Source organism: Vicia villosa, unplaced genomic scaffold (assembly GCF_029867415.1).
Source record: "Vicia villosa cultivar HV-30 ecotype Madison, WI unplaced genomic scaffold, Vvil1.0 ctg.001121F_1_1, whole genome shotgun sequence".
In the NCBI taxonomy this organism is placed as follows: Eukaryota; Viridiplantae; Streptophyta; class Magnoliopsida; order Fabales; family Fabaceae; genus Vicia; species Vicia villosa.
Window position 1 is genome coordinate 152,309 of NW_026705488.1, and position 72,089 is coordinate 224,397.

At 37.4% G+C, this 72,089-nt stretch overlaps 1 protein-coding gene and 2 long non-coding RNA genes across 4 annotated transcripts; 2 read left to right on the top strand and 1 right to left on the bottom strand.

Annotated features, from left to right (window-relative positions):
* The first annotated feature begins 1,541 nt into the window (after positions 1-1,541).
* LOC131633362 (uncharacterized) lies at positions 1,542-3,869 on the top strand. Its single transcript, XR_009293307.1, has 3 exons — positions 1,542-2,050; positions 2,783-2,955; positions 3,225-3,869. It is a non-coding gene; the product is annotated as an uncharacterized LOC131633362 (long non-coding RNA).
* Positions 3,870-14,945: 11,076 nt separating this feature from the next.
* LOC131633363 (uncharacterized) lies at positions 14,946-28,941 on the top strand. Its single transcript, XR_009293308.1, has 4 exons — positions 14,946-15,030; positions 16,768-20,958; positions 22,696-26,886; positions 28,624-28,941. It is a non-coding gene; the product is annotated as an uncharacterized LOC131633363 (long non-coding RNA).
* A 1,604-nt stretch (positions 28,942-30,545) lies between these two features.
* Positions 30,546-43,503, bottom strand: LOC131633370 (probable UDP-N-acetylglucosamine--peptide N-acetylglucosaminyltransferase SPINDLY). 2 transcript variants are annotated; one of them, XM_058904080.1, is made up of 18 exons: positions 43,224-43,503; positions 42,638-43,050; positions 40,237-40,398; positions 39,947-40,122; positions 38,692-38,767; positions 38,185-38,313; positions 37,940-38,059; positions 37,782-37,850; positions 37,617-37,698; positions 36,353-36,447; positions 36,029-36,093; positions 34,873-35,071; positions 34,150-34,344; positions 33,471-33,565; positions 33,230-33,365; positions 32,928-33,145; positions 31,823-31,950; positions 30,546-31,375 (listed from the first exon to the last, which is right to left on the bottom strand). In XM_058904080.1, the coding sequence occupies exons 2-18, from the start codon at positions 43,040-43,042 to the stop codon at positions 30,975-30,977; spliced, it is 2,751 nt and encodes a 916-aa protein (XP_058760063.1). In that variant the 5' UTR covers positions 43,043-43,050; positions 43,224-43,503; the 3' UTR covers positions 30,546-30,974. The 2 variants fall into 2 exon arrangements, with proteins under 2 accessions (XP_058760063.1, XP_058760062.1); XM_058904079.1 differs by having other exon boundaries at positions 42,638-43,055; positions 43,224-43,502.
* Positions 43,504-72,089: the final 28,586 nt, after the last annotated feature.

Consider the following 72,089-nt stretch of genomic DNA (forward strand, 5'->3'; position numbering starts at 1 on the left):
GCACGGGCCCTACCCCGCTGCCTACGTATCCTTTTCAGGAATCAGAGTTACTTTAGCTCGGCTCACGATTTTTTGTTTGTTTTTGTGTTTTTTAGTTGGGCGGAGTTAACGTTCGCGCTCTTGCCTAAGGGATCGACCTACGATGCGTTCGAGCGGAAATAACAATGCCCTTAGGAAAAAAAGGAGAAGAAAGATTGGTTTGTGTCTTTTAGGGTAGATAAGTGATGAACAGTTCCCAATACCGGGCCACTCACCACCTTCTCTACTTTGTTTTGAATTTGAACCGTTGTTAGGTGTTTTAAGTGTTTTTGGTTAGGTATTTTTTAAGGGGAATTTGTTTGCGAGTTGAATCACATAAAAGTGTATAACAGTAGAGAAACAGATTAGGGAATGGATCCCACTCATCTCTCTTCCATTATATAGTGTTCGAGAAACAGATTAGGGAATGAATCCCACTCATTTCTCTCCCACTAAGTGATTAAGAAACAGATTAGGGAATAAATCTCACTCATTTCTCTTTCACTATTAGTATTGTGTGATTCGCTCCTTATATTTATTAAGTATTTTAGAAGTTGAAAGAAAAAGGAATGAAAGAAGAGGAGACTAGCCTAAGTATTATTCTAACCTAATAGTTATTGTTTATGAATTGGGGAATACTAGCCTAAAGTTAACATGGTAACTAAATTTTAAAAGGAGCATTAAATTGGTATTAACAAAGTAGGCCAAAAATATGGCCAAAAACAAGTAACAAAATCACACAACAATTATACTAAAAATTACATGGAAATGATACAAAAGGATAGAGGAAACTATTCATGCATTAGTACAAAAATAACCTAAAAATACTACTTTTATGAGCTTTTTATGAAAGAATTTAAATGTCAAAATTAAACCTAAAAATCTACTATTTTTATGTGTTTTTTATGTGTTAAGGGAATTCTAATTCAAGCCTAAATTGTACTAAAAACTAAATCCTAATAAGCCTAAACTAGTATTTTTTTATGAGCATTTTTTTATGTCAAAATTGTGTATTAAAATCTAAAAATGATGGTAGAAAAATTAGTATTTTATCAACTAAAAATCTAACAAAATGTTAAGGTTTTATTGATTTTAGAAACTAAAAAAATAATGGAAAACTATGTAAAAAAGGGACCTAAATCTAATGTGAATCTAAAGGGGTCAGGGAGTGCAAGCTTAAAAAATTGGTGGTGTAGCCCAAGTAGGGCGCAGGGCCCAGCCAGAACTGACCCAATGGTTATTTTTGTTGTTCAATTTTTATTCATGCCAAAAAGTGTGGAATGGGCCATGGTGGAGGTGTATTCAGCAGTACTCGTGTGAGGCCCATGGGAGTTTGTGTTCAGTCCTAATCTATACCAAAAAAAGGGAGAATGTTGCGTGGACCCTAGGGGGTGTGATATCTAGAATCGTGGCCCAAGGTGTTTTTTGATGCAATGAATTATTCAGACTCTATCTCAATTATCCAATTCAAAAACAAAACAAAAATAAATAAATAAATAAAAAGAAATTAAATTAAATTAAACAAAAGAAAAGGGAATTAGGTTTAGAATGTGACCCTTGAGCTTTCTACGTTCAATCTCCTTCCTTGAAACGAACGTGAAGCAACGACGGTGCCGAAGATTCTTTGGCCCGATCGACTCTCGGAGAGCCACCGTAAACTCAATCTCTCGCTCATCTCTTCTTCAATCGTGAGTGACGATGCCTCTCCTCCGATTTGTTCTCGTCTTCCCTCGCTCAGCTCTCTTTGTTCTCGATTCTCTGTATGTCTTCAGATTCGTCGTGGTTGAAGAGTGATGATATTGTTGCTTGACGAAGCCGCAGTGATGCCGAAGCTATACGAAAGTGAGATTGTTGCGTTCTTATCTTCTGCAGATTGGTGGAATTGGAGAAGCTTGCAACGAAGGTTGGTGACTGTCTCTTTGCGTCAAATTGAAGATAATGGAATTCGTGGATTATCGATGGAGAGTGGTGATTGAAGATTGGTTATGCTGGATCGAGTATTGTTGGAAGATTGAAGAGAGTTTGTTCCATGGTGAGTTTTCCGATTCTGTTCTGAACTTCTTATCAATTCTGTTACTACCTTTCTTCTCTGAGCTTTTTCTTCTTGTTTTCTGTTGCGTGTCCTTGAGTTGAGAGTTTTTCTGAGAATTTGAAGATTGAAGAGTTCTTGGAGAAGGTTCAAGAGTGTTATAGTTTTTGTGAGATTGAGAGAGAAATCGATGATGAAGATGAGTGAAGTTGCAGAAAGTGAGAAGATCTAGAGGGTTGATGAAAATGGTGGAGGGAGAAGATGAAGTGGAGATTGAAGGGTGAATGTGAAGGAGGGGGAGAGATGAATGATGAATGAATAGAGGGAGAGTGAAGAAATTGGCGTGGAGAGAAAGTGTTATATAGAGATTGAGGTGATGAGAGATCAGTCAAGGATGAGAGATCCTCAACCATAGGATTAGATTGATTCAGTTATAAGGATGAAGGGCTGAGATTGGGCAGTTATAGAAGTTAGTTACGTTCTGTTTTTGTGGTTATGTGACAGGTGTTAGTTTTTGGTTATGATCTGTTAGAATTCTGTTAGGTAATTCTGTTATTGGTAGTTTAGGAGAGGTTAGAAGTTGGTTTAGTTGGTTACATGGTGGTTATGAGACTATTAGAAGGTTAAGGGTAGTTAGTTATAAGAGGTTATCTTCTGTGAATTTATATGTATTATGTGCAGGTCTGCTGGCTGGATTTGAATGGTAGGCTGAGACTTTTGCTTGTCTTTTTGCAGGATTCATGAAGAATAAGTGGAGAGATTGAAGCTGGATTTCGGTACTGAGTTTGAAGCTGTTTGGGATTCGGGGCTGCACGGTTGATGAGTTGTTGGCTGAGACATAGGTTTTCTTTTATGACAGAATTTTCCCCTTGATTGCAGGCCTGGCATTGGTGTGGTTTCGACATATGGTGAGTATTAATCTTTTGAACTTGTGTAATTTTGAAAGGATTTTGAACTGACAGTGGTTTATTTGATGTGTGAATGCATTGATGCGAACCGAACATGCTACGCTTAGATAGTGTTGGAACTGTTTTGAAATTTATGAATATGAATGATGGCTTAATGCATTATGGTTGGATAGGTGTGATTTCTAGGGTGGGTTTGATGCACATGGTTATTTTGGTTTTACAGGATGATGGAAAGAAGTTTAGACTGATGTGTGCTTGGTTTTATGCAGGTTAGCATCAATTTTGGAACAAGGTCTATCAAAGTGAAAAGCATCATTGCTTGAACAACAAGAAATGCCTATCCACATGGCACAAATAAAACGGTTATGAAGAAATGGAGAAAGAAAAGGATATGTTTTAGGAAGTGCTGTATTTCTCCCGTGTAATTTTCTTTGTACTTGCAATGAATCAGACATGTGTTTCAAATGCATTGGATTTGAGTGTAACTTGTAATACTTTAGCTTGTAATGACTTATTCCCAGTGAAGAACTTTTTTCTCCATTTTCAAATTTGCATCTTGATTGAATGAACTACAAGATATGATGAGAAATAATCGAAAACATCTAGAAGTTTAGTCAAAAGTCAACTTTCTATGTTTGACTTTGACTAAAAGTCAAAGTTTAAATTATTTCCTTTCAATTTGAAATGATTCTCAAGACACTTTATCTCACCTCAAACTTTTGCGCAAAATCCAAACCCATATAATGATCATAACAAAATCCTGAAGTCCACTGGTAAACCCAAACACACAGGCCCAAGAAACATAATCCTTTGATTAGACACCATACATCGTTTTGCCCTTGATGGGAAGATAAATAAGCCTTTGTGCCAAGTCTCGTTCGTGCGAGACCCCATTTTACTCCATGATTCTTGATCCCCTACTTTTAGGTGCCTTATCGAATGAATGAATGCAAAATTATGCAAATGACCTAATGGAGGTATGCAGACGATTCAAAAGCTATAAGCCAGATAAAAGGGTAGGACAAATTTGGGTTATGACAAAGCGAGGGGAATAAACAGTAATGGAATTCGAAGCCGTTACCTCTGGTATTTTCTTCTCCATTTAAGCGTCTTCAAGAATCGTCATCACCGGTAAGTTTTCTGATCGATCACTCTCGCGTATTACCTGCTTGATTCTTAGCACCATTGCGTAGAGTAAGCCTCCACAGTTATTTTCCCCATGGTCTTGATGTCTTCTCGTTCGCCGTCGCCATTTAATTTGAATTTCTAGAACCTAGGGTTTCGGAAGGGAATTCATCGATCCGGCCAAATGAAGGGTTTTCTGTGCAATCTATGGACGTAATCTATATCGGGCGTAATTTTAGGCTAGGTTTATGTTCAGGTTTAGTTGATCGGGGGAGATTAGAGACGGCGAGGACGGCGGAGGACTCGCCAAAAATCGTATGTAAAACGAGAGAAGTGAGTTCGTAGAAGCTGAGGAGTCACACCGTTTAACAAAACCAAAACGCACCGTTTTCTTATCTCTTTTCTTTTAGTTTTTCTTTTTTTCTTTTATTAAAAAGTGATAATAAATTTTGAATAAAAATCATGTTAAAAAACTGTAACAAAAAAAGATATCCCTTGGGCCTATGTGCTTTACTAGTGCACCCCCCCCCCCCCCCCCCCCCCGAAGCCCATGTCATCGTTTTTGGTAAACAAAATCTGCAATGAAACAATGCTGGGCACTTCTTTTGGGCCTGTGCGCCCTTGATTCTTCCTGCACCACCAATTTCAACTTAACACCCCATGGTCACATATTTTCTATAGTTTTTTAACATAGTTTTTTCTTATTTTTTTTGTGATAAAGAATAAACAATAATCATACATTTTGGTTAGATTTTTAGGTAATAAAATTGTAATAAAAATCATCCTTTTGTTTGATTTTAGGTCATTGTTGACATTAAAAAAGCTTATAAAAATAGTAGTATTTTTTAGGTTATTTTTTTTTGCACTTACTTTTGACTTGTTTCTTATATGCTTGAATTGATTCTTTTATTTCTTTCGTACCATTTGTATGTTATTTTTGTATAATTCTTGCGTGATTTTGTTACTTGTTTTTTGCCATATTTTTTGCCTACTTTGTTAATTCCATTTTAATGCTCCTTTTAGAATTTAGTCACCATATTAACATTAGGATTTAGACTTGTAAACAACAATAATTCTAGGCTTAGAAATTAGGCTAGTCCCCCTCTTTTCATTTCTTTTTCTTTTACAACACTAAAACATCTGATAACTATCAAAATAAAATCCCTTTAAAAAATACAAAGAAAACACTTAAAAAACATTAATGAAAAAGTGAAAATCATTAAATAGGGAATGGAAGCTTGAATCTCCCTTGCTTAAGGGAATCATTCGAGTGCTTGGATCTCCCTTGCTTAAGGGAACCATTCGAGCGTAAGTTCCCAATTTCTAAAAAACACCAACCAAAGAGTAACTCGAGTTTCCCTTGCTTAAGGGATTTCCTCGAAACACTCAAAATCTCTCTCTCATCTCTTTTTCTTAAGGGCAATGTTATTTACGCTCGTACGCATCGTAGGTCGTCCCTTATGCAAGAGCACGAACGTTAACTCCGCCCAACTAAAAAACACAGAAACAAACAGAAAATCTTTTGCCGAGCTACGGTAACTCTGATTCCTAAAAAGGATACGTAGGCAGCGGGGTAGGGCCCGTGCGAGTACAACTCTTTCTTTTCCCTACATTTTGCATTCATTCGCATGTAGACATAGACATAGTACACACCCTTTAGATAGAAACAAACATAGGTGGATACCATCGAGTATGATGGGCGCGAGGGGTGCTAGTACCTTCCCCTTGCGTAACCGACCCCCGTACCTAGATTCTCTGGTCGCAAGACCTTGTTCTTATTCTGAGTTAGGTTGTCTGATATTCCTTTCCCTTATGGGATAAATATATTAGTGGCGACTCTGTTCATTTTTCGCGAGCGTGCGACACTTATCAACCTAGGAAAAATTCAAAAATATCTCTAGAACATTCTTAGTTAAATAATTAGTCTTTACACTACATTGCAGATTTTTGGTGGTTCTAATAAGATATCAACTCCTACTTTTATTTCTTGACACCCTCCCCCGGAGAATATGATAAAGATCAATGTAGATGGTATTTTCATTGGTAATCCAGGGCCATACGACTTTGGTGGTCTTTTGAGAAACTCTCCTAGAGATTGGATCACAGGTTTTGCATGAAGTTTTGTTTTCACCTCTAATAACAATGTTTAACTTCAAATCATTTCTCATGGCCTTTATATTGCTTTGAATCATGGTTTCAGAAATGTGGTTTATGAGTTTGACTCTCAAATGGCTCACAAGTTTATTTGAGTGTGTTTTCTACTCACTTGTATGCGCCTACAGTGGATCATATCCAATCTCTTATTCATAAAGAGCATAAGCTTGTCCTTGTTCGCACTTTATGTGCATGGAATGCTAGTGTTGTTCCGTTCTGGAACCAGATATGAGAAGTTGAACGAAGGGGACGATTGATCGTAGCCTCTGATGCGGTGGAGTGAAGGACCTGCAAAGTTAGCACTCCAATGCTCAAGTCAGAATATGAAGAAGAGTGAAATAAAATTGTATTTGAAACTTGTTACTTCGATTTTGGTGCATAATATGTGTGTGTGTGTGTGTGTGCGTGTGTGTGTGTGTGCGCGCGTGTGTGTGTTTTATGAATGTCTATTTTAGCAAGATTTAACTAAAAATGGTTAAATGCACCCTAAGGTGTATGTTGCTAAAGCACACCTTCATAAAAACAAGTGGATCTATGTTAGCAAACCCCATGGGGATTTGCTAAAATAAACCCACTAATTTTTATGAAGGTGTATTTTTGCAAGTTTTAACTAAAAAATAGTTAAATGTGCCTTAAGGTGATTGTTGTTATAATAGACCTTTGTAAAAACAAGTGACTCTACATTAGCAAACTCATTTATATATATATATATATATATATATATATATATATATAAAGAACTAACTATTTACTCGTTGTTCTTTATGAATGTGTGTTGGATGTGTTTTACGGTTAAGATCTCTTGGGATCATAAAAGTAACTACTTCCAGTGATTAGGAAGATTCTAGAAAGAGTGGAACCTAGATTGCAGGTTGAGTCGGTATGGTCGACTTAGGTCGTTTGGAGTCTTTTTGATCGGCCCAAAATAGATGTCAATGCATTGATTATCCTCGGAGTAGTGTGTTGTGCAATTGGAGCGTCAAAGTAGTGAAGGCCTTCAATTTGGTTATAAAATTTTGCAATTAATCTTGCTTAATTTTTTATACCTTTCAATAGATCCATCAACAAAATGTTTGATTTTTTATACCCATCTACGGCCAATTGGATAAACATTTAGAGGTAAATATACAAATTTTCATGTTCCTTTTTTCTCAAGTGCAATAAATTCAACTTGCATTGCTTGATTCCAACAGTCAAACTTACTATCCTTAGCATAGGATTTGGGTTCAATTTGTGAAAAAAATGAGAGAGAATAATGGGAATGAAAATTAGAAAGATTGAAATAAGACAGGAAATTAGGAACATGGTGAATTAATTAATATGGAAGTATATATTCATGGAAGGATACATGATTATAGTGACAGTTTTTTTTAGCTCTGATCATAAAGGACATTGCCTTTCATATAAAATGTGTATCTGGAAAATATGGACTTTTTGGGTTTGGGATCAAGTTTTATTCTGAGTGTGAAGTATGGATGCATAGCATAGCGATTCAAACACCTTGAATGAATTTGTGTCAGGTAATGTGTCATATGACAAATAAAGTTTAGACAGTTTAAAACTGGTATAGTAATGATCTATCAACATTAAGTAGATGTTGATACTTTCTTTCAACTCTACTATTTTGTTGGGAATTTCAACAAATGATTTTTTTTTAGGATGTCATTAGATGCATAAAACTGATTAAATCAAAATTCAGGATCATTGTCTGTTTTGATGGTCTTATGGGTAACATTGAATTGTTTACCAATCATGGTTATAAATTTGACAATTTCTTTATAAACCCACCTGGGATGAGGACCCCGGCTCAAAATCCCAAAATACACTTTTGTTTTGGAGATGCATCTCCGAAAACACTTTTTTCACATTTAGAACATATTTCGAAGATACATCTCCGAAAACTTCATATTTGATTTTGAATAAAATAATCCATAAAAATTATGTGTGATTATTGATAAAGATGGTTCTACAACTAGTACCAAACTAGGGTTTTCACCCTTGAATAAACACAAAACAATTAAAATAAGACTTTTTGAATAATTTTCTACCTTCTTCAAAGAAGAAAGGGAACTTAAATACAAAGAGGAACCTGCTGGTTCACAAATGGGCCTAACCCAACTTTAGGGAAAAAAGACAATAAAACAGACTTAATAAAATAAAATTAAATTAATTGGGCACAAAGTCTTTCATCCATTTGGGCTGTTTCTTTTCACGAATGGGCCTGTTATCACTATTACGGGGCCCAAAAACATCCTTGTCCTCAAGGATGGGCTTGACAACTTTGTTTGTGGTAAAAGCAGCGGCCCAGTTTGGGAATCCAGACTGAAGATGAACATTGGGGACAGCTGGGGGGCATGAGGAAACATGTGGGGAAGAGTGAACAGGCTGGAAAGGTTGGGAAAAGTCTGCATGGGGAACAGGTGGAATTAAAGAAGTGTGGTGGGGCAGAGTTTGCTTTGGAATTGTGTCCTTTGAGACATTGGAACACGGCAAGGCACGTGAAGTGGCAGAGAAATCCAATAGTGGAGATTTGTGGTCAAAGTTAGGTGGGCTAACGAACGGTTGTGATGGAAAAGGGATAGATTCGTTGGAGATTTGTTTATTGCACTTAGAGATTAAAGTGCTCTTTGTATTCTCATTCACAGACTTAGAGCCTTCAAGTAAAATTTCCTTCCCCTTATCAAGAGCGTGTCCTCTCTCTTTCTCAGTTTGTTTTCGCTCTTCTTCTCCCAAATGTTCTTCATCTGGTTCACTATTTGCGATACCTGTATTCTCTTCTAAGTCATCCAATTTCTCGCTCTCTGGTGGAGATGGCGGTTCAAAGTCCGACGGAATCACCGAAGAAGGATTAGTGATGGAGCGGTCATGAAAAGCTCGCAGTTGTGAGAAATGGAACACCGGATGAATCTTAGACGATGGTGGTAGAGAGATCTTGTACGCCACAAGCCCGATGCGTTGTTCGACTTTGAAAGGCCCAAAGAAGCGTTTTGAAAGCTTCTGAGATACGCGTTTGGTGACCTAAGTTTGTCGGTAACGTTGAAGTTTAATTCAAACAAGATCTCCTTTTGTGAAGTTACAATCGGTACGATTCTTATTACTTTGCGTTTCCATTTGTTTCTTGCTTTTGAGTAAGTTTCGTTGCAAAGTGCTTAATATCTCCTCTCTGTTTTGCAAGGATTCGTCCAACGATGGAACTGGTGCAGATCCGGCTGTATAATGGGGAAAGGAAGGTGGCGGAAGTCCGTAGAGGACTTCAAATGGGTCATCTTGATGGCGGAGTGATAATTTGTGTTGTGCCAGAGTTCTGCCAAGTGTAAGTAACGAAACCATCTCTTAGGATTGTCACTTGTGAAACAACGTAGGTAGGTTTCCATGCATCTATTGACTACTTTTGCTTGGCCGTCAGTTTCAGGATGGTAAGTCGAGCTGTATTTCAGTGTGGTCCCTTGTGCGCGAAAGAGCTCTTTCCAGAAAGAACTAAGAAAAATGGGATCGCGATCTGACACGATTGATTTAGCTACTCCATGTAGGCGACACACTTCGACTGAGAAACGAAGATCCAAATCCTTTGCTGAGAACTTAGTGGGAAGGCCAATGAAGTGGGAGAATTTCGTAAGCCTGTTGCATATCACCCAAATGACAGTATGACCGAAAGAATTTGGTAAGTGAGTCACAAAGTCCATGCTTAGATCCTCCCATACCTGTTTAGGAATCGGCAATGGTTGTAAAAGCCCTTGCTTTTTGCTAGTCATGTATTTGTTTTGTTGACAAATGGTACATGTTTTCACAAACTCTTTGATATCTTTGTAGATTCCTGGCCACACAAAAGATGAAGACAGGCGGTTGAGAGTAGGCTGCAAACCTGAGTGTCCTCCTTCTGGTGTGCTGTGAAATTCAGTGATGATCTTCTCTCGTAGATCTGATGTTGCAGGTATAAATATTCTGTCCTTATAGTATAGCAAACCTTCCTTAACTTGAAAACTGTGACGTAAAGAGGTATCTGTAGTAACCTTCTTTATGAAAGCGTTTCCATCTGGATCTGATATGTAGTACTGCTTCAACTCATGTAGGAACAGCGGTACTGGGGATGAAAAGGATAGCAACATCATGGTGTCTTCACTTGGGATTCGACTCAGTGCGTCAGCAACTTGGTTAGCCTTGCCAGGTTTGTAATGAATGTCAAACTGAAACCCTTGTAGTTTAGCAGCCCATTTCTGCTGTTCTGGAGTTTGGATGGTTTGGACTAGGAGGTTCTTTAAGCTTTTCTGATCCGTATAAATATGAAAATGCCTTCCTATTAAATATTGTCGCCATTTCTTTACAGCTTCGGTGATGGCGTACATCTCCCTGATGTAAATAGAGGAAGCCTGAAGGCGATTGCATAATTTCTTACTGAAGAAGGCTATTGGGTGACCTTGCTGTGACAATACTGCACCAATTACAACCGCAGAAGCATCAGTCTCAAGGGTGAAAGGAAGGTTGAAGTCTGGAAGACATAGAATAGGGGTTTCTGTCATTTTTCTTTTCAAGGTTGTAAATGTTGTCTCAGCCTCTGTATGCCAATGTAATCTAGTGGAATGTAATAAATCGGTGAGAGGAGCGGCGAGAGTGGCGTAGTGACGAACAAATCGTCGATAAAAGCCGGTGATGCCTAAAAAACCCCTAAGTGTCGTGAGTGAACGTGGTCTCGGCCAATCTAGGATTGCTTGAATCTTCGCAGGATCTAGGGTTACACCGTCACTTGAGATAATATGACCTAAATAATCAACCTTAGGAACGGCAAAAACACACTTTGATAACTTTGCAAAAAATTTGTTAGATAAAAGCAAGTCTAAAATCAACTGTAAGTGTTGTGCATGATCAGAAATAGATGAACTATAGATCAGAATATCATCAAAAAAACTAAAACAAACCGTCTAAGATAAGGTCTAAGTAAATCATTCATAGCTGATTGAAATGAGCTAGGAGCATTAGTTAACCCGAAGGGCATAACCAAAAACTCATAGTGGCCATCGAAAGTCCTAAATGTTGTTTTGTGTGTATCCTCCGGTGAGACCCTTATTTGGTGATAACCAGGTTGAAGATCGATCTTAGTAAAAATAGTTGCAGAACCAAGTTCATCAAATAGCTCATCTATAGTTGGGATGGGGAAACGGTCGCGGACAGTGACTGCATTGAGTGCTCTGTAATCAACGCAAAATCTCCAAGTGCCGTCTTTTTTTCTTACTAAGAGGACAGGGGACGAGTATGGGCTATTGTTGGGTTTGATGATGCCCTCATGAAGCATTTCCTGTATAATTGTAGTCATGGCGTCTTTTTGTGAGTGGGGGTAGCGGTAAGGCTTGACGTTGACAGGTGCGGTGTTTGGTAATAGAGGAATATGGTGGTCGTGTTGGCATGGTGGGGGCAGGCCTTGGGGGGTTTGAAAAACAGTGCTGAAGGATTTTATTATGTTGGAAATTTGCTTTGGAATGGATGGTGGAAGTGAGGTAAGGCTAGTGGTAGTGAGGTTGGTATCTTTTTCTGGTTCGGAGATTTGGTGGTATATGAGTAGATGGATGGATGCAACTGATTGAGTGTGGATAAGATGGCAGAGGTTATTGTATGATGAAGGGGTGGGAATGAATTTTGACTCACCGGTGATAGTGATGTCATTTTTGTTATAAGAAAAGGAGATTTTTGGAATGGAAAAGTCAGCTACAAGAGGTCCAAGAGTGCGCAACCACTCCATGCCGAGGACCACATCTGCCCCCTCAATTGGGAGTAAGTGAGATGGGATTGTGAACAAGTTATTTTGTAAGGTGATTGGCACTTGAGGGCAAAGGACGGAGCAGGGTAATTTGGATCTGTTGCCTACCATTACTGAAAAGTTAGGGATTGGGGTAGTAGGCAGTTTGAGATGTTGGGCGATTCGAGGTTGCAAATTATTATGAGTACTTCCCGTGTCGATAAGAACAGCAACTGTTAAGCCCTGAATTAATCCATGGAATTTCAAAAAATTTGGAGAGATGGCCAATAGCAGCGTGTGGGGATAGCTGAAAGTAAGTCTCATTTGTATCAATTGGCAAAATGGGCTCTGTGTTAGGAACAGAATCCTCTTGGAAGTTTATTTCCTCATCATCCACCAATAATAATATAAACTTGCCAGTTGAACACTTATGTCCCGGAATGAACTTTTCGTCACAGTTGAAACACAACCCTTGAGCGCGACGTTCTTGGAGTTGAGCGTTGGAGAGGCGTCGAATGGGTAGTTTAGTAGATTGGGTTTGATTTTGTGGTTTTTGGTTAATGGTTGCTGCTGCTGTGGGTTGAGGGGTCGTATTGGGCCGAGGGAAAGGGGTAGAAAAGGGCTTTTGGAACTTTGGTTTGGCATCACGAATTTTTTATTCTATAAGCTTAGCTAGCCCAATTGCTTGTGAAATGGAAGTAGGTTTGTGGATGGAAATCTCATTCTGGATTTCAGGTGTAAGGCCAGAAATGAAGCAATTCAGAATGGCATCGGGGGACAGACCAACAACCTGATTGCCTATTTTTTCAAAAGCAGCTTGGTATTCCACAACAGAAGCTGTTTGCTTCAACTTGAACAGTTCTGCTTGGTGATTTGCGTAGGTGGATGGAACAAAACGCAGTTCTAATGCCCTTCTAAACGAAAACCAGTCCAATAATTCATTACTTTGGTGCATCCATTTAAACCAGCATAGTGCATCTCCTTTCATATAGAAAGACATCATTGCAAGTCGGTTTTCAGAAGGAAGGTTATAAAATTCAAAAAACTGTTCTGCTTGGAATAACCATTCCAAGGGATTTGTGCCATCAAACATTGCTAATTCGAGCTTAGGTGTACGAAACGGGGGTAATGGGGTCATTTGTGGGTAAGGGATTTGTTGTGGGAATGGAATAGAGGTTTGGGAATGAGGAGAGAAACCAGCGGTGACAAATGGGATTGTGTAAGGTGGGGATGTAGAGAAAGGCTGGAAGGGTAGGCTGTAAGGAATAAAAGGTGGGTTAAGTTGTTGGGCTGTTGTTGTAACACCCGAGGCCGAAGAAGGCGAGGGGTGGTTACACTGCATGTAACACTTGAGGCCAATGAGGGCTAGGGTGGTCGCCACATCGGAATGAGAGGGATCTTGAGATCGTGTAGGTATGGGACTGCATGGTTGAAGAAAAGCTTATAAGGATTGATGGGTACTACCTATACCAACAAGATGCATCTTCTTTTCGGTAGCTCATTCCATAAGAACTCCACAGTTAAGCGTGCTTGACTTGGAGTAGTATTGGGATGGGTGACCTTCTGGGAAGTTTCCCAGAAAGCGTGCGAGTGAGGTCAAAGCATGCTGAAAAGACCCGTGTTGGTTTGTGGGGTCAGTAGATCATCCCGAAAGCAGTCTGGGGCGTTACAAATGGTATCAGAGCCAGACCTCTCCCAGTACGATGTGGTTCGAGGACGAACCATGCGGAAGCTGGTGGGCATGTAACACCCGAGGCCGAAGAAGGCGAGGGGTGGTTACACCGCATGTAACACTTGAGGCCAATGAGGGCTAGGGTGGTCGCCACATCGGAATGAGAGGGATCTTGAGATCGTGCAGGTACGGGACTGCATGGTTGAAGAAAAGCTTATAAGGATTGATGGGTACTACCTATACCAACAAGATGCATCTTCTTTTCGGTAGCTCATTCCATAAGAACTCCACAGTTAAGCGTGCTTGACTTGGAGTAGTATTGGGATGGGTGACCTTCTGGGAAGTTTCCCGGAAAGCGTGCGAGTGAGGTCAAAGCATGCTGAAAAGACCCGTGTTGGTTTGTGGGGTCAGTCGATCATCCCGAAAGCAGACTGGGGCGTTACAGTTGTCATGTGTAGTGAGGAGGGAATTGTTGGTTGGGGGTAGGATGGGAGAAAATAGTGGAATGTCTAGTGGGTGTATAGGTAGGGGTAACCGTGTGAGGCATAGTCAAGTTCATAGGTGAAGAGGCTAGGGTTTTAGAGATACCTGACGAAGAAGAGGTGGTTGTGTTTGCAGCAGCGGCATACTGCCCTTCACGTAGCGCAACCAGCTTGGTCAGAATGGACATCATGGAATCATAACGATTGTCCCCAACATGTTTTTCCTTGTCCATCCTTGCATTCAGCTGACCAACCTGCTGGTGCAGATCTGATGAAACCAGCCCAAGTCTTTCATCTAACTGCTGGTTTTGGTCTTGTAGAGCATTATTAAGATGAAGTTGTGTTGTTTGAACAGCTGTTTGGACAGCTTCTTCCACTAGTTCTTTAGAAGAGGGATTATGGAGTTTTGGGGGAGCCATGAGAGCATAGAATGAAAGCACCAAATGATAAAGATGATTCGACAACTAGTACCAAACTAGGGTTTTCACCCTTGAATAAACACAAAACAATTAAAATAAGACTTTCTGAATAATTTTCTACCTTCTTCAAAGAAGAAAGGGAACTTAAATACAAAGAGGAACCTGCTGGTTCACAAATGGGCCTTGTAACACCCCATAATTTCAGTTTATTAATTTAATTTGGATTTAAATTAAATAATTGGAATTTTAGTAATTTTATTTGGAATTATTTGGAAAATGGTGAAATATTGGCATTTGGGCCTAGAGTGGTGGTTAGCAGAAGAGGGGGTGTTGACTAAGCAAACCCATTATAATATTTTATTTTATTTTTCATAAAATAAAGGAATTGGAAAAAAAAAAGAAGAAGAAGCAGTAGAAGCAGATTTTGGAAAAGGAGAACACGTGAAAGTGAGAAGAGCCAAAGGGGGAGAAGAACTTCGAAGATTCGACTCTGAGGTAAGGGGGGATTCTTCGGGTTAGTATTCCTTATGCGATTGTAGGTGGTATGATTGATTAGGATTGTGGTCTAGTTCAATCGTATGTGTCGGGTTTGGGAATTTTGTTAGGTTTTGATAATCTAGTATGAATTGACATGATTCTGTTGATACTTGTGATATATGATGTTAATACATGTCAATAACTTGTTTGAAATGTGTAATTGTGTGAAAATCAATGATAATTGTGTGTATGTTCGTATGTACCTGAAATTGGGGAAATGGGATATGGTAAATGCTGTCAAAACGGTGATTTTTGCTGTGCAGGTACGTAGGAACCGGTTCCCATGTGGGACGAACCGGTTCCCCCTTGTAAAAACAGAGAAATATGGATTCTGGGTAGCTGGGAACCGGTTCCCATGTAGGGACAACCCGGTTCCCCATAGTAAAAACCAGAGACGAGACTTTGAAGCTGCCAGGAACCGGTTCCCACGTAGGGACAACCCCGTTCCTGCAGCATTTTTCTAAAAATGTTTTATCTTTGAAAACTCATAACTTTTGATCTGAGTATCCGATTTATGTGCCGTTTTGGGCGTTGCGAAGCTAATGAGATGCTTTATCTGATGAATTGATAAAATGGGCAATAGCCAAATTTACTTTTAAACTCGATTTAATTATTAATGAATTGAAAGATAGTATATGTATATGTGCTTATATATATGACTATTGATGCATGTATTTGTGTTGGTGATGAGATTGTGATATCCATTGAGTGATGTTAGTATATAACATGTCGTAGATGATATATGTTTTGTGATTATGTTGTTGGGTTGCTTTGACAATTTGTTACATTGTGTGCAATGATGATGGATATAACGATGTTTGATCGTGGTGATGATTGGTGATTGTGAATATTAATATATTGTTAATATTAATATGTTGGTTATGGTGGCAATTAACATTAATATGATGTGTATGTTAATGTGAGGATGTAGTGTACATATGTGAATGATTGTATATGTATGATGATGATGATTGATGATTGTGAATATTAATATGTTGTTAATATTAATATGTTGGCTATGGTGGCAATTAACATTAATATGATGTGTATGTTAATTGTGATGATGTGATGTATGAATGTGAATGATTGAATGATGCTTATACATGTACATACTTGTTGTGACCTTATTGGTAAGAGGTGTTAAGCGATGTTAAGCATCGGAATGATGATGATGTATGAAGATGTAAGTATGTGTCATGTGTGCATTATTCATAAATCATTTGCATTGGAAGGCTAATTCCCATTGTGTGGAGATTAGCGGGAAGTCATCGTGTGCCCATGTGGGGTGTGAGCGATGAGGCAGTAGTCGTGTGCCCATGTGGGGTGTGAGCGACTAGAGGGCAGTATCAAAGAGAGAAGTCTTGTGATATGATTCACGAATTTTGGTACCACATGCATAGTGTCAGTTGCATCATATGCATTGGTGATAACATGATTGGATGAGATCCAGTGTTATGCCTTGGTGTGTTTACATGATTGATGTGTTGAGAAGATGTTGTTAATATGACTTGATCCTTGATGAAATTGATGAGTTGTGGGCCGATGGTCAATATTGTTGGATGATGCTTGCTTGTTGTAATAATTCCGATTATATGTATGATTGAGTGGATGATAATTACTATGAGATTTTATTGCTTATGATTGCATAATGCTTATTAATTCGAATGAAACTCACCCTTACTTTGATGATTTCAGATTAAGGATGTAGCGGCGTCTTGATTGGGTGAAGATAGCTTGTAAGCTAGCCCGTAGTTCGTGTCGAGTCATGCTCTGATTGTAACACTGGGGAACGATAGTTTAGAGACGAATTATTATGTCAGTCTTGTTGTTTTATGATCGTTTTAGAATAACTTGCATGGATAATGAATATGCAATGTTATGGATTATTGTCCGCTGTGTTGAACATGAATTGTAATTATGTTAAGTGGTTCCTCGTGTAGCATGACAAATGACTATGGTATTTTTATGTTAAAGAAGTTGTGACATCCTTGTATTTCATGTTTACTCTGAATATTATTCTATTTTCCGCGGGGGTTTAGAAGGGTGTTACAATAGTGGTATCAGAGCATAGTCGGTCGTTGTGACCAGAGTCTTGTTGTTAATTTTTCCTTTCGGTATGCGACATGTGTGTGAAACACTGTCGGTACTCAGTGTGTTCTAACTGTTTGCCTGCAAAAGTGGGATTGAAACTAGTGGGGGAGAAGTCATGCTTCTCGGAGATGTCTCAGATACAAGATGTTAGAGTGATGCGTAGGGCAGCAGTACAAGAGTGTGGAGTTATTGTTTTCTGAAGTGAAGGTGACATGGGCTGAAGACTGTGGTTGTTATTCAGTCGGAGTGTCTCGGAGTAGATAATGGTTATTTCTTAGAAATGGAATTTCGAAGTTGTGATGCTTCAAGTGCTACTGATGGACTGCGATGTTGTTGTGTGAGTAGCCCTATGTGAAAGGTCGCTGTTGAAGCAGTGATTAAAGGAAGTATTGTTGTAGACCTTGTCGTAGGATTACTAGTAAGTAATTGAGATGATAGTAGAGGTTATCGATGTTGTTGAGAAAGTTTCGAAGTGCGAGTAATGCGAAGAGACGAGTAGGGTCTCAAGGATAAGAAGGTTGATGATGGCGTACATGAATTTGGTTTCAGTATGTTGCGGAAATCGAATTTCAGCGAGGAAATGTGTTGTTTAAGTTATAAGAAGTTTGGAAGCGAAGAGATGTGATAAGATGATGTTAATAATGAGATTAATTTGAAAAGAATGAGTTTTGGAGCGGAATTTCCGTAAGCAAATCGCAGGAAGATTACTGAATCGTTATGAAATTTCGAAAATTCATAACTGGAGTTCTGGACATCCGATTTGAGTTCCGTTTGAAGCGTCGGAAAGCTAAAGAGATGGTGTTTGTTATAAAAATGGTTGCAGCAGCTGTAACATATTTAATTGTGACCGGGTGTTGTTGGAAGGAGGTGAAGTTACGGTTACACTTGTCCTTAGAACTAGATTGTTCGTTGGTGCGGCATGGGATGTCAGTGTCAGAGTTAAACAGAATAAAGGAATAATGAGGAGGCTTGTTGAGAGGCAACCTTAGAGATTAAATGTGCCAATTGGGAAGTTTTGGAGATGTCGTATAGAGTTTCGTTGCATGGTATCGGTATTGTATCTTGGGTAACGGTTGGAAACATTCATATCTTGAACTCTGAGTATCGGATTAGGGTGTCGTTTGAGACTACGAAGAGGTGAGATTATGTTATAACTTGTGGAAGAGTTATAAATACAGTAGAGTGGTCCTATGAGGAGATATTATGATGTTGGATAAAGAGGCCTAGACCAGTGTTGAAATAGGAATGCTTATTACCGCGATTGTTCGGAACGAAGTCGAGTAGAATATGTCGTTGATGAATAAGATGATAAAGATGATTTAAGTATTAATGGAATTGAGTGATGAGGGAATCAGTAGAAAAAGTGAAATAGACTTTGGAACCATTTGTGGTATATTGTGATGCGTCGTTGATGGGTTTGGATGGTGTATTGATGTAAAATCAGTAAGTAGTAACTTATGCGTCGGGATGATTGAAAGCGCCGGAAAGGAATTATCTGACTCATGATTTAGAATTGGCAGCCATGGTTTGTTTGAAGTTGCGGTGACGTTATTTGTATGGTTCGAGGTTCGAAGTGTTTAGTGATCATAAGAGTCTGGAGTACCCTTTTGATCAGCAAGGACTTAATGTGAAGCAATAGAAATGGTTAGAGTTTTTGGATTATCATCTTGGTGAAGAAAATGTTGTGCCGATGCCCTGAGTAGGGAATCTCTGTAATGTCGATGCTGATGGTGAAAGAGTTGGATTTAATTGAACAATTCAGAGAATTAAGTTTGGTATGTGAAGGTGTTTCTACTAATGTTGGATTGGGTATGCTGAGACTGACTAATGGTATTCCTGACGAGATTAGAGGAAATCAGAAAGTTGATGTTGAGTTGATCGATAAGTCTACTTTGGATTACCAAAGTAAAGATGACGGGTTCACAATCGGAGAGGATGGTATAATGAGGTTGGGGGTCGCTGTTGTGTTCCGCGTGTTACCGAGTTGAGAAAGAATATTCTAGAAGAAGGACACCATAGAGAATTATTAGACTATGGCAATGTTAATGAGTTTGGGTGCAAACTCGGAAAAAACGCTATTATGTAGTAACAACGGTTTATGCTTAAATATGATTGTCGGCTATCTATTGACAAATTGAGGACTTGATCACCCTTAATCTCTTGTCGATAATAGGCGGAATTATATAGGTGGTATAAGATTGCTTGTTACCTTAATGGTATAAGATGTGATGAATGCTGAGATGTGAGAACAACCACTCACCATATTGTGGGAACTTATGAAGAAGTGAATATGAAGGAGTGCAAAGCATTGGACGGTGACTTAAGACGAGTAGCGTAGTCGTACAGCGAAAGTATGATGTAAAGTGGTGTTATGAGTGCTACTCGTGAGTAGTGAGAATTAATATGTCGGGGTTCTACATGGAGAATATGTGTTTATCTATATGTGGGGTTTAGAATCTCGTGGACGTAAGGATGTCGTGCCAAAGGATTATGACCTTTTGAATAATTGCCGAGGTGATGGATATCCTATTACGGTTGTACGTAGTTAACGAGTAGGCATTCGGAGAAGTTAAGAAGAAGAATTGATATTACGTGATGCTATAATAATCTTATGATGTTGTAAGGTATTGTGTGGATTTCTAATTGAAGTGAAGGATTATACTCTACGAAGGACGAAGTTGACTTCATTCTTAGTGAAGAGTGGGACTCTGTTGAGCTATCTTGTAAGAAATGGTATTTTGAAGATGATGAGCTATGTAATTATAACTACTGATGTGCACTCATTTCCATAGTTGGAATGTTTAATAGATGAAGTAAATCAGGAATTTGTTTTTGAGTGCGAGTAAGTATTGACGAGTGGTAAGTTAGAACCATGGATGGTAAAGAATGATTCTTGAACGAATGAGTAAAGAGGGCCAGAGTTGGGTATAACCTAGAAGTCTAATTGATAATGATGGTTGCAATGACAGAATGTAGCGTGTTGAGTAATTCTGGTGTGACCTAAGAGGAGCCAGACAATTGGAATTCAATGGTATAGAAATATGAGTATTGGGTTCTTGAAGGAAGCAGTTGGTAAAGAATGTAAGTATTACTTTATCGCTCAATTGGAAGAGTGTGCCTAAGGTTAGTACATGGGTAAATGGAATCCATTACTAAAGTGTTGATCAGTTGTGAACATACCATGGATTGTGTAATTGTATTATTCAGTTATTGAGTGTATTGTATGGATCACACCTCGAAGTTTAATTGTTGTTAACCGTTGGAGCTATAGCGAGTGGTATACCTTGGGAATGGTCAAATGCGACGTAAGAGCTGAGATTGAATGCATGAGGCATGCTTATGTTGGTTATGTCAGATGAACTTGGAGGTTCGACTAAGAAGGTGTTAACGGAGAATGGGAGAGTCAAATGAAGTACTCCTATCCCGAGACTTTTCGTCTAAGGTATGTTTTCGAGGACGAAAACTCTTTTAGTGGGGGAGAGTTGTAACACCCCATAATTTCAGTTTATTAATTTAATTTGGATTTAAATTAAATAATTGGAATTTTAGTAATTTTATTTGGAATTATTTGGAAAATGGTGAAATATTGGCATTTGGGCCTAGAGTGGTGGTTAGCAGAAGAGGGGGTGTTGACTAAGCAAACCCATTATAATATTTTATTTTATTTTTCATAAAATAAAGGAATTGGAAAAAAAAAAAGAAGAAGAAGCAGTAGAAGCAGATTTTGGAAAAGGAGAACACGTGAAAGTGAGAAGAGCCAAAGGGGGAGAAGAACTTCGAAGATTCGACTCTGAGGTAAGGGGGGATTCTTCGGGTTAGTATTCCTTATGCGATTGTAGGTGGTATGATTGATTAGGATTGTGGTCTAGTTCAATCGTATGTGTCGGGTTTGGGAATTTTGTTAGGTTTTGATAATCTAGTATGAATTGACATGATTCTGTTGATACTTGTGATATATGATGTTAATACATGTCAATAACTTGTTTGAAATGTGTAATTGTGTGAAAATCAATGATAATTGTGTGTATGTTCGTATGTACCTGAAATTGGGGAAATGGGATATGGTAAATGCTGTCAAAACGGTGATTTTTGCTGTGCAGGTACGTAGGAACCGGTTCCCATGTGGGACGAACCGGTTCCCCCTTGTAAAAACAGAGAAATATGGATTCTGGGTAGCTGGGAACCGGTTCCCATGTAGGGACAACCCGGTTCCCCATAGTAAAAACCAGAGACGAGACTTTGAAGCTGCCAGGAACCGGTTCCCACGTAGGGACAACCCCGTTCCTGCAGCATTTTTCTAAAAATGTTTTATCTTTGAAAACTCATAACTTTTGATCTGAGTATCCGATTTATGTGCCGTTTTGGGCGTTGCGAAGCTAATGAGATGCTTTATCTGATGAATTGATAAAATGGGCAATAGCCAAATTTACTTTTAAACTCGATTTAATTATTAATGAATTGAAAGATAGTATATGTATATGTGCTTATATATATGACTATTGATGCATGTATTTGTGTTGGTGATGAGATTGTGATATCCATTGAGTGATGTTAGTATATAACATGTCGTAGATGATATATGTTTTGTGATTATGTTGTTGGGTTGCTTTGACAATTTGTTACATTGTGTGCAATGATGATGGATATAACGATGTTTGATCGTGGTGATGATTGGTGATTGTGAATATTAATATATTGTTAATATTAATATGTTGGTTATGGTGGCAATTAACATTAATATGATGTGTATGTTAATGTGAGGATGTAGTGTACATATGTGAATGATTGTATATGTATGATGATGATGATTGATGATTGTGAATATTAATATGTTGTTAATATTAATATGTTGGCTATGGTGGCAATTAACATTAATATGATGTGTATGTTAATTGTGATGATGTGATGTATGAATGTGAATGATTGAATGATGCTTATACATGTACATACTTGTTGTGACCTTATTGGTAAGAGGTGTTAAGCGATGTTAAGCATCGGAATGATGATGATGTATGAAGATGTAAGTATGTGTCATGTGTGCATTATTCATAAATCATTTGCATTGGAAGGCTAATTCCCATTGTGTGGAGATTAGCGGGAAGTCATCGTGTGCCCATGTGGGGTGTGAGCGATGAGGCAGTAGTCGTGTGCCCATGTGGGGTGTGAGCGACTAGAGGGCAGTATCAAAGAGAGAAGTCTTGTGATATGATTCACGAATTTTGGTACCACATGCATAGTGTCAGTTGCATCATATGCATTGGTGATAACATGATTGGATGAGATCCAGTGTTATGCCTTGGTGTGTTTACATGATTGATGTGTTGAGAAGATGTTGTTAATATGACTTGATCCTTGATGAAATTGATGAGTTGTGGGCCGATGGTCAATATTGTTGGATGATGCTTGCTTGTTGTAATAATTCCGATTATATGTATGATTGAGTGGATGATAATTACTATGAGATTTTATTGCTTATGATTGCATAATGCTTATTAATTCGAATGAAACTCACCCTTACTTTGATGATTTCAGATTAAGGATGTAGCGGCGTCTTGATTGGGTGAAGATAGCTTGTAAGCTAGCCCGTAGTTCGTGTCGAGTCATGCTCTGATTGTAACACTGGGGAACGATAGTTTAGAGACGAATTATTATGTCAGTCTTGTTGTTTTATGATCGTTTTAGAATAACTTGCATGGATAATGAATATGCAATGTTATGGATTATTGTCCGCTGTGTTGAACATGAATTGTAATTATGTTAAGTGGTTCCTCGTGTAGCATGACAAATGACTATGGTATTTTTATGTTAAAGAAGTTGTGACATCCTTGTATTTCATGTTTACTCTGAATATTATTCTATTTTCCGCGGGGGTTTAGAAGGGTGTTACAATAGTGGTATCAGAGCATAGTCGGTCGTTGTGACCAGAGTCTTGTTGTTAATTTTTCCTTTCGGTATGCGACATGTGTGTGAAACACTGTCGGTACTCAGTGTGTTCTAACTGTTTGCCTGCAAAAGTGGGATTGAAACTAGTGGGGGAGAAGTCATGCTTCTCGGAGATGTCTCAGATACAAGATGTTAGAGTGATGCGTAGGGCAGCAGTACAAGAGTGTGGAGTTATTGTTTTCTGAAGTGAAGGTGACATGGGCTGAAGACTGTGGTTGTTATTCAGTCGGAGTGTCTCGGAGTAGATAATGGTTATTTCTTAGAAATGGAATTTCGAAGTTGTGATGCTTCAAGTGCTACTGATGGACTGCGATGTTGTTGTGTGAGTAGCCCTATGTGAAAGGTCGCTGTTGAAGCAGTGATTAAAGGAAGTATTGTTGTAGACCTTGTCGTAGGATTACTAGTAAGTAATTGAGATGATAGTAGAGGTTATCGATGTTGTTGAGAAAGTTTCGAAGTGCGAGTAATGCGAAGAGACGAGTAGGGTCTCAAGGATAAGAAGGTTGATGATGGCGTACATGAATTTGGTTTCAGTATGTTGCGGAAATCGAATTTCAGCGAGGAAATGTGTTGTTTAAGTTATAAGAAGTTTGGAAGCGAAGAGATGTGATAAGATGATGTTAATAATGAGATTAATTTGAAAAGAATGAGTTTTGGAGCGGAATTTCCGTAAGCAAATCGCAGGAAGATTACTGAATCGTTATGAAATTTCGAAAATTCATAACTGGAGTTCTGGACATCCGATTTGAGTTCCGTTTGAAGCGTCGGAAAGCTAAAGAGATGGTGTTTGTTATAAAAATGGTTGCAGCAGCTGTAACATATTTAATTGTGACCGGGTGTTGTTGGAAGGAGGTGAAGTTACGGTTACACTTGTCCTTAGAACTAGATTGTTCGTTGGTGCGGCATGGGATGTCAGTGTCAGAGTTAAACAGAATAAAGGAATAATGAGGAGGCTTGTTGAGAGGCAACCTTAGAGATTAAATGTGCCAATTGGGAAGTTTTGGAGATGTCGTATAGAGTTTCGTTGCATGGTATCGGTATTGTATCTTGGGTAACGGTTGGAAACATTCATATCTTGAACTCTGAGTATCGGATTAGGGTGTCGTTTGAGACTACGAAGAGGTGAGATTATGTTATAACTTGTGGAAGAGTTATAAATACAGTAGAGTGGTCCTATGAGGAGATATTATGATGTTGGATAAAGAGGCCTAGACCAGTGTTGAAATAGGAATGCTTATTACCGCGATTGTTCGGAACGAAGTCGAGTAGAATATGTCGTTGATGAATAAGATGATAAAGATGATTTAAGTATTAATGGAATTGAGTGATGAGGGAATCAGTAGAAAAAGTGAAATAGACTTTGGAACCATTTGTGGTATATTGTGATGCGTCGTTGATGGGTTTGGATGGTGTATTGATGTAAAATCAGTAAGTAGTAACTTATGCGTCGGGATGATTGAAAGCGCCGGAAAGGAATTATCTGACTCATGATTTAGAATTGGCAGCCATGGTTTGTTTGAAGTTGCGGTGACGTTATTTGTATGGTTCGAGGTTCGAAGTGTTTAGTGATCATAAGAGTCTGGAGTACCCTTTTGATCAGCAAGGACTTAATGTGAAGCAATAGAAATGGTTAGAGTTTTTGGATTATCATCTTGGTGAAGAAAATGTTGTGCCGATGCCCTGAGTAGGGAATCTCTGTAATGTCGATGCTGATGGTGAAAGAGTTGGATTTAATTGAACAATTCAGAGAATTAAGTTTGGTATGTGAAGGTGTTTCTACTAATGTTGGATTGGGTATGCTGAGACTGACTAATGGTATTCCTGACGAGATTAGAGGAAATCAGAAAGTTGATGTTGAGTTGATCGATAAGTCTACTTTGGATTACCAAAGTAAAGATGACGGGTTCACAATCGGAGAGGATGGTATAATGAGGTTGGGGGTCGCTGTTGTGTTCCGCGTGTTACCGAGTTGAGAAAGAATATTCTAGAAGAAGGACACCATAGAGAATTATTAGACTATGGCAATGTTAATGAGTTTGGGTGCAAACTCGGAAAAAACGCTATTATGTAGTAACAACGGTTTATGCTTAAATATGATTGTCGGCTATCTATTGACAAATTGAGGACTTGATCACCCTTAATCTCTTGTCGATAATAGGCGGAATTATATAGGTGGTATAAGATTGCTTGTTACCTTAATGGTATAAGATGTGATGAATGCTGAGATGTGAGAACAACCACTCACCATATTGTGGGAACTTATGAAGAAGTGAATATGAAGGAGTGCAAAGCATTGGACGGTGACTTAAGACGAGTAGCGTAGTCGTACAGCGAAAGTATGATGTAAAGTGGTGTTATGAGTGCTACTCGTGAGTAGTGAGAATTAATATGTCGGGGTTCTACATGGAGAATATGTGTTTATCTATATGTGGGGTTTAGAATCTCGTGGACGTAAGGATGTCGTGCCAAAGGATTATGACCTTTTGAATAATTGCCGAGGTGATGGATATCCTATTACGGTTGTACGTAGTTAACGAGTAGGCATTCGGAGAAGTTAAGAAGAAGAATTGATATTACGTGATGCTATAATAATCTTATGATGTTGTAAGGTATTGTGTGGATTTCTAATTGAAGTGAAGGATTATACTCTACGAAGGACGAAGTTGACTTCATTCTTAGTGAAGAGTGGGACTCTGTTGAGCTATCTTGTAAGAAATGGTATTTTGAAGATGATGAGCTATGTAATTATAACTACTGATGTGCACTCATTTCCATAGTTGGAATGTTTAATAGATGAAGTAAATCAGGAATTTGTTTTTGAGTGCGAGTAAGTATTGACGAGTGGTAAGTTAGAACCATGGATGGTAAAGAATGATTCTTGAACGAATGAGTAAAGAGGGCCAGAGTTGGGTATAACCTAGAAGTCTAATTGATAATGATGGTTGCAATGACAGAATGTAGCGTGTTGAGTAATTCTGGTGTGACCTAAGAGGAGCCAGACAATTGGAATTCAATGGTATAGAAATATGAGTATTGGGTTCTTGAAGGAAGCAGTTGGTAAAGAATGTAAGTATTACTTTATCGCTCAATTGGAAGAGTGTGCCTAAGGTTAGTACATGGGTAAATGGAATCCATTACTAAAGTGTTGATCAGTTGTGAACATACCATGGATTGTGTAATTGTATTATTCAGTTATTGAGTGTATTGTATGGATCACACCTCGAAGTTTAATTGTTGTTAACCGTTGGAGCTATAGCGAGTGGTATACCTTGGGAATGGTCAAATGCGACGTAAGAGCTGAGATTGAATGCATGAGGCATGCTTATGTTGGTTATGTCAGATGAACTTGGAGGTTCGACTAAGAAGGTGTTAACGGAGAATGGGAGAGTCAAATGAAGTACTCCTATCCCGAGACTTTTCGTCTAAGGTATGTTTTCGAGGACGAAAACTCTTTTAGTGGGGGAGAGTTGTAACACCCCATAATTTCAGTTTATTAATTTAATTTGGATTTAAATTAAATAATTGGAATTTTAGTAATTTTATTTGGAATTATTTGGAAAATGGTGAAATATTGGCATTTGGGCCTAGAGTGGTGGTTAGCAGAAGAGGGGGTGTTGACTAAGCAAACCCATTATAATATTTTATTTTATTTTTCATAAAATAAAGGAATTGGAAAAAAAAAAAGAAGAAGAAGCAGTAGAAGCAGATTTTGGAAAAGGAGAACACGTGAAAGTGAGAAGAGCCAAAGGGGGAGAAGAACTTCGAAGATTCGACTCTGAGGTAAGGGGGGATTCTTCGGGTTAGTATTCCTTATGCGATTGTAGGTGGTATGATTGATTAGGATTGTGGTCTAGTTCAATCGTATGTGTCGGGTTTGGGAATTTTGTTAGGTTTTGATAATCTAGTATGAATTGACATGATTCTGTTGATACTTGTGATATATGATGTTAATACATGTCAATAACTTGTTTGAAATGTGTAATTGTGTGAAAATCAATGATAATTGTGTGTATGTTCGTATGTACCTGAAATTGGGGAAATGGGATATGGTAAATGCTGTCAAAACGGTGATTTTTGCTGTGCAGGTACGTAGGAACCGGTTCCCATGTGGGACGAACCGGTTCCCCCTTGTAAAAACAGAGAAATATGGATTCTGGGTAGCTGGGAACCGGTTCCCATGTAGGGACAACCCGGTTCCCCATAGTAAAAACCAGAGACGAGACTTTGAAGCTGCCAGGAACCGGTTCCCACGTAGGGACAACCCCGTTCCTGCAGCATTTTTCTAAAAATGTTTTATCTTTGAAAACTCATAACTTTTGATCTGAGTATCCGATTTATGTGCCGTTTTGGGCGTTGCGAAGCTAATGAGATGCTTTATCTGATGAATTGATAAAATGGGCAATAGCCAAATTTACTTTTAAACTCGATTTAATTATTAATGAATTGAAAGATAGTATATGTATATGTGCTTATATATATGACTATTGATGCATGTATTTGTGTTGGTGATGAGATTGTGATATCCATTGAGTGATGTTAGTATATAACATGTCGTAGATGATATATGTTTTGTGATTATGTTGTTGGGTTGCTTTGACAATTTGTTACATTGTGTGCAATGATGATGGATATAACGATGTTTGATCGTGGTGATGATTGGTGATTGTGAATATTAATATATTGTTAATATTAATATGTTGGTTATGGTGGCAATTAACATTAATATGATGTGTATGTTAATGTGAGGATGTAGTGTACATATGTGAATGATTGTATATGTATGATGATGATGATTGATGATTGTGAATATTAATATGTTGTTAATATTAATATGTTGGCTATGGTGGCAATTAACATTAATATGATGTGTATGTTAATTGTGATGATGTGATGTATGAATGTGAATGATTGAATGATGCTTATACATGTACATACTTGTTGTGACCTTATTGGTAAGAGGTGTTAAGCGATGTTAAGCATCGGAATGATGATGATGTATGAAGATGTAAGTATGTGTCATGTGTGCATTATTCATAAATCATTTGCATTGGAAGGCTAATTCCCATTGTGTGGAGATTAGCGGGAAGTCATCGTGTGCCCATGTGGGGTGTGAGCGATGAGGCAGTAGTCGTGTGCCCATGTGGGGTGTGAGCGACTAGAGGGCAGTATCAAAGAGAGAAGTCCTGTGATATGATTCACGAATTTTGGTACCACATGCATAGTGTCAGTTGCATCATATGCATTGGTGATAACATGATTGGATGAGATCCAGTGTTATGCCTTGGTGTGTTTACATGATTGATGTGTTGAGAAGATGTTGTTAATATGACTTGATCCTTGATGAAATTGATGAGTTGTGGGCCGATGGTCAATATTGTTGGATGATGCTTGCTTGTTGTAATAATTCCGATTATATGTATGATTGAGTGGATGATAATTACTATGAGATTTTATTGCTTATGATTGCATAATGCTTATTAATTCGAATGAAACTCACCCTTACTTTGATGATTTCAGATTAAGGATGTAGCGGCGTCTTGATTGGGTGAAGATAGCTTGTAAGCTAGCCCGTAGTTCGTGTCGAGTCATGCTCTGATTGTAACACTGGGGAACGATAGTTTAGAGACGAATTATTATGTCAGTCTTGTTGTTTTATGATCGTTTTAGAATAACTTGCATGGATAATGAATATGCAATGTTATGGATTATTGTCCGCTGTGTTGAACATGAATTGTAATTATGTTAAGTGGTTCCTCGTGTAGCATGACAAATGACTATGGTATTTTTATGTTAAAGAAGTTGTGACATCCTTGTATTTCATGTTTACTCTGAATATTATTCTATTTTCCGCGGGGGTTTAGAAGGGTGTTACAGGCCTAACCCAACTTTAGGGAAAAAGACAATAAAACAGACTTAATAAAATAAAACTAAATTAATTGGGCACAAAGTCTTTCATCCATTTGGACTGTTTCTTTTCACGAATGGGCCTGTTATCAATTAGCAAGTATGGTAAGGAACACACGTGATCATTAACACCACAGTCCAAGATCCAAAAATCATTTTTGTTAGGTAAAGTAACAGAAATATTGCATATTATACTTGAGGATGACTCAATGGTTGAATGACCATGACTCATAGATGAAACAGAAATTTAATTAGTGGTAGATGTATGAGATAAAGGCATTAAGTTCGCTTGTTAGAACAAGGAAACAAATTGATCATATTGTACTTAAAAAAATATAAGCATTATTGTTACTTGTAAATGAAGCAATTTGATCCGAAATAGAATTAATGAGCAAATTGAACAAAATCATTACCATCATTACTGATCACATTCGCAGAAGATTTCCCTTAATTAAATCTTGGACGGTCACGCTTTTGATACCAAAATTCCACACTTTGGATGAGCAAGTTGCATAACAGGACATCTACGTGGCTAAATGTTGATGCATGTATGTAGCTCTTTGTGAATTGAGTTTTTCTCATAAGTCGTTTAATTCCATGAAGTCATCAAGAAGAGAATCGGATGCTTGTTTAAGATTATTGATCGAAGAACGAAGTGTAGCTAGCGAATTTTATTAACTTTTGAGAACCTCCCATACAATCATTCTACACATCATCAATGGCATTCTCATGAAACACCTTTGTGGAAGCAATTTGATCCGAAATAGAATTAATGAGCCAAGAGTGAAAACGATGTTTACATTTTTGTCATTGATTTTGGTTTAAGTCAAGGATGGTTGGAATGTTGATCAAGCCATCAATAAATTTGAGCTTATTCTTGACACTCAAACCTCGCTTCATTGATCTGCTACAAGCTAGTAAGTTGAATGCAGATTTTGTGTCAATCAGTTGGGGAGTTTGTGGTGTGGTGCCCGGAGACATGTATGGATGAATCAATGATGAACACAGTGAATTCAAAATCAATAGGAAAAGAACACATGGGAAAATCTAAGCGATGAATGAAATGTAAGAGTGTGATTTCAAAATCAATAGCAATGAAAAAGGTGAATTGAAGCAAAATTAGTGCAGAATAAACGACAAATGGAAGAAGAAAAAAAGTGGTAATTAACAAAAGTCCGATTGTATTATCCTCTTCAATAGCATGTTCATTAGGCTGTAATATTAAGTGAACACACAATTAATACCAATATAATTTTTTTTTTCTTATTTTTAAGTAGTTCTTTTTCATTTGTAATGGTGTTGAGTAAAATGAGTATTATTCTGGGATTAAACTTCTATATTCCTCATCTTAATCACCCCAGTAATGAATTTGTCTAGTCATACTTTCATAGAAAATGATTTTTTCAGTCATTCAGATACACTCCATTGTTTCTTTTTAAGAGATACACTCCATTGTTTTTTTAAAGAGATACACTCCATTGTTAAGTAGCCAACGATGACATTCTAAGAAAAGAAGAAAAAAAAAAGCAAATAAATATTACACAACCTACACTCTAACTATTATAACCAGCGTTGTCAATCACAAAGCCCTTTGACAACACCTTGAACTCGATAGCATATATTGTGAAATAGTGATTTGTGCATAGCTGCTATAACAACACTGGCTATAATTCAGGGAAAAAGATGTGTTACAGCTATTGAAAGATGCATTTAATGTAGCATCGCAGCATTGCGTATCCACAGCAGTCGAGGAGACAAATCGATTTGATGACCATTGCTGACACTTCTTTCCCAAAAAAATTGGCATTTTATGAAAAGCTTTCATCTTGTGAGGCTGTGATTGATGCAAGCCTCTTCCATTAGTAACCACAATATACATACCAGCTTAATAATCCACCAATAGTAATACAGTTCAACACCCTTGAACCACTCACTAAATTCAACTTGAACCCACCACTCCCTGCCTACTTCCTGTTTTTCAAGGACCCGCCATTTTCTTCGCAACCATTAGTACTAAGCTTTGGTGGCTGTGCTGAATTGAATCCATTCGCCTTGACAGATCCAGTGCTGCCCTCAATTCCGTTAACGACCCTTGTTGGCTCAGAGTTCTTATCGGTAGAAACAGGTGGTTCTAACAATTCCAGGCGTTTCAAAGATGGAACATCTCCGTCACAATATCTGCGCCATATGTTCCTATATGTAGACTCTAGACCACGGATGAAGTTTGCTCCATCACAAACAGGGGACTTGGACATGAGCTCTCGTAAACTCATTCTTAAGTTTTGTAATGCTGGAATGTCGGAGGCTAACGTCATGGCCAATTTAACATATTCGTCTTCATTTTTGGCAATCAAATTCTCCAGCCCTGAATTGTTAAAAGTTAGATATTCATGTTAAATGAGGAAGCCAAATAATGCAAATATATATATATATATATATATATATATATGCTCTACAAACTATTGTATACTGAAGGCTAAGGAAAACAATTAGAGGTAGAGAGAAACTAAGGTATTGGTAAACACCACATGACTTTATAACATTGATTTTAAGAAAAATTGTTTTATTTATAGAAAAGACTAGCTTTTAAACTCTTTTTTGGATAACAAAAACTGTTCATTTCAATAAAGCCGTGAGAAATCAAATAAAAACTACTACTGATTCAATGACTTTAGCCAGGCGCTGCTTTGGCTAGCAGGAAGGCATTCCACAAAATCACAAGGTAAAACATGCAACAGCTATTGGGAAGTAATAGTAATAATGATTACTGAATATACTCAACATCATACAAATATTAAAGTGGATCCCATACCAACATTGCTAAGAAGACTAACACCAACATTGTGTGCATGTACTGAACCAGCCATTGTAACACATGGAACTCCCATGTATAAAGATTCACATGTCGTAGTTGTCCCAGCATATGGAAATGTGTCCAAACTACAAAAAGAATGGTAGGTATAAAACAAGTTATTTAACATACACACATAGTGTTCTTATAATTGTAATCAAAAAACCATATCCAAAGTTTGATTTGTCATTTTCAACATATATTTGTAGCAATGACTTTCATTTCACTAGACATACAAACAATCAACAAAATATTAGTATGACCTCAATCATGATTGACAACAAGATTAAAATCGACATATGTAAATAGAAAGCACATAAAGATAAGAACAATATGGCAAGTAGCTGTTTCGTAATATGTTTCACACTCAACGAAATAACCAGGAAATAACTTGTAATCGAGTATATTTGTACATAGTCTCCAATTGCCCTATTCTATAGGATATTCATATACTACTCCATTACACGGTACTTTTCAAGGAAGGCACCATTATATAGATAGACTGACTCTGACAATCAAATGTAGGTAAGGCTATGCCAGCAAATGGTAAGTTTGAGATTTTGGCCACCCAACTAACCATTCCAATGTAAGTAAATTTTATATTTTAAGTTTCCATGCTATTTAATAATTAGAATCAGACACAACCATCCTTAGTATACATGTAAGTTGCTGAGTTTTTGGATGCAAAAATAATTTAAAAGAGTAAGAATAAGAACATGTCTGATTTTGATGAAATTTTCCACAGAAAGGCCTTTTGAGTAATGCTCTCTTGATTATGCTATGTTCCAAATGCTTAGTTTTTCATTCAAATTATTAATTGTGCTATGTTCCAAGTTGAGTCAATCTTTCAGGTGTCCGAGAACTTTTTATATAATGCACCACAACTGTATCTAATTTGCACCAAGGATATGAAAAGGGTTAAGAATTAATTAGATGAACAGATCAAACAGAGGTGCTGCACATAATAACGGAACATGGCCAACAGTAAACCAATATCTGTGTTGTAAAACAAAATGAGTTCAGGAAGGACCATAAAAACATCAAAGAACAGAAAAATAGATATTACCTGATGTCCATCAGAGAATATGCTTGCATATGGTCGTGGTTAAGTAGAATAAGGGGCAGAAGATCAACTCGTAATGGTTCCAATCCCAACTGTTCTAGTGTTGAAAGAAACCTCTGTCGCACACTATCACAGCAAAATGGTTTACATTTTACCACGAGGCGAGAATTTGGAATTGCACACAGTATCCTTGCCCAAACCTTCAATACTGTAGGAGTAATCTGATGAAACAAAATAACACAAGTTAGATACAAGACCTATCTTTAAAAACAAACATGTACACAAATATTTTACATAAGCACTACCTTGGCAAGATTGTTAAAACTACCAAATGTAATAAAACCATTGGAAAGAGCAGGAGTCGGACACACAGGACCGGCCTCAGGGGAAGGAGTGTAACAAAGGAAGCAATTTGGTAATCGGACTAACTCTTCAACATGCCTGTAACAAAGAAAACATGACATGAGAAAATAAAATGCAACAAGACTGATAGAGAAAAACATAGATCAATGACAAGAATGTACGGAAATTCAAGAAGATAACTACTTCTGCTTTGTTTCAGGAGGGTCTGCCAATGAATCAGATATTCTGTAATCAATTGCAGGCAATCCTGTAGTATTGGGATATCCAATCCAAGTCACCTGCTCGTCAAACAACATAAGTTAAAATTTGCAGAGATCAAATTATGTACTTTTACCACATTAATGGAAGTATATCGCCTGTTGTCATAAAATGATGCAAGCCACTACAGATCACAAGCTTGATGAGTAGATTTAGCACATACATGGAGAAGGCTATGTATAAGATTGAAATAAAAGCATAGATAAAGACATATATCTAAGATAGTTGTTTCAAATGTATTTAGTCGTGTAAGTTTCTTTCAAATATTAGATACATATATGGCCCCTCGCTTTTGGATTCTTGCCTGATATTGCCCATCAACAAATTAATCATATTTTAGGAGTAAATACTGACTAAGACGCTGTCAAACAATTCTTCAAGTTTCTATTACTCAGAAAATCACATAAATCAGAAATGTTATGCCAACATATGCAGTAAAATACTAATTTGCATTTTCACAGAACACATCTGATACAACTCAATAGAGATTTGAGTATAAAAAAGAAAACCAAGTCTACAACATGTAGCAGGCAAGGGTAGGAAAAGCTGTAAGCTGAAAAACAAAGGAAAAAGTATGCATACAGATTTGAAAGAAAAAAAATACCTGAACTGGAGCAGGTCGACATGCCATCATTCCCAGCTTGTTATTTGCAGTATGACCAGTAAGTTCTACCAATATATCAACTTGATCTTCTTTAATAATATCAGCGACCTTTTTTTCATCAGTCCCGTAAATTTCTTTCCAGATCCCACCCTTCTTTAAAACTTTCTCTCTAAACCGAATGGTTTTTGAATCTGCCTGCAACATCACGATAAAATTAATTTTAAAATGGAAAAAACGGATATTAATAACTTAATTATGGAACCTCAGTTAGAATGTTAACAATAATTAGAATTATGACAAGACAAATTAATTTGAACTCTCCATGCAGGTTATACTTGATTCTCTCCTACTAAGCCTGAGGATCAATAAACAACCCTGGTGCTATGGCTAGATCCAGGGAACAGTCAGACCTATTGTGATTCTATTGTAGACATGATATCTTGCATTTACATGAGGCAGGCCTGATAATTTGTAAGCAATAAACTATTGATAGAAATATAACTAACTTTTAATACTTAATCCAAAATATCACATGAGCACCAATTTGAATAGATGTGCAAAGAAAAAAGTAAATTTCCAATATCCAAAAGAATACCACTAACAACTTCATTCATGGCCTATGACAACTAAAGGTTAGTTTTCCAATGTTATCAAGATCTCCAACAAGTAAGCAGTATATCAATATTTCCAACATTCCAAACAAATCAATTCAGCAAATGATACCTTGACAACTGCTGAATAAACAATCACTTTATATTTGGCGTAATTGTGATAGATAAGGGGAGCTTCTATGAAATATGACACAGAGTGTGTAAAATAATCAGGAGATACATATCCTATCACAAGAGGCCGTTCGGGATCTTTTGAGTTGTTCCATGATGGGAATGGTTGATATAGTCTCATAAATCGCCTACCCCAGTCCCTGAAAGGAAACACTGTTTTGATAAGTCTTAAATCTAAATGCCATTCTACTTTCTCATATTAAGTAAACTGCAGCAGATAAAAATATTATGGAAGACAAATTTTGTCAATAGAAACTACAATCAGTCATAACCCATGCACATAATTGATGATTTGATACCATAAGGCTCTGTTTTTTGAGTTTGAAGAGGAGGGAAAGGGAGGGCTTTGGGGGAAGGGAATTAGAGGGGGGAAATAGAGAAATCTTTCCCTTTTCTTTTTTTTAGTAGTGTTTCTCAAGAGAAAGATAAATGAATATACTCCTAAATATCAAGCAGAAAATAGCTTATGTTCACATAATACAGCATTGTGATTCAAAAAGAAGTGTGGTTAATCACAAGCAAAATTGTGGTTAATTCAGTTGAGTATATTATTAACTTAGATCATGTAAAAAATTGTAAAATTGTGGTTAATCGTATGGTTGAACTAATCACAGTTTTTGACTGTGAACTAAATAAACCACCTACTCCATTGGATTAACCACATTTTTTAATGTGATTATGTGTTATAGATGTAGGAAAATATGGGTGTCTTAATATCTTCACTCTTTTCTTTTAAGCATTTTTTACTATTCTTCTTCTTAACCATTACCATAAACAACAGTATCAACATTTAATACAAAAGCACAAACTATGTCTCTCTCTCTCTCTCTCTCTCCCCCACACCCTTCCCCGCCAGCACAATGCAGTTGCAGGAGAAGTATATTTACTTTGTCATCCAGGTAAATTATACTACATGTCTCCCAATATTTATGAAAATCCAATGAAGTTGCTATTTTCTCTCATCCCAATATCACATAGGTAAGTTATGAGAAAATTTAAATAATCAGTGATGATGAAACATTATATATAGTAAAATCAGTAAAATGTAACTAATAAATAGAAATTGAAATACAAAAAATTTAGGAGAAAGTTGTTACCTATGAGCTTCGAAAAGTTTGTCATCATTTCCTTCATCTATGTAATTCATTGCAAGCAGGCGGTTCTGCACATTAAGGTGCATTAAAATAAGGATACAATACAATTACTTTACAAAAAAGCTTAAATAATTAAAAGACATAATTCTTTCTTGCAAAGAGAAAATTCCAATTATCGACAAGTTTTCTACAACCGATAACTTAAATATTCAGCCCAAAAAAGAAAGATTAAACAGATCTGAGTAGCATCCATGCGGGCAAGTGCCAGCTTTGGAAAATTTTACACGGGTTAACAAAAACAAAACATCCAGCCATAGTGCAACAGACCTGGCCAGCATTTCGAGAGTCAGGATCAATCTTGAGACATTGTTCATAAGCATTAATTGCTAGAGCAATATCACCAGCATCTCTGTAAAGAACTCCTGCACAATAAGAACAGAAAAAATGAAGAGCATGATAGAAAAAGGTTTAAATTACAGGGACACTCAGAAATAAATCGTATTTTTGTAAATAAACATAATGAGAAACAAAATTTCATTTTAAATGCATGGAATATTTATCAAAGTAATTTTACAGCTAATTTTAAATATCAGTCTCAGATTTTAGGTTGGGCCTAACTCATTCCTACAAAACCAACTTGTAAGGTGGGGATTGCCCCCACTTATAAACACAACACAGGTGGAACTAAATCCATCCCTTCAAACCCAACAGAATGAAGGTGTTGGGGGATTAAGGCAAGCCAAATGCCGCATTATGGCGACTAGGGGCTGACCGCAATTAAGGCGGAAATTTCAACAGTTTGTATAACTAATTGACATACTTTTACTCTTCTAGAAAAATGGTCTAACCAAAAGAAACAGCATGCGTGATTTATCTCAATTTGATTTGGCATCATTTCTTCACCTTTTCTGACCATCCTAATAAATCTATCCTAATGTTAACCATAGTTAGACTAGTGAGGAATCTGATTGCTGAGAATGAGACGACTCTATGCAACCAAGAAACTTGACAAATTCCAACTAAGAAAACTGCTTAATATATTGAAGGCATAATCCATATTTGATCAAAGCCATTAGGCCACATAACCAAATCTAAATATTATGCTGAAACATGTCAAACAAGAAAAGGACAACCTTAACAAAAAAAACACCTAAGTTTGTTACAAACCAAAATGGCCAAACAACTACTCCCATTGTCCCTAATTATAAGCACCCAATGGAAGAAAAAATTTGGCTCTAAATATGAGCCCCTTTTCAAATTACTAGATGCATTTATTACTTATTTTTAAGCATAACCTTGATTAATACTACTTTTTTCCTATTTAGCTATTGAACAAGTGGTCAACGCATACTCAGATAAACATTTGCACGGAGGAATTCCGCATAAAGTCCTCAAATTTGCCATGGAAAATGAAAAAACAATATTGAATACGTCTCGTCTATACACAAAGGACAATTTACCCATACTCTAATACAAAATAGACACATTAACTACACTATTAACTTTTCATAAGAGTGAAATATGCCATGGGTGTTTATATTTAGGAACGGAAGGAGTAATTTATTAGATAAAGGATAAAGGATAAAAAGACCTAGGTTATTGTATGCCTCTGCATATGTCGGATTTGCAATGATAGCTTTCTCAATCATACTTGCAGCGGCGTCCATCTTACCCTGGGGAAAGTAGAAAATATAGTAAAATGAGTAACCAAAGATATTTGATCAACTTCAAAATTAAAAATTTGTAAGATGCTTACCTGGACAGTGTAGACAACACCAAGGTTATTTAATGACTGTGAAAAGCTGGGCTTGATTGACAAAGCAAGCTACAATGCAAAAAAGAAAAAGTTGCTATCAAATATATATGCAATCCAGCAAGGGTTGATATTGAAATAACTGACACAACTGTCATTACCTGGTAGCATTCTACAGCTTTATCAAGGTTGTCACGGTCTTTATATATAACACCTAGATTGTTACAAGCTTCCGCACAATGTGGGTTGAAATGAAAGGCGAGCTCGTAGAATACAATAGCCTAAGTAGTATAAAAATTTTAGAAGTAGCAATTAATATTACAATAAAGCAGGATCTAAGATCTTAATATATTCCGTATGTGTGCACTATGTAAGAAATATACACGGATGTATGTGCAAGACGTACCATATCAAACTTAAGCATCTCACCATAAGCAACCCCGAGATTATACATAGCATCAGCATAATGCCAGTTATAATACAAGGCTTTCTTATAAAAAGCCACACCCCGGTTGATGTCACCCTCCAATTTAACCTATATAAAACAATACAGTGGTCTCCATAAGCAAGAAAATATTATCCAAAGTAGTCAACGCATCTCATTGCACATGAGGAATAGAAAGAAAGAAAGGTGTCCAAGAAAAAATGTTCACAAGAAAAATTAGAAAACATTGATTCACAAACACAAACCATACTACCGCGTGTTTCAAATCAGAAAAGTTTTCCAAAACTTTGTTCCTAGAGGTCATCAGTGTGCTACTATTCATGTTGATATAACTAACATTGCACTATTATTCATGTTGATAATAGAAGTATTTTGTGATTTTTTTTCTTTAAAAACAAAGAAAGAGTGCATCATACATGAAAACAATACCAACAAAATTGCTTAAATAGTTAGCACTGCATGCATCACCTTTGTTCCCAAATCTGTCAAAGCTATAGCCATATTATTTTTGGCAATCTCGAAGTTAGGTGAAACAGCTAAACACCTGCCATAAAACATAAGTTGATCATATAAACCTACAGCATAAGTCCAGTCATTAAGTGCATGCTTAAACTAGATTAAGGTCCATTTCTTTGTGCTTCTTCTAAAGAAAAGGCATTTTTAAGTTAAAAGGTGCAACAACATCAACAATCAAGCCTTATCCCACTAAGTGGGATCGGCTACATGGATCAAATTACACCATAATGTTCTATCAAAGACCATGTTTCTATCCAATTCATTAATCTCAAGATCTTTCTTAATAGTTTTCTTATAGTTTTTCTAGGTCTTCCTCTACCTCTAGTTGTTTGACTTCCTTCCATCTGATCTACTCTCTTTACAACAGAATCTCCAAGTCTTCTCCGTACATGCCCAACCCACTTAAGTCTATTTTCCATCATTTTTTCTACTATAGTTGTTACCTCAACATTCTATCTAATATTGTCATTTCTAATCTTATCTCGTTTAATCTTTACCATACTTTAATGTTAAAAGGTATCACCGAAAAAATTACAACAATTATGTAATTCAAAGAAATTATTTTTGTGCTCTTCTCAAAAGCTAAAAATAATAAGGTGTGTTTGGTTAGAGAAGGCATTTTCCATTTTTCATTTTAATTACTAAAATGCCCTCTTGTTTCACTTTTTATGTTTTCAAAGATTTTACCGTTAGTTTTACTGTTCCTTTGTAAAAAAATGAAACAAGAATTAGAATGAAAACTAGCACAGTTTAGCAGTAAAAATTGAAAACTAAGATATAAGCAGAAAACACTCTCTCAAACAAAACAACCCTACCTTTCAAAATGTTATATTACCATAGAGACCCACTTCTTTAAGCTAAATCAAAGCGGGCAAGATTTAAAAATGTTCTACAACAAAATTTTCATAGAGCTTTTATTGAAATACTATTATTTATACCATCTAATAAAAGCATTAAATTAGCTTTTTGACATTTTTGCACTTATATTATTGAAAAATATATTTTTTATAATTATTTTTCATTCGTCTTCTAGTTAAAATACACATATAGACCCTTAATTTCTAGGGAACCAACCCCATTGTTTTCCAAAAGCTCTCTTGACAAGATTTTGTTTATTAGCTACTTTGAACACAAAATAAGCCAATCCTTATACTCTAAACAAACAAAAAATGCAAAACTTGGCTAGTCAAAAGATGTATGTGATTACCTCTCATAACAAGTAATAGCCGCTTCCAAATCACCTCGATTTTTATAAATCACGCCCATGTTGCAATATGCTTCGGCATACATAGGCCTCTCTGATGAAGCTTTTTCGTAGAAAGTGAGGGCCATGTCATATTGCATCATTTCAGAATAGACCACACCAAGGTTATAATATGCTGGCTGCAAGGACAAAGAAAGAAAATTTTTCATCGTATATGCAGGTAAAAAGCTAATAAAATTTAAATGGATTAAACTAAAAAGAAAAATGTGGGAAAAGGATTGAGATAGAATTACAGCATAGTGTGGATCAACTTTTAGAGCTTCAAAATATTTTTGAATTCCCTCCTGAGTGTTTCCTGCAAGCTTTATGTTGGTACCAATATCCGTTAGTACAATGGCTAAGCATTCAGCAGCTGCTTTGTACGTAGGATCCACCCGTAACGCCTTTTGATATGACTGCTCCAGGTAAATCATTTGATTATCAGTGATAGCTTCTATTCAAATGATGTATCACATGTCTAGATTCAATGTATGATGTATGTAGTAACTGGGATATTGTTTCTTTATATATATTATATTTATCTATAGTGTATAAATGACATGTTTCATCTTTCTTGATAACATGAATGTAAATTGTTAACATACAACTGAAATCAATACTAGCATGCAGTGTTGTCGATGGCGGTTCATAGAAAAGAGCCAAAATCCCACCATACCGGCCGCTTTGCAGTGCAGTTATAGTAGATTATGGCAGAAAACCCCACAATATCAAACTCTGGGGTACTGCCCCAGGCAAGGACAAATGTGACACTAAGGACGTCCACATTAAGGTACGCGCACCTCGTAATAGTATAATACCCTTACCAAGGCAGTCAAAATTGCTATTTTACTTGGGATCGGGAAGAAGAGTCAAGATAGGAATCGCAATTGCATGATCATAACTCAGATAGTATGATCCTACTGAAAATATTAAAATATCAAAATATGATATAATTAGTTAATAGATAGTAATATAATATAATATAATAAAATTCACGGTATGATATCAAAATATCCTAGTCCAAACAATATACTAATATGATATCAAAATATCCTAGTCCTAACAATACACCCCCTAAAAAACTTGTCCTCAAGATGCATTATACTAAATTCCATCATGTTTAATAGTTGTTGAAAAAACAAAACTTTCCCTTAAGACCCATCCTTAGGAACTTGATAAGCCAGCTAAATGTAAAGGAGTAAAAAATTCTTTATGGATCTGATTGATCAGCACTTTCCTAAAGTAGATGCCAAACCACGGTTGTTTCTAATGACAATCTTTCCCAACCACCATAGATGCAACTTCAGCTTGGCAGTGAACCTGGTGAATAATCTGGTCAGCAAATAAACGGCGTAATGAAAACATGAGCATGACGCCTGAATTATGATTGGGCTAGATGAGCCTTGTTAGGCCCAATGGATTACTGCCTTGGTTTAGGCTGGCTTAGGACCCTCTTTTCATGAACCCAGCAGATACTACCACCATAATGGGCTTTACCCATGAGATCTAAAAATATACCCAACTTGCAGACCACCCATTTGTCCCCTCTTTGTTTCTTCTCCCCCAAAGCCTCCAATGAATTTTGGCCTTGAATTAGGCAGACTTAGGACCCTTTTAACATGAACCCAGTAGATACTATCAACATATTGGGCCTTGCCCATGAGATCTAATAATATACCCAACTTGCAAACCAGCCATTTGTCCCCTCTTTGTTTCTTCTCCCCAAAACCTCCATGGATGATTTCGGATGGGACAGTTTTGGTTGTGAGTCTTGTTTCTCTTCTTCGGTCGTCGCGTCAAGAACTCAAGAAAAAAAATGAAAAATTGGGCTAGGGTGCGTCTTGTTTCTCTTCTTCAGTTTTAGCCATGAAAAGGGTTTTTCAAAAGTGGGTCACAAAACCCATGGCAAGAAAAGGATTTGTTTAGCACCAATCACACAAGCTTACACAGAATCCCTGCTAATCCAACATAATCACAATTTTTCTGTGAATCAGGATCATTCAGAGTTGGAAAACCCGGAAAATAGTGCAATCTTACACACCAACCTAACTACCATGACCTTAACCATAAGTAGATGGTAAACAAATTAAATAAAATATGCTGCTAGTCTAAGCATATGCATTCCTCAGTCAATAACTGTTCTGAAAGAAAACCAAGTTAATAGCTATTACCCGGTAGAAAATAATACTGCATATATAGTGCAAAACCTCGAAAAAAATAAATTGCATATAATATCAATTTTTAATGGGTATTGTTTGAATGTATTAAATTCATAGGAAATAATTCAACTCTTAATTATTGTCTTGCAAACGTAAATCCTAATTATGTATCAATTCTTTAATGCATATAATCTCAAGGATGCTGACACCAAGTGCCCCTCACTAAGTAACTCACAGAAATTCAATCTGATTTTATAAGCTTGTTCAAAAAGTTTCATGTGTGTTCTTATGTTAAAAATAACTAAAATTTTACAAACAACTATTGTACTACTAAGCCTAGCAGAGTTAAGTTATGTGAGATGGATGCAATCAACAAATAAAATCTAGTCACCTCTAAGTTGGTTAAACTTTTTCAAGTAGCTAAAGCACTCATGTATTAGAAAACAAAAATGCCATGCTATTTCATCAAAAACTACTCATCAAGCAATACACATACCTCAGCTGCCTCCATCAATCGACCTTCCTCTTTATAAAGAATACCACAATGTGTGAGAGCACAAGCATTCTGAGGATCCAACTTAATCGCCTCCAAAAAACTATCAAAAGCTAGCCTCCCCGTATTCTGCATCTGCAAGCATATCCCTTTCCCAATCAGAGCCTCCACATTCCCACCATCACTCTCCAAAACACGCTCATACAAAACAAGAGAATCCGCAAACTTGTTCCTCGAACGCAAAATATTAGCATACATAATATCTTCTTTCACTTCCGATTTCCGGTTCACCGAAACAGTACCATCACCACGAGAACTAACAGACGGTTCTTTCACTTTCGAAAAACCATTATCTCCACCTAACTCCTTATCTTTTCCATTCCCGTCGTTTTCTTTCATCCATGCCATCTTAACCACTTTCCTAATCACAATTTAGAAACAGTAATAACAAATTTTAGCTAAGTTGATGATAACAAGCACAAAAACGATCAAAAACCCTAAGTAACTAACTACAGCTAACATTGAGGATTTACGTAACAATAAAGAACGAAAAATGAACTATACGGAAAAATTAGGGTTTTGAACTTACAAGAGGGTTCTTCTAGGGCATGGGAGGTTGAGTTATAGGGTGGAGAGATGGAGAGTCATGGCGGAGTTGAGAGGAAAATTGCGAAGAGGGGAGTAGAGGTGGTGGCCACTGTCTCCTCCTCTCCTCCGATGAAGAGGTGACAGTAGTTGGAGAGAGAAAGGGGGAGGATGATTGTGGCAAAACCCAGAGTCCCACTGACAATGGTTTGTTGAGTAAAAGGATGGACGTAAAGTGACAACGCAGGCTTTTGTTTTCTTTACCCTTTTTATCAAATGGGTACTATACTACCATTATTAATGTCACCTATAAATAATAAAGGGGTGAATTTATTTGGAATGCATTGTACAAAATTTATTCTATTAGCATATAATTATTCATGGATATATGAATTAAATTCTACCTATAATAGATAGTTAGATACTATATTTTATTTTATTTTAAAATGGTTTAATTTTATAAAAAAATTATCGATTTAATCGCTTGAGAGATAGTTGTCCATATATTGATAAGAAATGTATGAATTCTCGAGAAGTCATCATGGTTCCCTTGAATCGTCTAGATCCTATGAGTGAATAGAAAGTTGGATCTACATGGGATCTCACCTAAATCGCCTCATCTATCCTCTTGAGGAGAAGTTTGATTTCAAACTCATATGTGTCTTGGAGTCACACATCTTGGGGTCACACATCTTGTCCCAAGTTCTTGGGGTCACACATCTTGTCCCAAGCCACTGGGGCTTTTCTAGTGATCTCAGCCCCACCACTCCAAATGAAACTTCTGCAAATTGCCTCAATGTGTTTAATGACACACTTAGGCATAGGAAATACCTGCAGCCAATAATTAGTGATGGCAAATAACACACTCCTCACTAACTGTTGCTTACATGCATAGCTCAATAGCCTAGCTGTCCAGTGAGTGATTTTTGACACAATTCGATCGATTAAAGGCCTGCACAAAGATACAGTAAGTTTTTTACTCACTAGTGGAACCCCTAAGTATTTGAAGGGCAATGTTCCTACTGCAAATCCAGTGGTCTCCAGAATCTGCTGCTGAACATCTTCAGTAACACCCACAAAATACACTTTGCACTTGGTGGGACTAGCTCTTAGCCCAGTTGCTGCAGAAAAATCCTTGAAGATTGACATCAACAGGGATACAGAAAATCTTATCACCTCTTGTAAATAGCATTAAGTCATCAGCAAAGCAAATGTTAACAATGCCTAATTTACCACATTTTGGATGGAACTTGAAATCAGGGTTTTGTTTCAGCTTTCTTAAACATCTATGGAGATATTCCATGGCTATCACAAACAACATGGGAGAGATTGGGTCACCTTGTCTAAGGCCCCTTTTTGCTTGGAGATAACCACTGTAGTGTCCATTAATATTGTACCTATAAGATACAGTCTTGACACAAATCATAATCCATCTAATGAATTTATGGGGGAAGCTCATTTCTCTCATGATATCCTCTAGGGCCTGCCATTCTAGGGTATCATATGTCTTTTGTATATCAAGTTGTATAGGACACCTAGGGGAGATGTGTTTCCTAGTATACCCTCTGATAAGCTCTTGGGCAATAATGATGTTATCCTGTATGACTTTACCAGGAATGAATGCTGACTGGCTGTAATCTACCACAGTATCAATCACTTTGTTAAGCCTATTGGTCAGGATTTTTGAAATCACTTTGTACAATGTAGTGCAACAAGCTATGGGCCTAAGGTCCTTCATATGCTTTGCATCAAGGGACTTGGGAATAAGAGTGACTAAGGCACAATTGATAGCCCTATACATTCTGTTGCAGTTAAAGAACTCATATACAGCTTCTCTAATGTCTCTACCAATAACAGGCCAAGAAGTTTTAAAAAACTTAGAAGTGTAACCATCAATACTTGGAGCTTTGTTCTCCCCAATACTTTTCAAGGCAGTGAGGATTTCCAGATCTAAAACAGGAGCAGTTAAGGATTCAGCATGGTGGTGTTGCAGTTGGGCTCCCTTTCTCGTAGTATCAATATCAATATGGAGGAGTGAGTTGCTATTAGTGCCAACAAGCTCTGTGTAGAATCTCAGCACTTCAGCCTCAATGTCTTTAGGTTCAGTGAGAATTCTCCCTTCATGATCTTCCAGAGCAGAGATACCTGTAGCTTTGTTTTTTCCTTTAATTATGGCATGGAAATAAGAATTATTTCCATCCCCAAGATTTAACCAATTCACCTTGGCCCTTTGACTCAGAATTCTCTCTTCAGTCTCCATAGCCTTTAAGATCTCTTCCTTCCATATCTTCACATCTGCTACATATTGTGTGTTGGTGAGATTAGTAGCTAACAGGTTTTCAGCTTGCTTGAGCTGTTCTCTTTTGTTCTTCAAGTCTTTTAGTCCTTCAGACATATGTCTAGCAAGTTGTCTCATATGGGGCTGTAGTCTTTTGAGTTTCCACCACACCTTGTACATAGGTGTACCTGCAGTCATCACATTCCAGTTTTCTGCAACACAATGCATAAACAAAGGGTTAGTGGTACTGTGGTTCATAAACTTGAAATGTGTCTGAGGCTTTGTCAACTCTTACTGCTCTTTCATGTCCATTTTCAGAGGGTGATGATCTGAAACATGAGCATTTAGAATCTGCACTTCACTCCCAGGGTATTTCAGGAACCAATTAATATTACACAGGGCATGATCAATCCTGGAATACACCACACCGTTGGACCATGTGAAATGACTTCCACTGGTGTCATGAGCATGTAACCCACTATCTTCCATCATGTCCACCATGTCTTTGAATTCAGAATCCTTGACTGTGTTACCTCCAATTCTGTCATTGTTGGTGATGACATTATTGAAATCTCCAATCACAATCCAGGGATCTTGCATACTTTGAGCCAACCTTCTTATATCATTCCAGAGAGTTAATCTATGCTGAAGTTGGTTCTGTGCATAAATGATTGTCATCCATAATATGTCACCATTAGGCCTTTGGATCTTACAATGAATTAACTGATCAGTGCAAAAATCTACAGAGAGTTTCAGTCTTGAAGCAAGCCACATTATCCAGATCCTCCCATTAGGATGATAGGCATAATTGTCCACCCAAGACCAATGACTCCCAAACACATCCCTTATTTTAGTAGCCTTATTTGATTTCACTCTTGTTTCTAGAAAGGCAATACAAGGCATTTGGAATTGCTGGAGATGGGCTTTGATCTCCATATGCCTAGCCCGTTTATTCAAGCCCCTCACATTCCAGGCTAGGATCATGGAACAGGGTGGTCCTGCTCCCCTCATCCTCTACTCCAAGCACATCAAATCCATTCTGGAAGTTTATGTTAGGTTCCTCTTGAGTGGTACTGATCCCTTCAATGAGAATCTCCTTACCCTTCACACTTTTTCCCACCACAGTCCAGGGTATTTCCTGTACTATAGGTTCTTGGATAGGCACTGCAGCTTGTGGGGCTATCTCCACTTTGGCAGTCCACACCTTCTTCACCACAGCTTGTTTCTCTTTAAAACGGTGACCTGCTACATTGCATTGTTTATAGAAAGGGGGTTTCCACTCATACTCCACCCTTTGTGTAATACAATTCCCTGTTGGGCCACGGATCGTAATGCATTCCCTAAGCTCCTTTGTGATTTCCACTTCAATAAGCATGCGAGCATAGGATACTCTGAATTTCTTATCCGTGCATTCATCCGGAATCAAAGGCTTTCCAATAGCACTTGCCACTTTGCCTAGGCCTTTCCCCCCCCCCCCCCAATACGCCAGTGGGAGTTGGGGGAATGTTACCCACATTGGAACAATGCGTATCATATCTTCCTTCATAGTGAAATTGGCAGACCAGTCATGAATGAACATTGGCTTCCGATGAATCGTGTACGGTCCTCGGCATAGCACCATCTCCTTGTCCTCATGGCTCTGGAATCTAATGATGAAGTAACCTTCCTCATTGTAGTAGATTTGCGGCATCGAGACAAAATTCCAGACATTGCTAATGAACGATTTAACAGCATTCATGGATAGGTTAGCTCCTATGACATACATGACAACAACATTTTCCCAGAATTGTACTTCAGACATAACATCACTCTCTTCTATATTAACCTCAATTTCCCCATCCACAACCCTAGGGGGAGTGTATTCAATATTCTTACGAGTTGAGGGTAGCTGATTACCTTTGATGATGTCCACCCAAGGTTGCACAATCTTTTCCGCAACCACTTCCTCAATCTTCTCCTCCACGATTGGCGGCAGCGGTGGAGTGGGGTTACGATGTTGCTTGCTAGTAGGGGCCAACTTCAACCAACTTCAACAAAAAAATATCAATTCTCACAAATATTGTGACCGTAAGGGCATCTCTCTAATTTTATATACTTCTCTCAAAAATAAAAATATATTTTGTATATATATTTTTTATGTATCTTCTTACGTGTTAATGGAAAAATAGCAAGTGTACTATTTTGCCTCTATAATAATAAAAGGGAAATTCCCTGAATGTCAATCTCATGGATTGGTATCAGTATAGAGCTTAAGTTGTTGTTCAATTAAACAAAAAAACTATATTTGGGGTTTTGATTTGCAATTATAAATTAATAATAAATAAAAATAACAGAAAATTGACTAAGTAGTTTTAACAAATATGAGAGCATGCTAGGGTAAAGTGTATGATTTGCCCTGTAATAATCTTGAATCTAGATTTCTTCAACAAGTTCATAACTTTTAATTACCGCCCTTTAGATTATTTTCCCCTAATTCCTTAGTTGGAAAACCTTTGAACATTCATCCTAAATCCTAATTCCTTAGAGAATTATGATGAAATCAAGTCTTTCTTTTATCAAGAGTTAACCGGTTACTATGGGGTATTCATATTTCTAGATGATATCTACTATAGTCTAATCGTACAAAAACATTAACAACCGCGGTCCAGCTGGTAGTTAACCGTAAATCAATCTTGTTGGTCCGACAAAGAAAGCATAAAAACCTTGTACAATTAAATTGAATAATAAAACAAATTTATTGATGAACTCAAGAATTCAGAATCATTACAGAATCAAATCAAGGACACCCCCCAGCATTGGGGGTTTAGCTACTCGTATTGTTCAAAGAAAACAAAATATAAAATAGAGATATTACAAGAATTGAGATGAAAGTTGATCTTCAATAGCTTCCGTTCATGAAAACCTTCTTCTCTCCCAAACCCTTGTTTTCTCCAATCTTCAATCTGCCTTCTTCTCTCGGCCAAAAAGTCTCCTCATTCTTCTTCAAAACTCAATTAAATAGCACACATTCACTTAGGTTGATTGGAAGTACCCAAAACGCCCCCACAGCTTAACCTATGGACAAAATATAAAAAAATCATGAAATTAGCGTCAAATGCTGACATGGGCCGTGTCAGCCAACACGGGCACCCGTGTCAGACTTTTGTCATCTTAAAAGTTGATTTTTTGTCCCAAGCCTCCTGACACGGCCCGTGTCAAGTAACACAGCCCGTGTCAGCCCCTAAATTCAGAATTTGGATTTGTCGCCTTCATCAAATTTGTAGCCCTTTTCGTTATCGAAAATTTGCCGCCAGAACCACGTCATATAGGAGTTACAAAGCTCTAGTTATGATAAAAATACTACACGCTTGTCACGATGAGAAACATGCTGAAAATTTCTAGATCACATACTTGCTGACACGAGCCATGTCAGCCCCCTGACTTTCATCTCTTTTGCATTTTCTTGGCCACGCTTCATCCTGTCACGCTCGGTGTCAAGTGACACGGGTGGTCGTGTCAGGCTTCCTGTAGCATATTTTTCAATTCCTTCGAAACTCCACTTTTTGTACTTTTTCGCATTAATTTGTCTTGATTTATTCCTTTGAGCCTGCAAACAGTACAATACACAACCAAAGCATAAAATGTAGACGAATGAAGTAAAACGCTTGACAATATAAAGCAAATACGAATAAAACCAACATTAAATAAACGTGTAAAAACCACTGATCAAACTCCCCTAAACATAACCTGTTGCTTGACCTCAAGCAATAAATACAAGAGAAAATGAACATCACAGCATACCAGTACTCATACGTGAGATTTCTGTTCCTTTTGATCAAGAGACTGTTAGTCTGGCATTCACATGACGCGAAGAGTTTCTACAAGAACATTTCAACCTTGAGCTCCCCTTTTGGATACCTCTCTAACTATGCTTTGCACTTAAGTCTTTTTTCGATTTTCCTCTTCTTTCATTCGGACAATCAAATTAAGGCAATGCGAATTTATGATGATCATCACATTCATGAGACTTGTAAGTTCTCTAGCTTTAGGATTGGCATTAATTTTAGTAAAACAAATAAAGCAGGTTTAGTAGATAGGTTGAATTAACTTGATGACAGGAACAGATTGAGCAAGAAGTCATATCTCATGTTAAGACATGTTGTGTTGAGATGTCTCAACATCTGGAATGACATGTCGTATGAGATGTCTTATATAATAGCATACGACATCGTGCCTGAACTGGAACAGACAAGTTAAATCTGTTATGATTTAACAATCACAGATAGAGTCAGAGATATGATGCAATCATATAAGGCGTTATATGTTTAACATGTCAGAAGAATCAATCAGAATATTTGAAGAATATACAACTTTATTTAGTTTCTAAATAAGGAGATATTCTTGGAAGATATGGAATTAAAGACCTTGTTTTTAGCAGAAGTTACTGCTAATTTGTAACAACTAATGAAACTGTGATTAGAAGCCCAGGTCCAATTGGGAATAGGTTATAAATAGAAGCTGTGTAACCTAGGTTTTCTTCAAGCCAGCCAAGTATATCAAAGATGTAATAATTAGGGCTAGGTGAAGTGAACCACCCGGTTTGTGGGATGGTCACCGTATCCCTCGAAGCCTGTAGGAAAGAGGCAATACGTATGTTCTTGGAGGAAGCTATAAAGTAACTTCACTATTGCTCTTAGTTAGGGAGAAAACTAACAAACGGTGGAGTTTGACTTTATGTCTTAGTTAGGTGGTCATGGAAGTGTGTCTTCCAAACTGTCTATCTGTGTGATCAGAATGTTGGTGATTAGGCCGTCGATGCTGTAGCTGAGGTGTTGACTTTTAAACATCATTGCGATGGTTGGGAGTGAGATGGTTTCTCATATCTAGAGGGGATCTAGGTAGAAGGGTCATTGGGTAGAGATTAAGTGAAGAGTTGTAAACCAGAGGTTGTTTAGTTCTGAATTAATACTGCTGATAGTGGACTTCCTTCCTGGCTTGGTAGCTGTCATACCCCAAAATTTGCCCTCAGCGAGAATGTCGAGTTCGAATCTCACTTCTGACATTTTTTCTTTTATTTTGTTCCTAACTATAGTTTTAATTTTATTTTTATTAAAAATCACAAAAAAAAAATCATAGAGTATTCTAAAAACCCAAAAAGAAAAAAGAGAGGAGTTTTAATTTTATTTATCCTTTCTTGCATTTTGCATGTCTCATGGAACAAGTCAATCTCAAATTATTTTGATTTATTTTTTGTATTAGAATTAAAACAAATTAATCTTTGGGCTTGGAGTTGGTCCATAATTTGAGTTTTCATTTAACCTAATATTTTGTTATATATACTAACATTGTTTTCACTCACAAGGGTACCGGATTCCACCGATAATTCTAATTTCTTCCACTAACAATTCTAACCCCACTGTGCTTTTTCACGTACAGTACAAAATACTACTTTGACTTTTGTTTTTGACAACACAATTTATCCTCACTAACCTTCTCTCCTGTAAAACCAATAATCTCTCAAAAACCTTTTTTTTTCAACCATTAACACCTTTCAATTCAAAATATCCATAACCTTCCACAATTTCCAGATAACATTCAAATTCTAAACCTGTACATAATTCTAGAATTTGTTTTAACTGTTCTTTGACATTACATGTTTAGACTTGTTTTTTTGCAGAAAAACCTTAAAAGCGTAAAATTACTGATTGTTATCGACAGCAAAGCAACAGATCGAGATCGAGGCGAAAAGCAAAGAAGAAGAACACAAAATCGCAAGCCATCCGATTGCAGACAATACACACCGGATGAGAAACAACAAAATTAACATAAAATTCATATAAACTTAGAAATTCATTAAATTGACAATCACAACAATTGTTTTGTTTTTGCAGTAACTACAATAAAACTCAAAGACCGAAGAAGGCCGTGAATGGAAGCAGATCGAATCATCACCTATTCGACGCCAACCTTAAACGGATCTGAAGCATTCATCATCACAAGTAGCTTCAACTGCAACTTCACGATTCGAACCGGATTCAACAAACAGCAACAGCGAACCACCACCAAAACGACACCCGTTAATCACCGCGAATCAACACACAAGATCCAAAAGCCGCTAGATCCCTTTGCCGGACGAACCACGCGCCACCGCGGATCCACACGCCTCCGATACCGGCGAAATCTACGCAATGAATCCTCAAGCTCCATTGCTCCAATCACCTCCTCTTCTTTCCGACGAAGCGACGTCACCTCTTGACGAAAGCCACCTCAGGTAAGGTTCTTTCCGTTTCCTTGTTTCATCACCCTTTGTGTAGATTCAATCTCTAGCCAAGTTTGTTGTAAGTTGAAAAGAGAAAATGGGTTTTGGTAAGAAGAAAAGGATAAAGTTGTTTTCTTCATGTTACTGATACTCCTAACTACACTTTTAATCCTTTTTTTCTTTTTATTTTTTTTTTATATCTCATCTATCTGCCATGTGTCTCTCAATGAGTGGTTAAATTAAAGTATTTGAAATAATCAACATATATATGTTGTTATTGATGTTTTATTGGTAACGTTTTTTTTCTATTTTGAAGGATAGGGGCGGTACACCATGTGACTGAGTATACATATTGCTCTTTGTTTTAGAAATTTATACATATTACTCTTTGTTTTATAATTTCTATTTTTATTGTTTTATTATATATCTAAATTAATTGTTAATCAGGACATTAAGAATTTAGTGTAATGGGTCTGGTTTGCTTCTATACCTATGTTAACTTAATATTTCCCACTCTTACTAATTTAGCCCCTCTTTATTCTATTTTATTAGATTTAATTTGTTGTCACTTATTTATTTTAATTAACTAGTTAATTATTAGATCAATAATTATTTATATTTTATTATTTCTTCATGTTTTTTTCTACTAATATTCTTTTGTGTTTTTGCGAGGTACTACTATCGTGAGTTCAAACATTCATAGCTTACGCATGCATACATGGATTAACCAAGGTTCTTCCAACTACGCGCCATGCCAATCAAGAAGCTAAGTTTCTAAACTTTTTCTTTTATTTTCTTTTTTATTATTTATTTTGATTAAATATTATTTTTGTTATTTTGCCTCGAATTGTCATACACTCACTACATCCTTTTTCTTTATGCCCAACTTTTCAAGGTTATTGTCAGAAGCCTCCGCCCACGCGCTCCATTAATCAAAAGCTAAGTTTTTTTTTATTCTTTTCTTGTTTAATTTGACCTTTATTTTATTTCATTATTTTTTGCCTTTTTGCCCAAAATAAGGTTTGGCTCGAACAATCAATGCACTCACTGCTTTCTTTTTCTTTGTCAATTCTCTGATGGTCAGGGTCAATGCTTCATGCTTCAAGGCAAATCTCTGCCCTATCAACCTCCATCAATCGAAGCTAAAGGTTTGTCGAATTGCCAAGGCTACGAATGTTGGTAACCCTAAACCCTATTTTTATTATTACTTATGTCAAACCCTATTAAGGGATCCGCTGGTTTCATTGTCCCCTTCCCCATATTATTATGTAACTGTTCCCTGGTTGTATTGTGTGGCCTTAAAGGCACTTAAAATTGTTATATTATTTTACTGCGTGGTTAGTAATTTAGGGAGTGCAAACCATGAACTGAACATAGATTACTAACTATACTAACTATACAAGATAAATATAACTGAATTCAAACCACGTGATTGTTGCACCCACACACCTTTAGGGTAATCCCTCTGGTTGCCTTTGTTTCCTGTTGCCTTGTTGCCTTTAATTGTACTAAATAGTCAAGGTCCCTCGATTCCGAGGATACCTAAGCAAAACGAACGTTGCCTTCAGTTCATTATCATCAATGTTGTCCCTCGATGTTGCCTCGGTAAAATGATGATTTGTCCCTATTGCTAAGGTATCCTCGCATGATGCCTAAACAGATAAAATGACTATTATGTCCTTCCCTTAGACTACCTGCCCTCTTTATGGCAAGGGACAGTCTTATGGCGAACGATTTCTCGATGACCCTTAAACATCCAATTGAAAGACTTCCTGCCCTCTCATGGTATGGATAGACCCTTTCGCCCGAAAAGCTAAAAGAACGTTTTTTCAAACTTAAGGTAATTGCTACTAATTGCTTGCTCTCTTCAAATTCAAATCAAAAATACTTTTCCCACTCATTTTTCAAACACTTTCAAAACAAGGCTACGCTTATTTACAAGCTAAAGTCCTTAAACGAAGTTTTCCTATTCGCACCCTACTTTTCAAACATTTCAAAAGTGAGCTAAGCAATTAAGAGCCCATGGATAACCATGGATACAAAGGGTGCCTTACACCTTCCCTTTGTATAACTTACCCCCCGAACTCAAAATCTTTCAAAGGTATTTTCCTGTTCTTTTAGCCTTTCCAATTGGATAAAATAAAAGTCGGTGGCGACTCTTGCTTAACCGCGACATTCCGATCGATAAAAAGTCAGTTCACCGTATTACAGAACTGGCGACTCTGCTGGGGATTAAAAATTCGATAAAAGAGGGGTTACCTTAAAAGTTTAGGATTCACTTTAATTGTTTTCTATTGTTTGTTTTGCTTGTTTTAATTTTCAAGGCTGTTTTGGGAATTCTGCTGTGTGAAAGGTCCTACACCCGGATCTAGTGTACCTTAGGTATGTGGCATTAGACCAGGGAGGCTGTACGACATGTATCGTTATGGTTGAATTGGTGGCCACCGTTAGTGCGACGCTTTGGTTTGTCCTGATGGCCCTTGAATCTGATCGAGGAGACGTTTGGCTACCGCGTGGTGTCATAAGCACTAATTCGCCCTTAGAACCTTAGTTGAACTTGACTTTGGCCTATAGGAAGTAGCGAGATGGCTGGCTTTGGATTCCTGACTGAAGCTGGTTGATACTCGATGCTACACTCATTGAGATTGGACTCAAGGGATGCTTTTGGCTGGCCGATTGTGCGCTATGTTGAGACAATGCCCACGAGAAAGATCAGAGATATGAGCACCATAGAATCCGATCTTTATCTAGGACAGGTTGAACCAACTAGACTTCATTGGGGAGGGTACTTACCTACGAACTTCACGCGAGCCTTTAAACCTAAGGACACTTGTGTGACTCGTCTGTGTTTGCTACTAACCTTTGTTTTCTTGCAGGTTTTGTTAAAAGACTTGTTTGCCCTCACTATTCTATGTTGTGCCTAATGAGGTGCATTCACATAACATACTAACTGTTGCTTCCTTGCAGGTTTTGTTAAAGGACGGGTTTACCCTTACTATCTCACACTATGTCTAATGAACTGCATTCGCATAACATCATGACATCATGACATCATTAACTAACCCTTTCAAGGATCTTAGGAATTTAGGAAGCACAATTTCAGGTGCCTTTATCAAGGACTGAATTCCTATCTAGGGGCAAGAGGATTTATTTTCCTCTGGCCACGTACCTTCCAATTCAAAGACACCGCACCTATCAAAGGGCAAGAGGATTTACTTTCCTCTTGCTATGTATCTTCAAATTCAAAAGTGTCCCGAATCAGAGGCGATGACCCACTCGATATGGTGAGCTCGACTCTCAAAGAAGGATGTTCAAAAACGAAATTCAGAATTCTTCAAACAAAGATGCAACCAAATCATTTTCTAAAGTTGCTAACTAAATTCCTAAAGATCCTTGAAAGTATTGCATTTGCATTCATGACATCGCATATTCCTAACCTTGTTTTCAGGTTCCGCCTCGACAATCATTCCTCTCAGATATAATCGAGCTGGAGATTCATTCTGACAAGCCCTTTTTACATTCCAAAACTTCGTCAAAATAACTCATCGACTCTAACAAGCAAGCATTCTCTATCAGATATGGTCTAATATATGATCCGTTCCGGTATCTTCAGTCAGATATGGTCTAATGCATGACTCGTTCTGACATTCCAACAGATATGGTCTAATGTATGACTCGTTCTGCCATTCCTCAACAGATATAGTCCAATGTAGGACTCGTTCTGACATTCTAACAGATATGGTCTAATGAATGACTCGTTCTGACATCCTTCATCAGATATGGTCTAATGCATGGCTCGTTCTGATTGTTCTCCTTCAGATATGGTTTAATGAATAACTCGTTCTGATTTCCCACTTCCAGATATGGTCTAATGTATGACCCGTTCTGGCATTCCTCTTCAGATATGGTTTAATGAATAACTCGTTCTGATGTCCTATGTCAGATACATTCCGGAAGCTCGAATCCCGGATACTCTGAATCTCTACACCAGTTCCACAACAACGAAGAAAGCCAGACGTACCCAAGCATCAATTCACCGAGATCAATATGTCATTGGTGCAAGCATTACAACATCTATTGAAGATCGAATTGATTACTCTGAGGGACCCTCCTAAAAATGCTAACACCTCCACTCCTGACTATAAACTCAACGCGAGGTGCGCATACCATTCCAACAGTCCTGGACATTACAAAAACAATTGCTGGACATTGAAGAATAAGATTCAAGATCTGATCAATGATGGAGAAATCTAATTCACCCCTCTTGAGACTCCTGTGGTGATCGCCGCTCTTATGCCTAGTCATGACAAGACTGATTGAGATCTAGACGGACGAACTATTGGATCATTAGATCTACTTTCATGTGCAATTTCTATTCTGTTTGTTTAAACATTTGACTCATGATAGACATTATCTGTTTTAATAATCATCATCAGTGCATTGCATATGTTTGTCTTGAATAAATTATTTCGTTATCACTCATTTTTAATTATGTCTTTATTCCGCACATGTTTTTGTGATATTCAACTCCTGCCAAGCTGTATACCTTTTAAGGGAGGATGACAAAAACGATACCGCAATCTCATACAGTATGCTTTTGAGCGGACTATGCTGACGATGTACAGGCATTGTTTCAATTCCTAAACAGTGGAGATATAAGGATGTTAATCCCTCGTCAACCCCGTTGAGCCTAAGAAGTAGAAGATTTTCTTGTACTAATTAAAACCCTTGATCATAACCTGGGGAAAGGTAGTTCTCAGTCAATTTGGCTGTGCATCCTATTTTAAGAGAATCATTTAGTACATCTTTCAACAAAGGGTCTAATCACAAGCATTCATCCGCACGCATCAAAGAAGTGTTGGAGATGTCAGTCAAAAGACAATGATGGTTCATCAATCATTAAGCAACGCAGTCAATATCTTTCAAAAGGAAAAAAAATGAAAAAACATATATACAAAGAAAAGCCTGCTAAGTCAAAAATCAAAAAGGTGACTTAGGCAAAAAACAAGGCATCCCGCTGACTGTAAGCTCAAAATAGACAGTTCAGGCAAAAGTTAGGGATATCAAAAAGATGAAGAAAAAAAAAAAAAAAAAGAGGAAGTCAATAAATTCCTGAACAACACAATATTGTGACTACCAAAAAGAAGAAGTGACTGCCATCTCAAAGGTTCTCTTTGCTTGTAGACCATCATCAAGATCAAAGGTGCAAATCCGAAAGTCTCTTGGAACCTGAATGCATAAGTTAAATTAACTGAGCTTAGGACTGAAGAATATCACGATGAAGGGGATGGGTATAAATAAATTTTGAGCCATTATCCTTTGTTTCTTAAACCGTGAACCAAGCCACGTTACAACCCTTAAAAGTCCTAACTGAAGCATGGTTAGTTCGAAAGCATACTGTCACAACAAAGGTATCCCGACTCCTTAAGGTTTACTACAAATGCTGAGTTGATATATATATATTTTTTTAAAACATCACGTTTTTACAAATATCACGCCTTTACATCTTCTGTTTTAACGTTTTTCAAAAACATTCAAGACAAACGTATGCATTGCATCTCATGAATGCATTATTAAACATATTCTGCTACATAATTTCAAATGTTTGCATCAGAAAGAACTTGCACAGGGTACAACTAATGACTGAAAGTTATCCCGACAGACAAGATTACTCCGAGAAGCAATTTCTCCTACGTATACAAGGGGCATGGCACGCTTTGCCCAATCAATCTGGGACAATCAGGTCAAGATTCAAAGAATCTCTCAAATGCCAAAAAGTCAAAGGCATACATCTCAAGTGGGTTTCAAACTATTTCCCGATCAATCTGAGGCAACCAAGTCAAGATTCCGAGAATCTCTCAAAGAGACCTAAACAATCAGGGGCATGCACCCAAGGAGATCTGAAGCTACTTCTCAACCAACATAGGACAGTGTCTTGAGCCTATGATTACTAGGGGCATGTCGCCCATAGGTCATATCTCATAAAGCCCTCGCAAGGCGAATCTTTCCAAAGTACCTACTAACTGGGGCAAATCTATACAAGTCCAGTTTGACATTTGGACCAATACTCAGTGGTGTGTCCTAATCAATACTCAAATCCAGGAATGGTAATAGCTATAATACTGGGGGAAACATTCAAGACACCCATGTCTCCCCACAAAGCTGATCCCCACAGAGTAATCACTAAGAAGATGCCTTCAAATACTCTCGCCCCGACAAAGACATGCCCCCCAACAGAGTTTACATATTCAACACTACCGGTTCTCCAACACTTTGCTCTTCTCCAACATGGTTTATTAATATCTCTAATCCCCAGTCAGGGTATATCAAGTTACGGACCATCCCAAAGCGAAAACCATAAATCCCCATCTGTACTTCTTCAAGACAAGATCAGGCAACAAAATCGCAACGACCTAGAGATTTATTTTCTCAATCAAGATACTTCAAAATAGCATAACCCAAGTTCATACATCATATATCATGGTTAATGCATAACATACATACGTCCCTTGACATATGCATAACACCCTCATTCATTTCAAAAATTACAATGCATGCATCACGACATTGCATAAAACTAATGTTTCTTTTGCAGTCTACTTATACATCTTCTAGATATAGTGCAGATATAATCAATTCAACGATTTAATTCTGACACTCATTCAAGATAGAGATTTAGTTCTGATACTTAAATTTTGGATATTCTCCAGAGATAGTTCAGAAATGATCAAAACGAAGATTTAATTCTGATACTTAGTTCCGGGTATTCTCCAGAGATAGTGCAGAGATAATCAAGACGAAGATTTAATTCTGATACTTAATTTTGGGATATCTCCAAAGATAGTTCAAAGATAATCAAGACAGAGATTTAATTTTGACAATCATTTCGAAGATAGTTCAGAGATAATCGAGACGACGATTTAGTTCTGATACTTAGTTTCGAATATCCGCCATGAATAGTTCAAAGGATTTAGATCTAATTCAGTCACTACGAACAGTGCCGACACGATCAATCTCCAAACAAACATTTCAGAGTTAAGTCGATACCTTTGACGGTTCCTTAATGATCAACCTTTAGATCTAAGTCGATACCTTTGACGGTTCCTTAATGATCAACCTTCAAATTTAAGTCGATACCTTTGACGGTTCCTTAAATAATCTACCTTCAAATTTAAGTCGATACCTTGGACGGTTCCTTAAATAATCTACTTCAGATATTAAGTCGATACCTTTGACGGTTCCTTAATGATCAACCTTCAAATTTAAGTCGATACCTTGGACGGTTCCTTAAATAATCTACTTCAGAGTTAAGTCGATACCTTGGACGGTTCCTTAAGACAATCAATTATCCTCCTCAGTCTAATTCGGTTACTACGAACGGTGCTGACACGACAAGAGAACCTAATTCTATCATTACGAACAATGTAGACACGATTATCTCCCCAAGATCTAATTCCATCATCATGAACGGTGTGGACACGATCAACTGACTTTCCCAGTCTAATTCAGTTACTACGAACGATACTGACACGATCAAACTCTCAAAGATCTAATTCATTTACTACGAACAGTAATGACACGATCAACACTCAAACAACAACTTCCCAAACACTTCAGTCCCGACATCTGGATGGCATCTTTAAGCCCATCTCCAAACACCTGGATGACAACTTTAAGCCCATCTCCAACAAAAGTCCCTACTTCAGCTAGGGCAAATTTCATGGTATTCTAGTGTTCAATCCTCTTCTACCTTCAGATTCCGACAGGCACACATGCCAATCTACATCTTCAGATATAAGAAGATTGAACAGGGGCAGCTGTCATACCCCAAAATTTGCCCTCAGCGAGAATGTCGAGTTCGAATCTCACTTCTGACATTTTTTCTTTTATTTTGTTCCTAACTATAGTTTTAATTTTATTTTTATTAAAAATCACAAAAAAAAAAATCATAGAGTATTCTAAAAACCCAAAAAGAAAAAAGAGAGGAGTTTTAATTTTATTTATCCTTTCTTGCATTTTGCATGTCTCATGGAACAAGTCAATCTCAAATTATTTTGATTTATTTTTTGTATTAGAATTAAAACAAATTAATCTTTGGGCTTGGAGTTGGTCCATAATTTGAGTTTTCATTTAACCTAATATTTTGTTATATATACTAACATTGTTTTCACTCACAAGGGTACCGGATTCCACCGATAATTCTAATTTCTTCCACTAACAATTCTAACCCCACTGTGCTTTTTCACGTACAGTACAAAATACTACTTTGACTTTTGTTTTTGACAACACAATTTATCCTCACTAACCTTCTCTCCTGTAAAACCAATAATCTCTCAAAAACCCTTTTTTTCAACCATTAACACCTTTCAATTCAAAATATCCATAACCTTCCACAATTTCCAGATAACATTCAAATTCTAAACCTGTACATAATTCTAGAATTTGTTTTAACTGTTCTTTGACATTACATGTTTAGACTTGTTTTTTTGCAGAAAAACCTTAAAAGCGTAAAATTACTGATTGTTATCGACAGCAAAGCAACAGATCGAGATCGAGGCGAAAAGCAAAGAAGAAGAACACAAAATCGCAAGCCATCCGATTGCAGACAATACACACCGGATGAGAAACAACAAAATTAACATAAAATTCATATAAACTTAGAAATTCATTAAATTGACAATCACAACAATTGTTTTGTTTTTGCAGTAACTACAATAAAACTCAAAGACCGAAGAAGGCCGTGAATGGAAGCAGATCGAATCATCACCTATTCGACGCCAACCTTAAACGGATCTGAAGCGTTCATCATCACAAGTAGCTTCAACTGCAACTTCACGATTCGAACCGGATTCAACAAACAGCAACAGCGAACCACCACCAAAACGACACCCGTTAATCACCGCGAATCAACACACAAGATCCAAAAGTCGCTAGATCCCTTTGCCGGACGAACCACGCGCCACCGCGGATCCACACGCCTCCGATACCGGCGAAATCTACGCAATGAATCCTCAAGCTCCATTGCTCCAATCACCTCCTCTTCTTTCCGACGAAGCGACGTCACCTCTTGACGAAAGCCACCTCAGGTAAGGTTCTTTCCGTTTCCTTGTTTCATCATCCTTTGTGTAGATTCAATCTCTAGCCAAGTTTGTTGTAAGTTGAAAAGAGAAAATGGGTTTTGGTAAGAAGAAAAGGATAAAGTTGTTTTCTTCATGTTACTGATACTCCTAACTACACTTTTAATCCTTTTTTTCTTTTTATTTTTTTTTATATCTCATCTATCTGCCATGTGTCTCTCAATGAGTGGTTAAATTAAAGTATTTGAAATAATCAACATATATATGTTGTTATTGATGTTTTATTGGTAACGTTTTTTTTTCTATTTTGAAGGATAGGGGCGGTACACCATGTGACTGAGTATACATATTGCTCTTTGTTTTAGAAATTTATACATATTACTCTTTGTTTTATAATTTCTATTTTTATTGTTTTATTATATATCTAAATTAATTGTTAATCAGGACATTAAGAATTTAGTGTAATGGGTCTGGTTTGCTTCTATACCTATGTTAACTTAATATTTCCCACTCTTACTAATTTAGCCCCTCTTTATTCTATTTTATTAGATTTAATTTGTTGTCACTTATTTATTTTAATTAACTAGTTAATTATTAGATCAATAATTATTTATATTTTATTATTTCTTCATGTTTTTTTCTACTAATATTCTTTTGTGTTTTTGCGAGGTACTACTATCGTGAGTTCAAACATTCATAGCTTACGCATGCATACATGGATTAACCAAGGTTCTTCCAACTACGCGCCATGCCAATCAAGAAGCTAAGTTTCTAAACTTTTTCTTTTATTTTCTTTTTTATTATTTATTTTGATTAAATATTATTTTTGTTATTTTGCCTCGAATTGTCATACACTCACTACATCCTTTTTCTTTATGCCCAACTTTTCAAGGTTATCGTCAGAAGCCTCCGCCCACGCGCTCCATTAATCAAAAGCTAAGTTTTTTTTTATTCTTTTCTTGTTTAATTTGACCTTTATTTTATTTCATTATTTTTTGCCTTTTTGCCCAAAATAAGGTTTGGCTCGAACAATCAATGCACTCACTGCTTTCTTTTTCTTTGTCAATTCTCCGATGGTCAGGGTCAATGCTTCATGCTTCAAGGCAAATCTCTGCCCTATCAACCTCCATCAATCGAAGCTAAAGGTTTGTCGAATTGCCAAGGCTACGAATGTTGGTAACCCTAAACCCTATTTTTATTATTACTTATGTCAAACCCTATTAAGGGATCCGCTGGTTTCATTGTCCCCTTCCCCATATTATTATGTAACTGTTCCCTGGTTGTATTGTGTGGCCTTAAAGGCACTTAAAATTGTTATATTATTTTACTGCGTGGTTAGTAATTTAGGGAGTGCAAACCATGAACTGAACATAGATTACTAACTATACTAACTATACAAGATAAATATAACTGAATTCAAACCACGTGATTGTTGCACCCACACACCTTTAGGGTAATCCCTCTGGTTGCCTTTGTTTCCTGTTGCCTTGTTGCCTTTAATTGTACTAAATAGTCAAGGTCCCTCGATTCCGAGGATACCTAAGCAAAACGAACGTTGCCTTCAGTTCATTATCATCAATGTTGTCCCTCGATGTTGCCTCGGTAAAATGATGATTTGTCCCTATTGCTAAGGTATCCTCGCATGATGCCTAAACAGATAAAATGACTATTATGTCCTTCCCTTAGACTACCTGCCCTCTTTATGGCAAGGGACAGTCTTATGGCGAACGATTTCTCGATGACCCTTAAACATCCAATTGAAAGACTTCCTGCCCTCTCATGGTATGGATAGACCCTTTCGCCCGAAAAGCTAAAAGAACGTTTTTTCAAACTTAAGGTAATTGCTACTAATTGCTTGCTCTCTTCAAATTCAAATCAAAAATACTTTTCCCACTCATTTTTCAAACACTTTCAAAACAAGGCTACGCTTATTTACAAGCTAAAGTCCTTAAACGAAGTTTTCCTATTCGCACCCTACTTTTCAAACATTTCAAAAGTGAGCTAAGCAATTAAGAGCCCATGGATAACCATGGATACAAAGGGTGCCTTACACCTTCCCTTTGTATAACTTACCCCCCGAACTCAAAATCTTTCAAAGGTATTTTCCTGTTCTTTTAGCCTTTCCAATTGGATAAAATAAAAGTCGGTGGCGACTCTTGCTTAACCGCGACATTCCGATCGATAAAAAGTCAGTTCACCGTATTATAGTAGCCTCCAGAGTAGGTGTGTTTGTCACCGAACTGGGTTAAAGATAAGTGCCAAAATGTAGTTATTTTCTGTATGTAAATAGTGGCACTTATCGATACTTTTTGTTAATATTGTTTGAATAATTTCCCGTCTTGTATATAAATACGTATACTTTGTGAATAGTTGTATTTTCATATACTTTTATACTTTTTGATAGTTTTATATTTATTTTGTAAGTTGAAAACCCAAAAGGGCGACTTGGGCAAAAAAGGGTATCCTGGTAGGATGAAAACCTGAAAAGGCGGCCTAGGCAAAAGTTAAGGATTAAAGCGTACGACTATGTCTCATTCAGATCACTCAGTTTTATTAGCAATGTCAAGTTTAAAGGGCACAGACCAGTTCAATCATCTTTCTCCAACAAGCAAGGGATGAGATGCTCGAAGACATAATGGCAATAGCAGAGTTGAAACTCAATAGGATTGTTTCCACATAGCTATTTTTCTTTTGTTTTGTATCTTTTTAAACACATAAATGTTCTCCTATCATTTTGCCTATTCATGGCTTTTTGCTTAATACAAGTCATTTCTTTTCTACTCTCCTGAGTATTTCTTTCTTTCGAATGTGCAAACGTCCAATGATAATATTGAATGAACATATACATATGAACATGATTGACATTTATCTTTTCTTTCGCAAAATATCTGTATGTTTGTAAAATACAGGAAAGGCAATTAGACAATGTCTAAGTAGTCCAGAAGTTCCCCCTCAGAGCCAATAGTCTGGAGGGATCCCCATAGAGTAATCATTAAAAAGCTCCCTTCCCAACAGAGATTCAGTCCCCCTGATCAGTGCATTTTGATGCACATTCCTCTACGTTTGTACTTATACATTTCCATGGTTTGGTTTGTTTATTTCTCTATTTTATTATGTTTTTATATTTTAATTTATTTTTATAGTTATTTGATTTTCGTATTTAATTTTCAGCATTAACAGCCTGCACGAATAAATTCATAACTGGAGCTTGGAGTATCGGATTAAAGCGTTCTACCAGTCGTTGGAAAGCTAAGAAAAAGATCTACGACTTTTATTCAGAAGTCAGAAGCAAATTCGGACTCCAACAAGGCCAGAAAACTCGTACAAGCTGCTGCATTATTTTTAGTTAAATTTCGGGTCAATTAGTTTTGGGCCTGGGTCGTATGTTTGACCCAGTTGGATTGTAAAACGGGTCGTACACTTTCCCCTTAGGGTAGCAGCCGAGTTACTGTTCACATCATCTTCCATTCACGAAATTTGGCAAGCTTTTGACGAATCCTATGGCGAACTAATCCTATCGTTGATATACTGTTCATGTTCCACCGAATCTTTGAGGTTTTATAATTTAACCCCAATTCTTTTCCCTTTCAATAATCTTATATATGTGTTGCATGCTTAATTCGATTCATACATAATATTATTGATTAAATTCGATCAGTTTATGTTTCTTGATCTGTTTCGTGATTTAACGTTGCTTTATCGTTAACTCGCGTATGTCAAATCATGTTTGCTTAATTCATGAGTGCTGAATCCGTTTGCTTAATTCGGATAATAGGAATATAAACCGTATAGTATCAATCTCGCTTGTTTATTGTTTCTGTAATCGAATAGGGGATAGAATTCGCTTGGGGATTAAATTTATAATTACCGATGATAAGTGGGGAACCCGAACAGTAGAACAGCTTATTTTATAATCACTTTTCAAAATCACTTATTTGCTCTTTTTGTTAAATCGAACCTTAAACCAAACCTCCCCTAATTTCGAATTTTCTTTTAGTTAATAATACTAAGAATCCTTGCGATACGACTCGAGCCATTGTCGCTGTACTGCTTTTATACAAAACAACTCGTTTTTGATCCGCGCGCGACAGCGGATCAAATTGGCGCCGTTGTCGGGGATTCTTGTGAATATTAACTGATATTAGAGTCTTAGGTGTAGTGTTTGCGCGTTTTGGCCATAGGTTCCTCGCGGTTTCGGCCATAACGCCTCTAGAGTCGAAAAAATCGGTTTTTGGGAAAATTTCACCGTTTTGAAAATGTGTCCCGACAGTTAGGTGTGAAAAAAATCCCTAATCAAAAGTCACTTACTACAAAGTAGTTACGTGACAAACTTTTCAAATCGCGAAAAAAACCTTTTTACTATTTTTAATGATTTATTTTCTGTTTTCATAGAGTCAAAAAATTCCGAAAAAAATATCAAAATTCTATTTTTACGTCATTAGATTATTTTCGGTGTCAGTTTATTTTTTTGAATTGTTTTTAATCGATTTGCTTCATTGTGTTTGTTTTAGGGACATAGTTGGCATTTTCACGTTTGTTGCTACATTGCTGCGCACTAGTCCTGGCTACTAGGTCTTCCTGTCCTGAACTTGTTGCTTTTGATCCTGAGGTAGAGAGAACCTTGCACACACTTCGTAGAGCAGGCCAGGCTAGCAATAGTTCACCTTCACCGACCATAGCTGAGTCTGATTCTGAGTCTGACTATTTGCATAACTTGTTTGATTCTGATTCTGAATTTGCTTTTGAAATGGCTGAAAATAGAACTCTAAGGCAACTTGCAGCCCCTGATGTTAATTATAATGGCTTGTGTATTGAATATGATGTTGTTGCTGTTCCTTTTGAATTAAAATCGGGTTTAATACACTTGTTGCCAAAGTTTAATGGTCTTGCAGGTGAGGATCCACACAAACATTTGAAGGAATTCCAGGTGGTGTGCTCTACACCATTGAAGCCCGAAGGTATCACTGAAGATCATATCAAACTTCGTGCTTTTCCTTTTTCTTTGCAGGGTGCAGCGAAGGACTGGATAAATGATCTCGAACCGAATTCAATCACAAGCTGGAATGCTCTGAAGAGGGTGTTCTTGGAGCGATATTTTCCTGCATCTAGAGCTGCTTCAATCCGAAAAGAGATTTGTGGTATTAGACAAGATAACGAGTCATTGGCTGAGTACTGGGATAGGTTCAAGAAGTTAGTTTCAAGCTGTCCTCAACATCAGATTACCGAACAACTTCTCATTCAGTACTTTTACGAGGGGTTGTTACCTATGGATAGAAACATTCTTGATGCTGCTAGTGGTGGAGCACTTGTTGACAAAACTCCAGCTACTGCCAGAGCCCTCATTGAAAACATGTCCTTAAATTCCCAGCAGTTCACCACTCGAACCAATTCTGTCCAAACCAAGGGTGTACATCAAATTCAAGGTTCCTCGAACAGAGCTTTAGAAACCAGACTTGATGAGCTGACCGCTTTAGTCAAACAACTTGCAGTAGCAAAACCTCAAACAGCAACTATATGTGGCATTTGTACAGCTCATGATCATCCCACTGATACTTGTCCTCTTCTGAAAGATGATACTGTTACCGAGCTGCCTCAAGCTTATGCAGCCAACCTTTACAACCAGAACAGGTACAACAACACCCCTGACTTGTCCACCAACAAATATCACCCCAATTGGAGGAATCATCCCAACCTTCGATATGGAAACCAGCAGCCCTTGCAACAACAGCTCACTGTTCCATTACCCCAGCCACATCACACCCCTCCAGCTACTACTTCCGGACCATCCTTGGAAGATCTTGTTAAGCAAATGGCCGTGAACAACCTTCAGTTTCAACAAAGAACCGACACTAGCATTCAGACCTTGACCACACAGATGGGACAACTTGCTACTCAAATAAATAATATGCAAGCTCAAGGTTCGAACCAACTTCCAGCACAAACTATTGTCAATCCGAATGGTAATGCTAATGTGAGCGCTATTTCTTTGAGATCCGGAAAGGTTACAGAACCAGCCCCTGAAAGAAATAAAAAAGTCATTGAGGTAACTTCTGAACTTTCTCCATCTGAACCTTCCCCTGCTGCACTTTCTTCTCCTTCTTCTGTTATGGTCGAATCTGAAAAAATTAAAGAAAAGGAGTATGTGCCCCCAGTCCCCTTCCCACATAGAGTTCTGAAAAATAAAAGAATTGAGGAGGGAGACAAAGAAAAAGAAATTTTGGATATGTTCAGGAAAGTAGCGGTAAACATTCCGCTTCTTGATGTGATTAAGCAAGTTCCAAGGTATGCAAAGTTTCTGAAGGATCTGTGTACAAACAAGAGAAAAGTAAAAGGAAGTGACAGAGTCAACTTGGGAAGAAGCATCTCTGCTTTCATTCAGCCCGAACAAAGTGTTTCGGCCATCTCTCAGGTCTTGCCACAAAAGTGCAAGGACCCGGGAACTTTTACTATTCCTTGTACCATCGGGGATAAGAAATTTGATAATTGTTTGCTTGATTTAGGAGGGCATTAATGTTATGCCTACTTCTATTTATAATAACCTTTGCCTTGGTCCCATGCAGCATACAGGTTTAATCGTTCAACTGGCGAACAGGAGCAATGCACGTCCCACCGGCATAGTGGAAGACGTCCTCGTTCAAGTTAACGATTTAATTTTTCCTGCAGATTTTTATATTCTGGACATGGAAGGAGAAACTAAGTCAAGCAGATCTCCCATCATCTTAGGCAGACCGTTCATGAAAACGGCGAAGACAAAAGTTGATGTTGATGATGGAACCATGTCCATGGAATTTGGTGACATCGTCGCAAAATTTAATATCTTCGATGCCATGAAACACCCTGTGGAGGAGCATTCGGTTTTTAACATTGAGTTGATTTCTGAACTAGTTGATGAGAGTTATTCTGAATTATTTGCACTTGATTTTCCATCTCTCTCTGATTTTGATGATGATTATTCATGTCCTGACTGCACTGACACTAACGTTTGTGTCCTTTGTGCTGAGATTGATGCTTCCTTGCAGCCTGATACATTTCCTACAGGTGAAGTTGTTACCGATGAGGCTGTTTTTGCCGTCGATGCTCTTGACATCCCGGCTGCCCCAAGCCTTCCATCCATCATTCAGCCCCCGTCCTTAGAGCTAAAAGAGCTCCCTGGGAACCTGAAATATGCTTACTTGGAGCATAATGAAAAACTTCCTGTTATTATCTCTTCTAACCTTGATTTCAATCAAGAGGACAAACTTTTGCAGGTATTGAAGAAGCACAAGAAAGCAATCGGGTGGACATTAGCCGACCTTCCAGGTATTAGTCCTTCGATGTGCATGCACAGGATTTTACTTGAGGATGGAGCGAAAACAGTAAGGCAGCCCCAAAGGAGGCTTAATCCTTTGATTCTTGATGTTGTAAAGAAAGAGGTAACCAAACTCTTGCAAGCAGGTATCATTTATCCTATCTCTGACAGTAAGTGGGTAAGTCCAGTGCAGGTTGTACCTAAGAAATCTGGACTCACAGTGGTAAAAAATGAAAAGAATGAACTTGTTCCCACTAGAGTCCAGAACAGCTGGAGAGTTTGTATTGATTACAGGAGACTGAACCAGGCTACTAGAAAGGATCACTTTCCTTTGTCGTTCATTGACCAGATGCTTGAACGGCTAGCTGGTAAATCACATTATTGTTTTCTTGATGGTTTTTCAGGTTACTTTCAGATTCATATTGCACCTGAAGATCAAGAAAAGACCACTTTCACGTGTCCATTCGGTACATTTGCTTACAGGAAGATGCCTTTTGGCCTTTGTAATGCTCCTGGCACTTTCCAACGATGCATGATGAGTATTTTCTCTGATTTTATTGAAAATTGCATGGAAGTGTTTATGGATGACTTTACTGTTTATGGTTCTTCTTTTGATGCATGCTTGAACAGTTTAAGCTTGATTTTAGAAAGATGCATCGAGACTAACCTTGTGTTGAATTATGAAAAGTGTCATTTTATGGTTGAGCAGGGAATTGTTCTTGGTCACATTATTTCTGAAAAAGGAATTTCTGTTGACCCTGCTAAGATTGATGTGATTTCTACACTGCCTTACCCTTCTTGCATTCGCGAGATTCATTCTTTTCTTGGTCATGCAGGTTTTTACAGGCGTTTCATCAAGGATTTCAGCAAGATAGCTCTTCCGCTGTCGAACTTGTTGAAGAATGACGTCACTTTCGAGTTTGATGACAAATGCAAACAAGCGTTTGACTTCTTGAAGAAAGCATTGACCTCCGCTCCCGTCATTCAGCCCCCTGACTGGACACTTCCTTTTGAGCTTATGTGTGATGCTTCGAATTATGCTGTTGGGGCTGTCCTTGCACAAAGGGTTGACAAGGCTGCCCATGTTATTTACTATGCTTCTAGGACTTTAGATTCTGCACAGTCAAATTACACTACCACTGAAAAAGAACTGCTAGCTATTGTTTTTGCTCTTGACAAATTCAGATCTTATTTGCTAGGTTCCAAGGTTGTTGTTTTTACTGACCATGCAGCTTTAAAGTACTTGCTGAAGAAGCCGGATGCGAAACCGAGATTGATTCGGTGGATGTTGCTGCTCCAAGAGTTTAATGTTGAGATTAAAGACAAAAGTGGAGCTGAGAACTTAGTGGCTGACCACTTGAGCAGGATAGAGAGAGATGAAGATCCTTTTCCTATTAAGGATGACTTTCCTGATGAGCAGCTGTTTCTTTTGCATGGGATTACACCTTGGTTTGCTGACATTGTTAATTTTCTTGTTGCTGGTGTTTTTCCTACAGGTGCATCTAGATCACAGGTTCACAAGCTCAAGAGTGATGCCAAATATTATGTTTGGGATGATCCATATCTATGGAAGTTTGGTAGTGATCAGGTAATCAGGAGATGTGTCCCCGACAATGAGATTGAATCTATTTTGAAATTTTCTCATGCATCTCAAGTCGGCGGACACTTCGGTCCTCAAAGGACTGCGAGAAAAGTCCTGGATTCAGGCTTCTATTGGCCAAGTATTTTTAAGGATGCTTTTGAGATTTACCGCACTTGTAAAGAGTGCCAGATAGCAGGTACCAACATCACTCGCAAGAGTGAAATGCCTTAGTAGCCTATGCTTTTCTGTGAGGTATTTGATGTATGGGTGTCGCGGGGAAAAATCGTATCCTTTTTTCGGGATGAGACACCTGATGCCTTCTTTGGGCTCGAGTGCTCAAAAAATGATTTTTCTTTTGTTTCGACCAAACTTTTTATTGTTTCCAAAGTAGGAAAAGGAAAAAAGCTGCAATAACCTTAAAAAGTGGGGGAGAGATCTTTGGGTAAGAGGGTTGGTTATACGAAGGGAAGGTATTAGCACCCAACGTATCTATAGTACTCTATAGGTTTCTTTTCTATGTTTTTCATTCTGTGTTATTGAGAGGTTCTGTTGTGAGATAGGTGGGACCTAAGGTGTTTGTTTGATTATGCTCGCAAAGATCATCGCGATCCTCTGCATACATATCCCTTAGAGGGAATCAGAGCATCTGTAGCTCGGGGTCTACGGGTGCTAAGGTTTGAATGGTTTGAGGGAGAAGTTTTGCTTGCCAAGGATACGACCTTGTGCCTACGTATTCTCAAAGGGATGTTGAGAAAGTCAGAGCAATCGTAGTTCCCACTTATGCTAGTGGAAGCAAAGGATAAGAGACAAATGTCATCTAAATGTTCGATGTATCTAATCTATATCATCACATACATCTGTTTGATTTTTGTTTGAAAATCTTTTCATTATAAGCCCTGGGCCATGCCACTTATGGCGCTTAGAATGATAAAGATGTTTTTTAGCCAGCCTTGTGGCAAAAACTTTCAATGAAGTCAGCCTTGTGACAAAAAGTTTTGATTAATCAGCCAGCCTTGTGGCAAAAGTTTCAATGAAGTCAGCCTTGTGACAAAAACTTTGATTAATCAGCCAGTATGGTGGCAAAAAGGTTTGATTGATTAGCCAGCCTTGTGGCAGAAAAAGAAATTTGATTGATTGATTGTTTGTGATGATATAGAAGAGATACTCCTATCATAGAGATGATAAATGTCTAATCTCCTAGGGTATTTGATTTGGATATTGGGGATGCTTATAAGAAGCCCGTGGGTCCTTGTACGAAGCCCAAGAGGAGGCTATCCGAGGGTCCTTGCATTGTAAGCCCAAGAGGAGGCTATGGGAGGGACAATCGAGGGTCCTTGCATTGTAAGCCCAAGAGGAGGCTATGGGAGGGACAAGTCGTTTGTACGAAGCCCAAGAGGAGGCATGGTATAGTTGGTTTGAGCTCTTAGAGCGATTTCACCGGGAAACCATACTCTATGTCCTAACCTAAACTAGGGAGATTCTTTGCACGAAGCCCAATAGGAGGCTATGGGGAACCTAGTGTTGTACTAAGTTGAACAATCATACATAACACAATCACAAATATGAACAAGTACAAACAAATATGAACAAGTACATGAACAATTATGAACAGTTATACATATATATGACAAAGTGTGTGTATATAATGGAGTTTATGAAGGAAATATACCTGTAAGCATGATCCATTTGTATACACGGGGGCTCGGGACTTATACTCGGGGAGAGGTCCACTTGAGTTTATTCAAAAGCTATGTAAACAAGTATTTACAAAAGGGCTCGGGACTTATACCTACATGGAGGCCTATGGTATATTTTTGGGAAGATTTAAAGAAAACCTTCATTTTTGATTTGTTGTTCAAAGTTAAAAAACAAATTGATCGAGATATGTACAAAAAGGTGTTTGTACAATGAAATACCTAATTTCATGTACAGGAATGGGACTTATACCTATGTGGAGGCCCATGGCGTTTTTATAAAAACATGGTTGATTGTTTTGTTTAAAAGGTTTTGAAAACAGTTTGAAAGTTTTTGTTTTGAAAGAAGTTTTCTGTTTAAAGAAAAAAACTGTACAAAGAAAAAGGAAAGGGACTTATACTCTCTAATATTCGAGAGGCCCATGGTTGAAAATCAATTGATCAATCCAAAAAGATTTAATCAATAGTTTCTTTTGAAAAGAAAACCAAAAAAAGACAAGGTTTATCGTTTTGAAAAACTGTGATCGTTTGTTTTGAAACGGTTTGAAATTTTGAAAGAAATCAAATTAATTAAGATAAACACAAAGATTATACTTAATTAACACCTAAATGATTAGGGTTTGATCACAAAATATTTACAAATGATTAAGTTTGAAAAATCAAATGAAAAAACAATATTTAAAGTATTTAAAAACACTTGAAAATATGTCATT

Coding starts and splice junctions, on each gene's coding strand:
- LOC131633370 (XM_058904080.1), bottom strand. CDS start 43,042: ATGGCATGGATGAAAGAAAACGACGGGAATGGAAAAGATAAGGAGTTA. Junction 40,399..42,637: donor GATTGATGGAGGCAGCTGAG/GTATGTGTATTG, acceptor TACCTGGAGCAG/TCATATCAAAAGGCGTTACG. Junction 33,566..34,149: donor GTCGACCTGCTCCAGTTCAG/GTATTTTTTTTC, acceptor TTTGACGAGCAG/GTGACTTGGATTGGATATCC.